The sequence below is a fragment of the Haliotis rufescens genome, unplaced genomic scaffold (genome assembly GCF_023055435.1).
Source record: "Haliotis rufescens isolate VD_foot unplaced genomic scaffold, xgHalRufe1.0.p SCAF_11, whole genome shotgun sequence".
Lineage (NCBI taxonomy): Eukaryota > Metazoa > Mollusca > Gastropoda > Lepetellida > Haliotidae > Haliotis > Haliotis rufescens.
This window is the reverse complement of record NW_025963791.1, coordinates 37,762,519-37,830,271: the sequence shown is the minus strand read 5'-3', so window position 1 is coordinate 37,830,271 and position 67,753 is coordinate 37,762,519. Positions and strand designations below refer to the sequence as shown.

General features: G+C 39.6%; 3 protein-coding genes across 6 annotated transcripts; 1 reads left to right on the top strand and 2 right to left on the bottom strand.

The window, feature by feature from the left end:
• Positions 1-2,522: 2,522 nt before the first annotated feature.
• Positions 2,523-3,065, top strand: LOC125378115. The gene has a single exon (XM_048392974.1). It carries the CDS (start codon positions 2,523-2,525, stop codon positions 3,063-3,065), a length of 543 nt encoding a protein of 180 aa, XP_048248931.1.
• A 7,879-nt stretch (positions 3,066-10,944) lies between these two features.
• Positions 10,945-11,511, bottom strand: LOC125378113. The gene has a single exon (XM_048392973.1). It carries the CDS (start codon positions 11,509-11,511, stop codon positions 10,945-10,947), a length of 567 nt encoding a protein of 188 aa, XP_048248930.1.
• Positions 11,512-37,382: 25,871 nt separating this feature from the next.
• On the bottom strand, positions 37,383-66,668 carry LOC124122142 (cadherin-99C-like). Of its 4 annotated transcripts, none has more exons than XM_048392711.1 (25): positions 66,447-66,667; positions 66,083-66,161; positions 64,879-64,956; positions 63,313-63,503; positions 62,937-63,014; positions 62,598-62,690; positions 61,982-62,089; positions 60,510-60,623; positions 58,271-58,435; positions 57,136-57,250; positions 56,402-56,538; positions 55,408-55,602; positions 54,312-54,443; positions 52,109-52,273; positions 50,538-50,731; positions 49,789-49,909; positions 49,066-49,142; positions 48,089-48,179; positions 46,971-47,105; positions 46,286-46,356; positions 44,327-44,549; positions 40,225-40,437; positions 38,973-39,095; positions 38,348-38,491; positions 37,383-37,824 (listed from the first exon to the last, which is right to left on the bottom strand). In XM_048392711.1, the coding sequence occupies exons 2-25, from the start codon at positions 66,156-66,158 to the stop codon at positions 37,618-37,620; spliced, it is 3,246 nt and encodes a 1,081-aa protein (XP_048248668.1). In that variant the 5' UTR covers positions 66,159-66,161; positions 66,447-66,667; the 3' UTR covers positions 37,383-37,617. The 4 variants fall into 4 exon arrangements, with proteins under 4 accessions (XP_048248668.1, XP_046341216.2, XP_048248669.1 ...); XM_046485260.2 differs by having other exon boundaries at positions 66,451-66,667; XM_048392712.1 differs by lacking the exon at positions 60,510-60,623 and having other exon boundaries at positions 66,451-66,668.
• Between the last annotated feature and the right edge of the window lie 1,085 nt (positions 66,669-67,753).

The window sequence follows — 67,753 nt, the reverse complement described above, 5'->3', positions numbered from 1 at the left end:
TTCGAGGGCCTATCCCCTAAAGTAAACACATCAAAATTCGCGGATGATGGAGCCATCTGGATCCGCACTAAAAGCATGAACATGGTCCAAAATTTACTCCGAAAATCTCTTAATAAAATACAACAATGGGCTGACAAATGGGGCTTCTCCCTTAACTCAGAAAAAACAACAGGAATAGTATTCAAACATAAAAACATGAAACCCGCCTCCCCAATCCTCCAGCTAAACAATCAAACAATCAAATTTCAAAAACAAACCAAATTCTTAGGACTTATTTTCGATGAACATCTCACCTGGGATGCTCACATCCAAAACCTAACAACTAAATGCAGTAAAGACCTAAACACCCTAAGATGCCTAACTGGCTCTAACTGGGGAGCATCCAAAGATACCTCCTCTCTCTCTACATATCACTAATTAGATCAAAACTAGACTACGGCTGCGCCATATACAACACCCTAAACAACTCTCTATCTAACAAACTTGACTCAATACAATATCAGGCTCTCAAACTAATTACACGCACCCAACATGGCACCTCCTACACCTCACTTCAGGCCTTAACAGGAGAAATGCCACTAAGTCTACGCAGGGAACAGCTAAGCTTAAATTTCTGGGCCGCGTCCCAATCAAACCCTCTCATCCAAAACTTAATAAACCAAAATATCAGCCCCAAAAACCAAGCTCTAGCTCGTAAACACCCCTTACTTACCCCAATATCCCAAAGAATAACAAACTACCTAAATGAACACCAAATTAAAAATCTTAAACAAAACTGCAAACAATCAAATATCTTCACCCCTAAACTTAAAATACCCAAAATAGACACAACACTAGCTAGCCAAATAAATAAACAAACCGACCCAAACATAGCTAAAACTACCACACTAGCATACATACACGAAAATTGGCCAAATTGGTGTCACATTTACACGGACGGATCTTCAGATCCGACCTCCAAACACACAGGTTTCGGAGTCCATACCACACAACCAACTAAAACCACACAATCCTCCCGACTCCCAAACAACCAATCAATATTCACGGCAGAACTAATGGGCATGGCCTCAGCCCTCCATAATCAAGAATCCAAAAAACACACAAAAAATCCTAATACTTACCGACTCCCAAAGTGGACTGCAAGCCCTCCAAAACAAAAATACCAAAAACCGACCTAAATTAATAAATCAAATACTTAAAAGCTCCAACGACCTAACTAAGGCAGGCAAACAAATAACCTTCTTGTGGATACCCGCCCACGTAGGAATATACGGTAATGAAAACGCCGATAAAGCAGCTAAACTATCCCTCAAAATCCCAGAAATAAGCTTAAAATTACCCATCTCAAAATCAGAAACTAAAAGTGTAAACAAGCAAAAAATCACAAAAAATGGCATAACCTATATCTAAACTCAAATAGCCAAATCAAAAAAGTGCTCAGCAAACCACTAACCAAACCAAAAATTCTCCATCCATCCAAAAAAATCGACAGAGTAATCACTAAACTCCAAACAGGACACACCAACCTAAATAACCACCTTAAAAAAATTAAAAAACACACTACAGGTAACTGCCCACACTGCAAACAACCAGAAACCCCAGAACACGCACTCATCCACTGCACACACTACCTAACACATCGAACCGCATTACAAACCACCCTCAATCTAAACAAGGCTCTAACTCTAGAAGCAATACTAAACCCACAAAATAAACTAGAAAACTTCAAGGCCTTAGGCGTATTCTTAATAAAAACGGAACTAATAAAACGCATCTAAAAACACAATAACCTACCAAATCAAAATCACATAAACAAACAAACATCCACCATACCCAGCTCCCTTAGTTCTCCTCCCCAATCCCATCGGCATCTATTCCAAATCTCAAAATTCCCAAATTCTATATAAGCAACCCCTAAAACCCCCCTCTTGGGTTGCACAGACCACCTTCGCCCCTTTCGGAAACACATTAAATGGCCTGACCGGGCCCGTGTGCGAAATACGCATCAGTCGGAAAGCGCACGTTAAATCTCCAAAGTAAGTAAGTAAGTAAGTAAGTATTTCATCATTACGTCCTTGCATCATGGCGAATGTACAAGTGAATGTGCGATTTATTCCAAATAGTCGTGGCGGTCAGAACCTTTGCTACCAGGGTCATAAATTCAGCATAAAGAGTAGGAGAGGAGAGAAGGTGCACTGGAGCCAAAGAACTCCCTCCTCTTCCTCTTCGACGATCTGACATCAACCTTCCTGACATGTATAAGACAACCAACAACGGCGAAGACTTCCTGCTACATCAAGACGACGATATGCTCATCTTCTCCACAACCCAAAACTTGTGCCACCTGTCTGTCGCTGAGGTCTTGTTCTGTGATGGAACGTTTAGTGCAGTCCCAGAGGTGTTCCACCAGCTTTATACTGTTCACGCCCTTGTTGAAGGAAAAATGTTTCCTTTAGTGTATGCCCTCCTGCCCAACAAGAAGCAATCAACATATCAGCGCTTCTTCACCATCCTCCAACAGAATGCTGAAACCCGCAAGACCAAGAACCATCTTCACTGACTTTGAGAAAGCTGTCCAGAATGCTGTAAGACATGTTTTTGACTGTGAACTGAAAGGGTGTCTCTTTCACTATCGACAGGCAGTTTGGCGCAATGTCCAGAAGTGTGGTCTGCAAAGTGCCTTTGCAAACAACCCAGATGTGAACTTATTCGTGAGGAGAGCTTCTGCCCTACCTCTACTGAGACCTGAAGATATCGAAGATTTCTGGTTCAATGCCCTTGAAGCTGCTAACATGGCAGACCCTTCAATTTCGAAGTTGGCTGATTACGTAACTGAGCAGTGGGTTGAGGGAGAAGACAGAAATATGTGGAACCATTTTGACACGCTAGGTCCACGAACCACGAATCATGTTGAGGGGTGGCACGCAAGAATCAACAAAATGACCACCAACCATCCCAACATCTTCAGGTTCATCACCCTTATAAAATCTGAACAATCAATGACCAGTCTGGTGGTAAGAAACGCCCCAAGAAGAAACAGTATCGCCCACTGGAGCATGAACTAGACCGCCTGAAAGTCTGTCTTCAGAATAATAGCAAGACAATGATGGAATATGGATATGCCGTCTCCCATCTGGTTGGATTGTAATATTTTATTGTTGTGATATAATGTATGATGTGCAAATGTAAATGTATATAAAATTGTATATGAAAATAAAGAATCATGTGAAAGAATTGTGTTTAAAGAATTATGTGAAAGAAATGGGTTCATATGGTAATCATTTGGAATAAGAGCTACCTCACCTTGACGGCAGTCAGTCAATTAATTTGTGTTTAATCCCTCCATTATTTTTGGATTATCTTAATTACCCTAGACAATACCTGCTCTAACGCATTGCTCACTCTCCTGTCAAGTCTCTCCCCGTTTATTTGGTAACCCATGAAAAATAAGATTAGACCCTCGAGATTGTGCTTCTGTCTGATCAGTTTTTAATTCTAGTTCGGCAACTCTCTTTCTAAGAGAATCATTTTCCTCCTGTAGAGACACGAGACGCTGATTGCTGTCCTGAGCAAACCTATCAAGCTTGTCGCTCATGCTCATCATCTGTCCCTGCAGCGCGGTTAGCTGTATAGCAAGGCCATTCAGGGTGGTCTGCTGTTGTTCTCCAGATATGCAATTACCAGAAACATTTTGGATTGATAGTCACGTTTGCATTCTATCAGGAACGGATTTGGGAGGCCCTAGGTTAGATTCGACATCCCCGGCGACGAGCAAGAGTGTCGTAGTCAATAGCAAACATGTCAGCCCGAGACGTGTCCCCTTGGGTAGTGTTATACCGGGGTGCATACCATGTGGACGAGTGTGGTGAGGATTGAAACATCCTATTTAATCCTCCATGCAACAATATCGATACCCATATCCTCTGATACGTTAGAGTGTACAATAAAAGGGGATATTCACCACAAAAACGTGTCCAAAACAGTCCCGAAGTCCGGTATCCAGAAAAAAGTTTCTCAGAGCTGATTTACAACAGCCGCCATACACGAGACCACGTGACTATCGTATGCGAGCTCTGCATAAAGTTACTAATAACACTTTTATATTAGAAGAACTACGGTAATGCGGGAAACTGCATTGCTGTATTACATCTACAATTGCGTCTCTTTAATGTTGCATTATTTCAAGCTAACATTGGCATTGTGAATCATATGTGTTATCTTAGTTATTGTACCGTTATTTACAGTTCCATTCTGATTGATTTGTGTATAATGTAATGTGTGATTATTTGATATGTTTATAAGATTGAAGCGAATTCTTTATTGATTTATATTCTGCTAATCATGAGCAGTTATATCATAAGAAATCACGACATTATGACAATCATTTGTAACAATATAATTTATGATTACTAGATATGTATATATGACTAATTGAATTGAAATGATTATTAAACACACTGCACCTGAATAAATCTTGGAACGCTAGCAACTCTGATGTCATTATTTATTCTCAATTTTTCCATGACCAGACAATCCAGTGATTGACATCATGAGTATCGATCCACGCAATTGGGATACGATGACATGTATCAACCAAGTCAGCGAGCCTGACCACCCGATCCCGTTAGTTGCCTCTATCAACAAACATAGTCGCCTTTCACGGCAAGCATGGGTTGCTGAAGACCTATTCTACCCCAGATGCAATGTCTCAGGTTCCCAATGGCACGGTTTACAGCGTCTCACGACCATAAGAACCAGGCAATGGGGCAAGTGTCTCTTCCTAGACACGCGGCCAAACTGAATGCAACATGTACATAACGGGGACTGTATGAAATAATGCTACAGTAAGTACTGTTATAAGGTTAAAATACGTCTAAAAAACATTAGAAAATGGTAACAAATAAAACCGTTTATAGCTGCAATGGTGAGTTGCATTAGATATACAAAGTTTGTGACAGAGAACTTTTAGATTGAAAGGAATTAATAGATAAAAGACATTTCACATTTATCACAAGAGTATTCTGGACATTGCATATTAAGAGTACTTTTAGTCCGAAAGGAATTACTAGATAAAAGACATTTCACATTTATCATGATGATCAATCTGGCACGTAGGCTTCGGTATTTTTCCGATTACGACACACATGAGTTCATGGTCAGACCTAACTTTTAACGAATGAAAATGAGGTATTGTGACATGTGACAAAGACAGGCCAGGCCCGAACATTATAAAATGATACCTTTAACATCAGAAGAGGAGAGCGTGGTTTGCAATCGATCGAGTCGAATCCCGATCGATCTAAGTTCTCCTCATTTAGTGACGTGCCTGGTCGGTCTGATCCTGTCGTGTATTGATAGATGGACTGAGAGTAAGTAAACTATGTGAGTATATAGCTGGTGTTGCGTTTCTCTATTATGCGAGTATGAATGCTGTTGGAGACAACTTGGAGTAATCGTCTTTAGACCAATCACTCCTTGACGGAGCTGAACCGATGCTGACAAGGCGAGTTGCAAAGTCATGGCGTAATTGACCATGATGACCAGGAACGGCAATACTTTCAGTAACTGTAGTAGTGTCGCACTTGACGCCCGAAAGCAGTTATGACAGTAAGTTATTTGAACATATCACCTATAGCGGCACGGCTATAGTTATGTTTAGTAATTCTCACTGCACATTATAATTTTTGTTTCATGCTGACAAAAATAAATAGCTTCGAAATAGCATAGCTATGTGTATGAAAGAACATGAGGTACACGTATGGTACTGAGTATTTCAGTAACCTCACGTCACGAGGCAAATGGAGGATACTACATTGTGCCATGGTTCTGGCAGGAACCACAATCGAGGTCTGGGATTCGAACGTACAGCTGTGAATTCGGGCAACTAAGATTCATAACTTGCATAATGAATCCGGAAAATAGATGTTTATACTTTATTGAACTGCCGTCCTGTAGGGGAATAATGTAAACAGGCTGTTTCATCTACGGCTTAATATCAAGGAATCCAAAGGTTGGACCAAAACAGCCACTTAGAAACAGGTAGTCAGCTGAGACCTCGAACAACCAGGAAGACATCTCGGGAAGACATTGATAGCCAAAGACAGAACCGGTCATTAGTGAAAGCCAGAGACGGAACCCGAAGCCACAGTGGGCTGCATGTTGTAGACCTTCTCAACTCGGATTGGAAACGTGTTTTGTTATAGGAAGCCGACAACTATTGATAGATTCAAACATGTAAACACAAGTCGGAAGGAGTTAAAACCAAGAAAATGATCATGACTGAATTTTGAGACATGTTTCCAAATTAAAGCTTTAAGAAATTCAATGTATATTAATTTTATTAATTTGGATCTGACCCACGCTGTAATCAATCAAGTTTGACAGCCAGTGAAAGGTAACACAGATGGCATAGACTGACATCACAGTGACACCAGATGGAAACCTAAGGAGCACATAGACGGGCAAAAGCTTAGTAACCTTCTTTCAGTTGCTAACATCAAAGCATAGTTTCTAACTGCACCAAAGCGAGAATCCACCTACTGGCACAACATGTCTTTTTGTATTAGTTAATCAAACCTAAAAAAATGTATTATTATCTGGTATCATTACTATTTGATAGTGATTCATAAACACATGCTTATGATATGGTCTGACTCGTACAATGGATTTCTATTGGATATGGGAAGGGTTTGGTCGCTTTATTTACTAAATACCTGGGTAATAATAACTACCACGTACGATACATATGCTTGTACGGTTTCTGACTTATGCCGGTTTTAAAGTGCTAGTCCACGGGTATACATGCCGCAGTTTAACACGGATACCCACTCCGACACAGTATAATGACTCCGAGTAGAACTGTCCATGTTTTATCCTCTTAAAGCCTAACGTCATGTAGGGTAACAACAAGAACATATTTAACGTATTGTGGAGTGACGCGGTCGGGATTCGAACCACCGTCCTTCTGCTCTCTGTGCAGACGCTATATCCACTAGAACACGGAGGCGGTTCCAGATGGTAATAATGCCTTTGTTATAGAATCCATCGGTCTTCAGATCTGAGCGTATGATCAAGGACTGGACATTTATTATAGGGGGAGAGGGGCGGGTGAGATTATTCTAGAGAAGGAGTGTGTGTGTGTGTGTGTGTGTGTGTGGGGGGGGGGGGGGGGGGGGGGGGGGGGGGGGGGCATAAAAAATGAGTTCTATGTTTTTCAAATAAAAGTGATAAATTGGAACATCTAGGGACTGTCCATTTATTGTTGGGAGGGGGTCATGGAGAAATGTAGCATTCTTCGGTGATCCGAATATATGATAAATGGCCAGTCCCTCGGTATGATACACATGGACCGTGAGAATGCCAGTCATCACTAACACCACAACGAAGTTAGCCACAGTCCCATCTCCCCCGCTTCCTCTAACGAGACATCATAATTATTTCCGGTCTTGATAAAGGCTTTATAAAGGGCACGGGAATCTGGTATCCGTCTGATATATGAGAGAGAGGCAGATACCTGCTATGTAGGACAGATAATTCAATCCGTCGCATACTCCCACTGCTCTCGCTGTATTATGCTCTCCCTCTCCCAATGGAATATCTTTCGGCCGATAATCGAGGTATTAAGGTTAACATTAGCACGGTTACCTTGGGCACACGTGTTTTGTGGTCGAGAACAGCTAGAATGTTAAAAACAGAGCTGTCGCATCGGGTCACATTGTGTCGTTTCGGCCGTTCATGGCTTGTAGGCAAAATCATGAGATGTGTTATGCACAATATGCCCATTGTAAGCGTTTTGTGAAAGATATTTTGTATATGTAGCAAGAATAAACATCAGGCTCTCTTCCCTTACCTGATATATTTAACGATACATTAAACTTATCCTGAGGACATCAAACAATACCAATACGTGGAGAATGTAGCCGACACGAAACAAATTGGACGAAGAGGCAAAGGAGAAGCTGACAAAAGTCTTAGAGTGAGTGCGTATGGTTTCAGGCTGCTTTTAGCAATATTCCAGCAATATCACGGCGGGGGACACCATAAACTGGCTAAACACATTGTACCCATGTCGGGAACCGAATCCGGGCCTTCGGCGTGACGCGACACGCCTCGAGCCGCTGTTTAAGCCATCGTTTGTCGTTGTGTTTCGGATCATAACGCTTGACTCAATATCTTTTCAATGTACTATTTAAGAAGAAAACTCAGTTTAGGGGACATGAGTTCAGTTATTGTAAGTGTATTGAATGTGATCATACTGATGATGTAGGTAGTCTTATATAACATCCTCGTGTCATGTGGGAGATTCTACAATAACTGTTGCCAATGTTATTCTTTACCATCAATTTCGCCCAGACCCTTTCCAAATAGTTGTATCTGTCGTTCACTTTGCATAGTATGGTTACATTATGACTTGGTTTACTTTATGGATTTGGCAACTATAGGTTTTATTCACGGTTTATTTAGTTGACGTTTGTGAAGGCCGGTGCAATCTCATAACCTTCATATACATACGTGTATATTTTAATAATTTAATGCAAGCACAGCGCAAAGATATTGAAGCTGACACTGTGTGTGAAGAATCAAACTTAAAGCCGTCCACACAATTTTGATCGGGTTTCATAACATTATCATATTTATTGAACATTCATTTTGTATCATTATTCATCCATGACTGCATTTAAAAGTATCATAATAAAAGTTGATATGTTGTATGTATGTGGTATGCCGTATTTTGTTTTGTGACCCTACTTTGACGCCCGATCTTCACGTATCCCCGTATTACTTCAATTTTACGTCACCTCTCTAAAACCTCTTGGTTTGTGATGTCAGACGTGTATGTATGGTCCCAGGAAAAAAACTGTGCATTCAATTTCACTGTTGATTTATACCTGGTGATTATCTTCGCAGATATATCCATGATGTATTTTGTTTTCATCACAAAGCAATCCCTGCATCTTGTCTTTTGAAATATAATATATATTGCATCTTTACTTAGTTCTGTGTGTGTTTCATTTTCGCGTTTACATTTTCAATATGACCTTTATGATCTGATATTGCAAAGATTCAAAAGAAATATACTGAGCTACAGATCCTCGAATTTTTTGCCCTACATGTTAATGTATAGTCATGAAATCGATTTACGGGATTTGTATGTGTGATAGGAGAATCGTGGTGTTACGTTTCTTGCTTTTTAAGAGCTCATTTCCAAACTGAGGAGCAGAGGAAACTATATCTCTCATTTGATTTTATCATATGTTAGATTTTCAATTGAAAATGTCTAAAGTTAGCGATATGTATATATCCAAAACATGAACTGTACTGGCGCGTACCTCTACATTGTTATATTCTTTTAAATATAATTTGATTTAAAACTTTTAGAAATTAATATAAAAAAGAAGCTTAATATACAACTGCTGATGGGTATCTTAGACATGTTATCCCTAAAATTCAATATAGTTGCTTTCTTTGATAAAAAATTACAACGTTTTAAACCTGGTAGAGGTCATGTCGTTGCAATTTAATTTCTTAACCAAGTCTTCACAAAATAAACCAGCCACAGATTATTTGTTATAAATTGTTGCAGGAAAGGGTGATGGTTGAACAGACATAATCCATTTAACAACTCTTTCAATTTTGAATTACGAAAAACAGATTCCCCTCAGTTTATATAGCATCATGTTTTTAGTGAATATAGCAGCGGAAAGGTTTTGAATGTGATTCAAACAATGGTCCCTGTACAGATTTAAATTAATTTTATATTTTCTGAATTAGCCTAATTGAATCCAATCTTCCGTCATCCCTCATTATAATATAGTTGTCTGTGATAAATGAGCATAGCATACTCATTCTGTATTCAAACTATTGATGTGAAGCCCATTTCTGGTGTCCCCCGCCGTGATATTGCTGGACTATTGCTAAAAGCGGCGTTAAACCATACTCAATCAATGGCAGTATAAAATGTGAGAGCAGTGAACATGACAATGACAAGATTAGTTATCACCTGGTCGCCACAGTGTTCAAGATTCCGAGATACACCTGGGCGGAACACCTTCACACGAAAGCTGGTCTTAATGTAATGTCAGATAAAATGTCTTATGAAATGTGAAATGACAGGCACGTGCCCGCTCCACTTCTGTCTGTCGTCTAACCAGCTTCCAACACTTTCCATTCAGTGCTTGACCAGTCCAGTGTCACAAGAACATCACTGAATATTCCACATGTTTCTATAACGATTGAAATCCATCCATACTATTCCGGAAGTTTACAGATCACTCGAGCTTCTAAATATAATAAATCTCACTGCTTACATTAAATTATATGACATTCCTGTAAACTAATCATTGTCCATATACAATGCAATGAAGTTCTACTGAATCTCAACAGAAACAATATAATACAGTTACAATCATTGTTTAACAATAATTTTCACTGCTATATAACATTATTAACACTATTTATCTTTATTTTTATACAATTATGCATATCTGCATCCACATGTTCATATACCTGTATCCCCTTGTCGAATTTATATTTAGGAACTACTACGGTACAACTCACGATAGGAGTCCTTTATGCAAGCCTTTTAAAAACAATATATATATAAATATATATTTGATAATTTGATCATATATTTGATATATATATTATTGATAAGACTAAATAATATTGAACAAGTATCAATACACATATTAAACATAAAATAAAACTAGAAATTCAAATGTTATTTCCGTGACAACACATGAAAATGGCTCACACGTGAGAGGTAGAAGTAAGAGTAATATGGTTACAGATGAGGTCGAGCAACTTATGCGTTCCAAGGTTTCTTACAGGTGCAGAGTCATTGGTATAGCTCTGTCCTGTTCTTATATTACCCAAACGTTTGATGAGGGTAGAAATCACAGTTTGCTCCGACTGGTCAACTGTATCTTTATTGTTTAATATGTTTTATATGTTGGGATGGTTGGTGGTCATTTTGTTGATTCTTGCGTGCCACCCCTCAACATGATTCGTGGTTCGTGGACCTAGCGTGTCAAAATGGTTCCACATATTTCTGTCTTCTCCCTCAACCCACTGCTCAGTTACGTAATCAGCCAACTTCGAAATTGAAGGGTCTGCCATGTTAGCAGCTTCAAGGGCATTGAACCAGAAATCTTCGATATCTTCAGGTCTCAGTAGAGGTAGGGCAGAAGCTCTCCTCACGAACAAGTTCACATCTAGGTTGTTTGCAAAGGCACTTTGCAGACCACACTTCTGGACATTGCGCCAAACTGCCTGTCGATAGTGAAAGAGACACCCTTTCAGTTCACAGTCAAAAACATGTCTTACAGCATTCTGGACAGCTTTCTCAAAGTCAGTGAAGATGGTTCTTGGTCTTAGGTGCAGGTTGCGGGTTTCAGCATTCTGTTGGAGGATGGTGAAGAAGCGCTGATATGTTGATTGCTTCTTGTTGGGCAGGAGGGCATACAGTATAAAGCTGTTGGAACACCTCTGGGACTGCACTAAACGTTCCATCACAGAACAAGACCTCAGCGACAGACAGGTGGCACAAGTTTTGGGTTGTGGAGAAGATGAGCATATCGTCGTCTTGATGTAGCAGGAAGTCTTCGCCGTTGTTGGTTGTCTTATACATGTCAGGGAGGTTGATGTCAGATCGTCGAAGAGGAAGAGGAGGGAGTTCTTTGGCTCCAGTGCACCTTCTCTCCTCTCCTACTCTTTATGCTGAATTTATGACCCTGTTAGCAAAGGTTCTGACCACTACGACTATTTGGAATAAATCGCACATTCACTTGTACATTCGCCATGATGCAAGGAAGTAATGATGAAATACTTACTTACTTACTTTGGAGATTTAACGTGCGCTTTCCGACTGATGCGTATTTCGCACACGGGCCCGGCCCGGCTTACTTACTTACTTTGGAGATTTAACGTGCGCTTTCCGACTGATGCGTATTTCGCACACGGGCCCGGCCAGGCCATTTAATGTGTTTCCGAAAGGGGCGAAGGTGGTCTGTGCAACCCAAGAGGGGGGTTTTAGGGGTTGCTTATATAGAATTTGGGAATTTTGAGATTTGGAATAGATGCCGATGGGATTGGGGAGGAGAACTAAGGGAGCTGGGTATGGTGGATGTTTGTTTGTTTATGTGATTTTGATTTGGTGAGTTATTGTGTTTTTAGATGCGTTTTATTAGTTCCGTTTTGATTAAGAATACGCCTAAGGCCTTGAAGTTTTCTAGTTTATTTTGTGGGTTTAGTATTGCTTCTAGAGTTAGAGCCTTGTTTAGATTGAGGGTGGTTTGTAATGCGGTTCGATGTGTTAGGTAGTGTGTGCAGTGGATGAGTGCGTGTTCTGGGGTTTCTGGTTGTTTGCAGTGCGGGCAGTTACCTGTAGTGTGTTTTTTAAATTTTTTTAGGTGGTTATTTAGGTTGGTGTGTCCTGTTTGGAGTTTAGTGATTACTCTGTCGATTTTTTTGGATGGATGGAGAATTTTTGGTTTGGTTAGTGGTTTGCTGAGCACTTTTTTGATTTGGCTATTTGAGTTTAGATATAGGTTATGCCATTTTTTGGTGATTTTTTGTTTGTTTACACTGTTAATTTCTGATTTTGAGATGGGTAAGTTTAAGCTTATTTCTGGGATTTTGAGGGATAGTTTAGCTGCTTTATCTGCGTTTTCATTACCGTATATTCCTACGTGGGCGGGTATCCACAAGAAGGTTATTTGTTTGCCTGCCTTAGTTAGGTCGTTGGAGCTTTTAAGTATTTGATTTATTAATTTAGGTCGGTTTTTGGTATTTTTGTTTTGGAGGGCTTGCAGTCCACTTAGGGAGTCGGTAAGTATTAGGATTTTTTTGTGGTTTTTGGATTCTTGATTATGGAGGGCTGAGGCCATGCCCATTAGTTCTGCCGTGAATATTGATTGGTTGTTTGGGAGTCGGAAGGATTGTGTGGTTTTAGTTGGTTGTGTGGTATGGACTCCGAAACCTGTGTGTTTGGAGGTCGGATCTGAGGATCCGTCCGTGTAAATGTGACACCAATTTGGCCAATTTTCGTGTATGTATGCTAGTGTGGTAGTTTTAGCTATGTTTGGGTCGGTTTGTTTATTTATTTGGCTAGCTAGTGTTGTGTCTATTTTGGGTATTTTAAGTTTAGGGGTGAAGATATTTGATTGTTTGCAGTTTTGTTTAAGATTTTTAATTTGGTGTTCATTTAGGTAGTTTGTTATTCTTTGGGATATTGGGGTAAGTAAGGGGTGTTTACGAGCTAGAGCTTGGTTTTTGGGGCTGATGTTTTGGTTTATTAAGTTTTGGATGAGAGGGTTTGATTGGGACGCGGCCCAGAAATTTAAGCTTAGCTGTTCCCTGCGTAGACTTAGTGGCATTTCTCCCGGCCCGGCCATATTGATGAAATAATATACATGCTTCACTAATAGTGTTCACTCACTTTATTCTAATTAATTTTGATTAAACACTATATATTAAACATTTTGACACGTGAACTCATATCACTAACATTCACCTTAAGTTACGTGAACATGGTTCATATCAGCTAATAAGTAAACGCCTGTCTCTAGTCATGCGTGATTGCTTATCTGCCGTAATCCGGCTAATGCGGATTAGATTTAGTTAGACTTACTTAATCCATATAATCTGCTGGCAAAGTGAGAACAAACCAAAAATAGACACCCCAAAACCGTAATCCTTTCAGGCTCATTAATTCTTCAATTCTGTTTTAAGACCTTTCATGCGTTGTTTCAATGGTTGTTTTCATAAATGTTGAATGTGTATTATGATTATTGTATCAGATTGGTTCAATGGTTGTTTTCAAATATGTTGAATGTATTTCATGATTATTGTCTTAGATTTCTTGAACATTGTATGGTTTCAACTACACGCGTTGGTTCATTGTTAAGTTATTGTTTAATGTATGTTGAATCTTCTATAACATTTTAGGAGTATTTTCAACACTAAGTAATGCGCACTTTTCCACTATAGGTATCACTTTTGTAGGTTGTAGTAATTTCGATCACCAAAATATGAAATTAATTATTCCTGATCAACATCTTGGTAACCGTTTTATAAATAGGAAATCTAGTACAAGTATCAACAACATCGAAAAGTAAAATATGTCATGTCGTCAATATGTGTAAATTCCTTGATGGCAGTAATGCTGGACTCATGTTGATAGTCAATCAGCTTTGTTCTTGGTAGGAAATGAAATACCTGTAACTTGATGTTTATAGTTGAATGCACAATGACAGACAGACAGAAGTTTATTCAATATTTTAGGCCATATGACCTATAGTACAGAAGTGGGTTTTTTTGTATCAACATTGTACAGTAACGTGTAGGTAATAATAAGTTTACATATAATATTAACGTCTAATTTCAAAAATCTTCTTCAGGAATATTGACAGAGATGATATTGTATTAGCATTGCGGGAGTTCAACAAATTTTTCATCAGTTTTTCATCTTTGTACATAGTTGAAATCATAGGGAGGTATCTATTTCTAAGAAACTGATAATATTTACAAAGGAGAAGTACATGAAACTCATCCTCAACATAGCCTTCATTACAACAACGGCATAAACTACTTTCTTTATCTTGTACATTTTTCTTTCTGAGATTATTAACATTAACATTAACATTATGTAATGATATACGTAATTTACACAAAGATCTTCTCAAAGATCTATCCTGAAGTACAGATACATATTTATTTTTCAGGAAAAAAGATAAGGGTTTATGAAATTTGTTATACTTTTCAGATATTCAGGGGGTATACCATTCTCACCGGCTGCTTTACCCACTTTTAACTCATTTAAAGCTTGTTTAATTTCCTTTTCAGTAATTTCACCTGATAAGAGCTGGTCAGTAAAAGGCATAGAATTACAATGTTGACATGAATGGGAATCTAAAAATTCCTGAACTGATTTATCAAATTCATTAACATCTCTGTTAAAATCTGGATTTAATAAATTCTTAAAATATCTAAACCAAGTGTCAGGGGTTATATCACATTGTCGTGCGTACTTCTCAAATAGTGCTTTATAGTATTCCAGAACTCTTTACAATCACTCATATTTGCAGCCTCGGTTAATTTTTTACTCATATATATTTTATACTCATTTTGTTTAGTTTTACACTTCTTTCTGAATTCAGTTTTTGCACATAAATAGTCTTTTAAGTTTGAGTCACTCTTGAATGATCTGAAACGATTTAGTAGCATGTGTTTCGTAGATTTAAGTTGACAGCACTCTGCATCAAACCATAACGGTTGCTCTTCAGAGGTTTTATTTCTAGACCATCTACAGACTGCCCCCGCCTTTTACCCACAGTAGATAAGTATATCAGCTAATTTCCTAACTGCAGCGTTTATGTCAGTTTACAAAACAGAAATAAAATCGTCAAACATTCGGCTACTTTCTCTGCTGAAAACATATTCTTGATATGCTGGTATTCTGTCTATAGGAAGCCTATATTTAGGAACAGGAGTGAGGGTAATACCAACAGTGTTCTCTGTAGCTTGCTTACTTTGTAACTCTGACGTGAAGACATGTTCCATACTACATAGAACCGGCAAGTGGTCAGACTCGGTTCTGTTAAGAACCACCAAATCAATAACCCTAGAGAAAACCTCAGATGATACAATAAAGTAGTCAACAGTACTACACCCAGTATGGGAAACAAAAGTAAAATTTCCATTTCTATCAGATGTAGATCTTCCATTTACAATATGGATACCTAATATTTTACATAGGTCTAGCAATGATCTACCAAAATTATTGATTTGTGTATCACATGACGCACGGGTTAAAGAGAAATTATCAGATTTATAGTCTTTATTAATGGGTAAATAGTCAGTCTCATCATTCATGATAAAGTCCTCTTCACTTCCTGTTCTAGCATTGAAATCACCATATAAGATGAATGTCCTCCCCTCCCCATAGTCATGGATTATTTGACAGAGCTGCTCTTCCAACTTGTCAATTTCAGTTCAGTCTTCATTATCATAGACAGGAGAATGTTCAGGGTGAATATAGATGAATATCAGGAATAATTGCAGAGAAGAAGTTGGGTTTGTCAATCTAAAAAAAGGGCATTATCCCACTGACAGTAAACTTGCTTATACTGTGACGATAGATATGTCTTTATGCTTACAGCTATGTCACCTGAAAACCGACCTTTAGTTGCAGATCCTTTGGCATTACAGACAAATACATCATACTCATTAAATATGTTTTGCAAGCTATCTAATGCATCAGTACACATTGTTTCTAAGAAACAGAAGATATTACACTGTTTGCAGAATGTAATGAATACTTCACTTTTGATTTCAAGCCATGGATGTTCCAGAAACAAATACCAGTACTGCGGTTAGGATTTTCCAGGGTGACATTATCAGTAGCAGATGTGTTTGTCAGCTCATTTGATATACTGGGATCAGTTTTAGATATACTGTTACTGTTTGTTGTTGTGTCAGGCGGATATGTATTTACCACTGGTAATGAATCCGAGGATGTGTGGAAGGTAATATTGTGGCATCTCAGGTTGTCAATCACATTAAAGTCAGATTGAATAGAGGAATTTCTGTAAGTACTGAAGTCATAGCCGGAATCCTATTGAGTCGAATCAGACGCCACATGAGACGATTCAGAAAGTCGGTGTATATCTCGGGAGACCCACCCACGTCTTTGACCTATTTGTTTAATATTATGATTTTCTTCATCATAGACAAAAACTTTCCCGTCAATTACAAGTTTGTCATAATTGAGGAAAGCGACCCTGCCTTTGTCTCGTGCTGGCTTCATAAAATCAAACAACTGTGATCTCGTATCACGAACTCTCTGTGTAAAGTCCTCGGACACTCTGAACTCTTTATTTCCTTTAAGGTATTTTTTGGCAGTATCAAAAACATCACATTTGTCTTTGAAAAAGGCATAAAAGCTCTAACACATTGCTCACTCTCCTGCCAAGTCTCTCCCCGTTTATCTGGTAACCCATGAAACATAAGATTAGACCCTCGAGATTGTGCTTCTGTCTGATCAGTTTTTAATTCTAGTTCGGCAACTCTCTAAGAGAGACATTTTCCTCCTGTAGAGACACGAGGCGCTGATTGCAGTCCTGAGCAAACCTATCAAGCTTGTCGCTCATGCTCATCACCTGTCCCTGTAGCGAGGTGGTCTGTATAGCGTGGTCATTCAGGGTGGTCTGCTGTTGTTCTCCAGATATGCAATTACCAGAAACATTTTGGATTGATAGTCAAGTTTGCATTCTATCAGGAACGGATTTGGGAGGCCCTGGGTTAGATTCGACATCCCCGGCGACGAGCAAGAGTGTCGTAGTCAATAGCAAAAATCTCAGCCCGAGACGTGTCCCCTTGGGTAGTGTTATACCGGGGTGCATACCATGTGGACGAGTGTGGTGAGGATTGAGACATCCTTTTTTAACCCTCCATGCAACAATATTGATACCCACATCCTCTGATACGTTAGAGTGTACAATAAACGGGTATATTCACCACAAAAACGTGTCCAAAACAATCCCGAAGTCCGGTATCCAGAATTTTTTTCTCAGAGCAGATTTATAACAGCCGCCATACACGAGACCACGTGACCATCGTGTGCGAGCTCTGCATATAGTTACTAATAACACTTGTATATTAGAAGAACTACGGTAATGCGGGAAACTGCATTGCCGTAATACATCTACAATTGCGTCTCTTTAATGTTGCATTATTTCAAGCTAACATTGGCATTGTGAATCATATGTGTTGTCTTAGTTATTGTACCGTTATCTAAAGTTCCATTCTGATTGATTTGTGTATAATGTAATGTGTGATTATTTGATATGTTTATAAGACTGAAGCGAATTCTTTATTGATTTATATTCTGCTAATCATGAGTAGTTAAATCATAAGAAATCACGACATTATGACAATCATTTGTAACAATATAATTTATGATTACTAGATATGTATATATGACTAATTGAATTGAAATGATTATTAAACACACTGCACCTGAATGAATCCTGGAACGCTAGCAACTCTGATGTCATCATTTATTCTCAATTCTTCCATTCTACTTTAAGGATAAAAATACATTGAGACAGCACGTTCTCAGTTGTTTAACGCTGCACTCAGCAATATTCCAGCTGTATGATGGCGGTCTGTAAATAATCGAGTCTGGACCAGACAATCCAGTGATTGACATCATGAGTATCGATCCACGCAATTGGGATACGATGACATGTATCAACCAAGTCAGCGAGCCTGACCACCCGATCCCGTTAGTTGCCTCTATCAACAAACATAGTCGCCTTTCACGGCAAGCATGGGTTGCTGAAGACCTATTCTACCCCAGATGCAATGTCTCAGGTTCCCAATGGCACGGTTTACAGCGTCTCACGACCATACGAACCAGGCAATGGGGCAAGTGTCTCTTCCTAGACACGCGGCCAAACTGAATGCAACATGTACATAACAGTGACTGTATGAAATAATGCTACAGTAAGTACTGTTATAAGGTTAAAATACGTCTAAAAAACATTAGAAAATGGTAACAAATAAAACCGTTTATAGCTGCAATGGTGAGTTGCATTAGATATACAAAGTTTGTGACAGAGAACTTTTAGATTGAAAGGAATTAATAGATAAAAGACATTTCACATTTATCACAAGAGTATTCTGGACATTGCATATTAAGAGTACTTTTAGTCCGAAAGGAATTACTAGATAAAAGATATTTCACATTTATCATGATGATCAATCTGGCACGTAGGCTTCGGTATTTTTCCGATTACGACACACATGAGTTCATGGTCAGACCTAACTTTTGACGAATGAAAATGAGGTATTGTGACATGTGACAAAGACAGGCCAGGCCCGAACATTATAAAATGATACCTTTAACATCAGAAGAGGAGAGCGTGGTTTGCAATCGATCGAGTCGAATCCCGATCGATCTAAGTTCTCCTCATTTAGTGACGTGCCTGGTCGGTCTGATCCTGTCGTGTATTGATAGATGGACTGAGAGTAAGTAAACTATGTGAGTATATAGCTGGTGTTGCGTTTCTCTATTATGCGAGTATGAATGCTGTTGGAGACAACTTGGAGTAATCGTCTTTAGACCAATCACTCCTTGACGGAGCTGAACCGATGCTGACAAGGCGAGTTGCAAAGTCATGGCGTAATTGACCATGATGACCAGGAACGGCAATACTTTCAGTAACTGTAGTAGTGTCGCACTTGACGCCCGAAAGCAGTTATGACAGTAAGTTATTTGAACATATCACCTATAGCGGCACGGCTATAGTTATGTTTAGTAATTCTCACTGCACATTATAATTTTTGTTTCATGCTGACAAAAATAAATAGCTTCGAAATAGCATAGCTATGTTTATGAAAGAACATTAGGTACACGTATGGTACTGAGTATTTCAGTAACCTCACGTCACGAGGCAAATGGAGGATACTACATTGTGCCATGGTTCTGGCAGGAACCACACTCGAGGTCTGGGATTCGAACGTACAGACAGTGAATTCTGGCAACTAAGATTTATAACTTGCATAATGAATCCGGAAAATAGATGTTTATACTTTAGAGGTTGCCTGACGGATATATGTTAATTACCATTTGTCGAAGGTATAGTTTAAGTTAGACATTGCAAAATCAGTACATTGTATGATTTTGTTCTGGACAACTAAGAATTGGTATATGATCACTCGCCCTGGACATAAATGCTATGTCCATCATGCCACACTGGTCAGGCTGGTTGGTGCAGTTGCTTAAAGATCACCCGAGTGAAGTGATTGTAGTTGTACGTTATTGAACTGCCCTCCTGTAGGGGTACATTGTAAACAGACTGTTTCATCTACGGCTTAATATCAAGGCTTCGGAATCCAAAGGTTGGACCAAAACAGCCACTTAGAAACAGGTAGTCAGTTGAGACCTTGAACAACCAGGAAGACATCTCGGGAAGACATTGATAGCCAAAGACAGAACCGGTCGTGACTGAAAGCCAGAGACGGGACCCGAAACCACAGTGGGCTGCATGTTGTAGTCCTTCTCAACTCGGATTGGAAACGTGTTATGTTATAGGAAGCCGACAACTATGGATAGATTCAAACATGTAACACAAGTCGGAAGGAGTTAAAACCAAGAAAATGATCATGACTGAATTTTGAGACATGTTTCCAAATTAAAGCTTTAAGAAATTCAATGTATATTAATTTTATTAATTTGGATCTGACCCACGCTGTTATCAATCAAGTTTGACAGCCAGTGAAAGGTAACACAGATGGCATAGACTGACATCACAGTGACACCAGATGGAAACCTAAAGAGCACATAGACGGGCAAAAGCTTATTAACCTTCTTTCAGTTGCTAACATCAAAGCATAGTTTCTAACTGCACCAAAGCGAGAATCCACCTACTGGCACAACATGTCTTTTTGTATTAGTTAATCAAACCTAAAAAAATGTATTATTATCTGGTATCATTACTATTTGATAGTGATTCATAAACACATGCTTATGATATGGTCTGACTCGTACAATGGATTTCTATTGGATATGGGAAGGGTTTGGTCGCTTTATTTACTAAATACCTGAGTAATAATAACTACCACGTACGATACATATGCTTGTACGGTTTCTGACTTATGCCGGTTTTAAAGTGCTAGTCCACGGGTATACATGCCGCAGTTTAACACGGATACCCACTCCGACACAGTATAATGACTCCGAGTAGAACTGTCCATGTTTTATCCTCTTAAAGTCTAACGTCATGCAGGGTAACAACAAGTACTTATTTAACGTATTGTGGAGTGACGCGGTCGGGATTCGAACCACCGTCCTTCTGCTCTCTGTGCAGACGCTATATCCACTAGAACACGGAGGCGGTTCCAGATGGTAATAAAGCCTTTGTTATAGAATACATCGGTCTTCAGATCTGAGCGTAAGATCAAGGACTGGACATTTATTATAGGGGGAGGGGGGCGGGGGAGATTAAGGGGGTGGATGAAGAAGGGAGGGTCGAAACGTTATTCCAGAGAAGGACGGGGCGGGCACAAAAAAATGAGTTCTATGTTTTTCAAATAAAAGTGATAAATTTGAATATCTATCCATTTATTGTTGGGAGGGGGTCATGAAGAAATGTAACAGTCTTCGGTGATCCGAATATATAATAAATGGCCAGCCCCTCGGTATGATACACATGGACCGTGAGAATGTCAGTCATCACTAACACGACTACGAAGTTAGCCACAGTCCCATCTCCCCCGCTTCCTCTTACGAGACATCATAATTATTTCCGGTCTTGATAAAGGCTTTATAAAGGGCACGGGAATCTGGTATCCGTCTGATATATGAGAGAGAGGCAGATATCTGCTATGTAGGACAGATAATTCAATCCGTCGCATACTCTCACTGCTCTCGCTGTATTATGCTCTCCCTCTCCCAATGGAATATCTTTCGGCCGATAATCGAGGTATTAAGGTTAACATAAGCACGGTTACCTTGGGCACACGTGTTTTGTGGTCGAGAACAGCTAGAATGTTCAAAACAGAGCTGTTGCATCGGGTCACATTGTGTCGTTTCGGCCGTTCATGGCTTGTAGGCAAAATCATGAGATGTGTTATGCACAATATGCCCATTGTAAGCGTTTTGAGAAACATATTTTGTATATGTAGCAAGAATAAACATCAGGCTCTCTACCCTTACCTGATATATTTAACGATACATTAAACTTATCCTGAGGACATCAAACAATACCAATACGTGGAGAATGTAGCCGACACGAAACAAGTTGGACGAAGAGGCAAAGGAGAAGCTGACAAAAGACTTAGAGTGAGTGAGTATGGTTTCAGGCTGCTTTTAGCAATATTCCAGCAATATCACGGCGGGGGACACCATAAACTGGCTAAACACATTGTACCCATGTCGGGAACCGTATCCGGGCCTTCGGCGTGACGCGACACGCCTCGAGCCGCTGTTTAAGCCATCGTTTGTCGTTGTGTTTCGGATCATAACGCTTGACTCAATATCTTTTCAATGTACTATTTAAGAAGAAAACTCAGTTTAGGGGACATGAGTTCAGTTATTGTAAGTGTATTGAATGTGATCATACTGATGATGTACATTGTAGGTAGTCTTATATAACATCCTCGTGTCATGTGGGAGATTCTACAATAACTGTTGCCAATGTTATCCTTTACCATCAATTTCGCCCAGACCCTTTCCAAATAGTTGTATCTGTCGTTCACTTTGCATAGTATGGTTACATTATGACTTGGTTTACTTTATGGATTCTGCAACTATAGGTTTTATTCACGGTTTATTTAGTTGACGTTTGTGAAGGCCGGTGCAATCTCATAACCTTCATATACATACGTGTATATTTTAATAATTTAATGCAAGCACAGCGCAAAGATATTGAAGCTGACACTGTGTGTGAAGAATCAAACTTTAAGCCGTCCACAAAATTTTGATCGGGTTTCATAACATTATCATTTATTTTGAACATTCATTTTGTATCATTATTCATCCATGACTGCATTTAAAAGTATCATAATAAAAGTTGATATATTGTATGTATGTGGTATGCCGTATTTTGTTTTGTGACCCTACTTTGACGCCCGATCTTCACGTATCCCCGTATTACTTCAATTTTACGTCACCTCTCTAAAACCTCTTGGTTTGTGATGTCAGACGTGTATGTATGGTCCCAGGAAAAAAACTGTGCATTGAATTTCACTGTTGATTTATACCTGGTGATTATCTTCGCAGATATATCCATGATGTATTTTGTTTTCATCACAAAGCAATCCCTGCATCTTGTCTTTTGAAATATAATATATATTGCATCTTTACTTAGTTCTGTGTGTGTTTCATTTTCGCGTTTACATTTTCAATATGACCTTTATGATCTGATATTGCAAAGATTCAAAAGAAATATACTGAGCTACAGATCCTCGAATTTTTTGCCCTACATGTTAATGTATAGTCATGAAATCGATTTACGGGATTTGTATGTGTGATAGGAGAATCGTGGTGTTACGTTTCTTGCTTTTTAAGAGCTCATTTCCAAACTGAGGAGCAGAGGAAACTATATCTCTCATTTGATTTTATCATATGTTAGATTTTCAATTGAAAATGTCTAAAGTTAGCGATATGTATATATCCAAAACATGAACTGTACTGGCGCGTACCTCTACATTGTTATATTCTTTTAAATATAATTTGATTTAAAACTTTTAGAAATTAATATAAAAAAGAAGCTTAATATACAACTGCTGATGGGTATCTTAGACATGTTATCCCTAAAATTCAATATAGTTGCTTTCTTTGATAAAAAATTACAACGTTTTAAACCTGGTAGAGGTCATGTCGTTGCAATTTAATTTCTTAACCAAGTCTTCACAAAATAAACCAGCCACAGATTATTTGTTATAAATTGTTGCAGGAAAGGGTGATGGTTGAACAGACATAATCCATTTAACAACTCTTTCAATTTTGAATTACGAAAAACAGATTCCCCTCAGTTTATATAGCATCATGTTTTTAGTGAATATAGCAGCGGAAAGGTTTTGAATGTGATTCAAACAATGGTCCCTGTACAGATTTAAATTAATTTTATATTTTCTGAATTAGCCTAATTGAATCCAATCTTCCGTCATCCCTCATTATAATATAGTTGTCTGTGATAAATGAGCATAGCATACTCATTCTGTATTCAAACTATTGATGTGAAGCCCATTTCTGGTGTCCCCCGCCGTGATATTGCTGGACTATTGCTAAAAGCGGCGTTAAACCATACTCAATCAATGGCAGTATAAAATGTGAGAGAAGTGAACATGACAATGACAAGATTAGTTATCACCTGGTCGCCACAGTGTTCAAGATTCCGAGATACACCTGGGCGGAACACCTTCACACGAAAGCTGGTCTTAATGTAATGTCAGATAAAATGTCTTATGAAATGTGAAATGACAGGCACGTGCCCGCTCCACTTATGTCTGTAGTCTAACCAGCTTCCAACACTTTCCATTCAGTGCTTGACCAGTCCAGTGTCACAAGAACATCACTGAATATTCCACATGTTTCTATAACGATTGAAATCCATCCATACTATTCCGGAAGTTTACAGATCACTCGAGCTTCTAAATATAATAAATCCCACTGCTTACATTAAATTATATGACATTCCTGGAAACTAATCATTGTCCATATACAATGCAATGAAGTTCTACTGAATCTCAACAGAAACAATATAATACAGTTACAATCATTGTTTAACAATAATTTTCACTGCTATATAACATTATTAACACTATTTATCTTTATTTTTATACAATTATGCATATCTGCATCCACATGTTCATATACCTGTATCCCCTTGTCGAATTTATATTTAGGAACTACTACGGTACAACTCACGATAGGAGTCCTTTATGCAAGCCTTTTAAAAACAATATATATATAAATATATATTTGATAATTTGATCATATATTTGATATATATATTATTGATAAGACTAAATAATATTGAACAAGTATCAATACACATATTAAACATAAAATAAAACTAGAAATTCAAATGTTATTTCCGTGACAACACATGAAAATGGCTCACACGTGAGAGGTAGAAGTAAGAGTAATATAGTTACAGATGAGGTCGAGCAACTTATGCGTTCCAAGGTTTCTTACAGGTGCAGAGTCATTGGTATAGCTCTGTCCTGTTCTTATATTACCCAAACGTTTGATGAGGGTAGAAATCACAGTTTGCTCCGACTGGTCAACTGTATCTTTATTGTTTAATATGTTTTATATGTTGGGATGGTTGGTGGTCATTTTGTTGATTCTTGCGTGCCACCCCTCAACATGATTCGTGGTTCGTGGACCTAGCGTGTCAAAATGGTTCCACATATTTCTGTCTTCTCTCTCCACCCACTGCTCAGTTACGTAATCAGCCAACTTCGAAATTGAAGGGTCTGCCATGTTAGCAGCTTCAAGGGCATTGAACCAGAAATCTTCGATATCTTCAGGTCTCAGTAGAGGTAGGGCAGAAGCTCTCCTCACGAACAAGTTCACATCTAGGTTGTTTGCAAAGGCACTTTGCAGACCACACTTCTGGACATTGCGCCAAACTGCCTGTCGATAGTGAAAGAGACACCCTTTCAGTTCACAGTCAAAAACATGTCTTACAGCATTCTGGACAGCTTTCTAAAAGTCAGTGAAGATGGTTCTTGGTCTTAGGTGCAGGTTGCGGGCTTCAGCATTCTGTTGGAGGATGGTGAAGAAGCGCTGATATGTTGATTGCTTCTTGTTGGGCAGGAGGGCATACAGTATAAAGCTGTTGGAACACCTCTGGGACTGCACTAAACGTTCCATCACAGAACAAGACCTCAGCGACAGACAGGTGGCACAAGTTTTGGGTTGTGGAGAAGATGAGCATATCGTCGTCTTGATGTAGCAGGAAGTCTTCGCCGTTGTTGGTTGTCTTATACATGTCAGGGAGGTTGATGTCAGATCGTCGAAGAGGAAGAGGAGGGAGTTCTTTGGCTCCAGTGCACCTTCTCTCCTCTCCTACTCTTTATGCTGAATTTATGACCCTGTTAGCAAAGGTTCTGACCACTACGACTATTTGGAATAAATCGCACATTCACTTGTACATTCGCCATGATGCAAGGAAGTAATGATGAAATACTTACTTACTTACTTTGGAGATTTAACGTGCGCTTTCCGACTGATGCGTATTTCGCACACGGGCCCGGCCCGGCCATAATGATGAAATAATATACATGCTTCACTAATAGTGTTCACTCACTTTATTCTAATTAATTTTGATTAAACACTATATATTAAACATTTTGACACGTGAACTCATATCACTAACATTCACCTTAAGTTACGTGAACATGGTTCATATCAGCTAATTAGTAAACGCCTGTCTCTAGTCATGCGTGATTGCTTATCTGCCGTAATCCGGCTAATGCGGATTAGATTTAGTTAGACTTACTTAATCCATATAATCTGCTGGCAAAGTGAGAACAAACCAAAAATAGACACCCCAAAACCGTAATCCTTTCAGGCTCATTAATTCTTCAATTCTGTTTTAAGACCTTTCATGCGTTGTTTCAATGGTTGTTTTCATAAATGTTGAATGTGTATTATGATTATTGTATCAGATTGGTTCAATGGTTGTTTTCAAATATGTTGAATGTATTTCATGATTATTGTCTTAGATTTCTTGAACATTGTATGGTTTCAACTACACGCGTTGGTTCATTGTTAAGTTATTGTTTAATGTATGTTGAATCTTCTATAACATTTTAGGAGTATTTTCAACACTAAGTAATGCGCACTTTTCCACTATAGGTATCACTTTTGTAGGTTGTAGTAATTTCGATCACCAAAATATGAAATTAATTATTCCTGATCAACATCTTGGTAACCGTTTTATAAATAGGAAATCTAGTACAAGTATCAACAACATCGAAAAGTAAAATATGTCATGTCGTCAATATGTGTAAATTCCTTGATGGCAGTAATGCTGGACTCAGTTGATAGTCAATCAGCTTTGTTCTTGGTAGGAAATGAAATACCTGTAACTTGATGTTTATAGTTGAATGCACAATGACAGACAGACAGAAGTTTATTCAATATTTTAGGCCATATGACCTATAGTACAGAAGTGGTTTTTTTTGTATCAACATTGTACAGTAACGTGTAGGTAATAATAAGTTTACATATAATATTAACGTCTAATTTCAAAAATCTTCTTCAGGAATATTGACAGAGATGATATTGTATTAGCATTGCGGGAGTTCAACAAATTTTTCATCAGTTTTTCATCTTTGTACATAGTTGAAATCATAGGGAGGTATCTATTTCTAAGAAACTGATAATATTTACAAAGGAGAAGTACATGAAACTCATCCTCAACATAGCCTTCATTACAACAACGGCATAAACTACTTTCTTTATCTTGTACATTTTTCTTTCTGAGATTATTAACATTAACATTAACATTATGTAATGATATACGTAATTTACACAAAGATCTTCTCAAAGATCTATCCTGAAGTACAGATACATATTTATTTTTCAGGAAAAAAGATAAGGGTTTATGAAATTTGTTATACTTTTCAGATATTCAGGGGGTATACCATTCTCACCGGCTGCTTTACCCACTTTTAACTCATTTAAAGCTTGTTTAATTTCCTTTTCAGTAATTTCACCTGATAAGAGCTGGTCAGTAAAAGGCATAGAATTACAATGTTGACATGAATGGGAATCTAAAAATTCCTGAACTGATTTATCAAATTCATTAACATCTCTGTTAAAATCTGGATTTAATAAATTCTTAAAATATCTAAACCAAGTGTCAGGGGTTATATCACATTGTCGTGCGTACTTCTCAAATAGTGCTTTATAGTATTCCAGAACTCTTTACAATCACTCATATTTGCAGCCTCGGTTAATTTTTTACTCATATATATTTTATACTCATTTTGTTTAGTTTTACACTTCTTTCTGAATTCAGTTTTTGCACATAAATAGTCTTTTAAGTTTGAGTCACTCTTGAATGATCTGAAACGATTTAGTAGCATGTGTTTCGTAGATTTAAGTTGACAGCACTCTGCATCAAACCATAACGGTTGCTCTTCAGAGGTTTTATTTCTAGACCATCTACAGACTGCCCCCGCCTTTTACCCACAGTAGATAAGTATATCAGCTAATTTCCTAACTGCAGCGTTTATGTCAGTTTACAAAACAGAAATAAAATCGTCAAACATTCGGCTACTTTCTCTGCTGAAAACATATTCTTGATATGCTGGTATTCTGTCTATAGGAAGCCTATATTTAGGAACAGGAGTGAGGGTAATACCAACAGTGTTCTCTGTAGCTTGCTTACTTTGTAACTCTGACGTGAAGACATGTTCCATACTACATAGAACCGGCAAGTGGTCAGACTCGGTTCTGTTAAGAACCACCAAATCAATAACCCTAGAGAAAACCTCAGATGATACAATAAAGTAGTCAACAGTACTACACCCAGTATGGGAAACAAAAGTAAAATTTCCATTTCTATCAGATGTAGATCTTCCATTTACAATATGGATACCTAATATTTTACATAGGTCTAGCAATGATCTACCAAAATTATTGATTTGTGTATCACATGACGCACGGGTTAAAGAGAAATTATCAGATTTATAGTCTTTATTAATGGGTAAATAGTCAGTCTCATCATTCATGATAAAGTCCTCTTCACTTCCTGTTCTAGCATTGAAATCACCATATAAGATGAATGTCCTCCCCTCCCCATAGTCATGGATTATTTGACAGAGCTGCTCTTCCAACTTGTCAATTTCAGTTCAGTCTTCATTATCATAGACAGGAGAATGTTCAGGGTGAATATAGATGAATATCAGGAATAATTGCAGAGAAGAAGTTGGGTTTGTCAATCTAAAAAAAGGGCATTATCCCACTGACAGTAAACTTGCTTATACTGTGACGATAGATATGTCTTTATGCTTACAGCTATGTCACCTGAAAACCGACCTTTAGTTGCAGATCCTTTGGCATTACAGACAAATACATCATACTCATTAAATATGTTTTGCAAGCTATCTAATGCATCAGTACACATTGTTTCTAAGAAACAGAAGATATTACACTGTTTGCAGAATGTAATGAATACTTCACTTTTGATTTCAAGCCATGGATGTTCCAGAAACAAATACCAGTACTGCGGTTAGGATTTTCCAGGGTGACATTATCAGTAGCAGATGAGGAAAGCGACCCTGCCTTTGTCTCGTGCTGGCTTCATAAAATCAAACAACTGTGATCTCGTATCACGAACTCTCTGTGTAAAGTTCTCGGACACTCTGAACTCTTTATTTCCTTTAAGGTATTTTTTGGCAGCATCAAAAACATCACATTTGTCTTTGAAAAAGGCATAAAAGCTCTAACACATTGCTCACTCTCCTGCCAAGTCTCTCCCCGTTTATCTGGTAACCCATGAAACATAAGATTAGACCTTCGAGATTGTGCTTCTGTCTGATCAGTTTTTAATTCTAGTTCGGCAACTCTCTAAGAGAGACATTTTCCTCCTGTAGAGACACGAGGCGCTGATTGCAGTCCTGAGCAAACCTATCAAGCTTGTCGCTCATGCTCATCACCTGTCCCTGTAGCGAGGTGGTCTGTATAGCGTGGTCATTCAGGGTGGTCTGCTGTTGTTCTCCAGATATGCAATGACCAGAAACATTTTGGATTGATAGTCAAGTTTGCATTCTATCAGGAACGGATTTGGGAGGCCCTGGGTTAGATTCGACATCCCCGGCGACGAGCAAGAGTGTCGTAGTCAATAGCAAAAATCTCAGCCCGAGACGTGTCCCCTTGGGTAATGTTATACCGGGGTGCATACCATGTGGACGAGTGTGGTGAGGATTGAGACATCCTTTTTTAACCCTCCATGCAACAATATTGATACCCACATCCTCTGATACGTTAGAGTGTACAATAAACGGGTATATTCACCACAAAAACGTGTCCAAAACAATCCCGAAGTCCGGTATCCAGAATTTTTTTCTCAGAGCAGATTTATAACAGCCGCCATACACGAGACCACGTGACCATCGTGTGCGAGCTCTGCATATAGTTACTAATAACACTTGTATATTAGAAGAACTACGGTAATGCGGGAAACTGCATTGCCGTAATACATCTACAATTGCGTCTCTTTAATGTTGCATTATTTCAAGCTAACATTGGCATTGTGAATCATATGTGTTGTCTTAGTTATTGTACCGTTATCTAAAGTTCCATTCTGATTGATTTGTGTATAATGTAATGTGTGATTATTTGATATGTTTATAAGATTGAAGCGAATTCTTTATTGATTTATATTCTGCTAATCATGAGTAGTTAAATCATAAGAAATCACGACATTATGACAATCATTTGTAACAATATAATTTATGATTACTAGATATGTATATATGACTAATTGAATTGAAATGATTATTAAACACACAGCACCTGAATGAATCCTGGAACGCTAGCAACTCTGATGTCATCATTTATTCTCAATTCTTCCATTCTACTTTAAGGATAAAAATACATTGAGACAGCACGTTCTCAGTTGTTTAACGCTGCACTCAGCAATATTCCAGCTGTATGATGGCGGTCTGTAAATAATCGAGTCTGGACCAGACAATCCAGTGATTGACATCATGAGTATCGATCCACGCAATTGGGATACGATGACATGTATCAACCAAGTCAGCGAGCCTGACCACCCGATCCCGTTAGTTGCCTCTATCAACAAACATAGTCGCCTTTCACGGCAAGCATGGGTTGCTGAAGACCTATTCTACCCCAGATGCAATGTCTCAGGTTCCCAATGGCACGGTTTACAGCGTCTCACGACCATACGAACCAGGCAATGGGGCAAGTGTCTCTTCCTAGACACGCGGCCAAACTGAATGCAACATGTACATAACAGTGACTGTATGAAATAATGCTACAGTAAGTACTGTTATAAGGTTAAAATACGTCTAAAAAACACTAAATGGTAACAAATAAAACCGTTTATAGCTGCAATGGTGAGTTGCATTAGATATACAAAGTTTGTGACAGAGAACTTTTAGATTGAAAGGAATTAATAGATAAAAGACATTTCACATTTATCACAAGAGTATTCTGGACATTGCATATTAAGAGTACTTTTAGTCCGAAAGGAATTACTAGATAAAAGATATTTCACATTTATCATGATGATCAATCTGGCACGTAGGCTTCGGTATTTTTCCGATTACGACACACATGAGTTCATGGTCAGACCTAACTTTTAACGAATGAAAATGAGGTATTGTGACATGTGACAAAGACAGGCCAGGCCCGAACATTATAAAATGATACCTTTAACATCAGAAGAGGAGAGCGTGGTTTGCAATCGATCGAGTCGAATCCCGATCGATCTAAGTTCTCCTCATTTAGTGACGTGCCTGGTCGGTCTGATCCTGTCGTGTATTGATAGATGGACTGAGAGTAAGTAAACTATGTGAGTATATAGCTGGTGTTGCGTTTCTCTATTATGCGAGTATGACTGCTGTTGGAGACAACTTGGAGTAATCGTCTTTAGACCAATCACTCCTTGACGGAGCTGAACCGATGCTGACAAGGCGAGTTGCAAAGTCATGGCGTAATTGACCATGATGACCAGGAACGGCAATACTTTCAGTAACTGTAGTAGTGTCGCACTTGACGCCCGAAAGCAGTTATGACAGTAAGTTATTTGAACATATCACCTATAGCGGCACGGCTATAGTTATGTTTAGTAATTCTCACTGCACATTATAATTTTTGTTTCATGCTGACAAAAATAAATAGCTTCGAAATAGCATAGCTATGTTTATGAAAGAACATTAGGTACACGTATGGTACTGAGTATTTCAGTAACCTCACGTCACGAGGCAAATGGAGGATACTACATTGTGCCATGGTTCTGGCAGGAACCACAATCGAGGTCGGGGATTCGAACGTACAGACAGTGAATTCTGGCAACTAAGATTTATAACTTGCATAATGAATCCGGAAAATAGATGTTTATACTTTAGAGGTTGCCTGACGGATATATGTTAATTACCATTTGTCAAAGGTATAGTTTAAGTTAGACATTGCAAAATCAGTACATTGTATGATTTTGTTCTGGACAACTAAGAATTGGTATATGATCACTCGCCCTGGACATAAATGCTATGTCCATCATGCCACACTGGTCAGGCTGGTTGGTGCAGTTGCTTAAAGATCACCCGAGTGAAGTGATTGTAGTTGTACGTTATTGAACTGCCCTCCTGTAGGGGTACATTGTAAACAGACTGTTTCATCTACGGCTTAATATCAAGGCTTCGGAATCCAAAGGTTGGACCAAAACAGCCACTTAGAAACAGGTAGTCAGTTGAGACCTTGAACAACCAGGAAGACATCTCGGGAAGACATTGATAGCCAAAGACAGAACCGGTCGTGACTGAAAGCCAGAGACGGGACCCGAAGCCACAGTGGGCTGCATGTTGTAGTCCTTCTCAACTCGGATTGGAAACGTGTTATGTTATAGGAAGCCGACAACTATGGATAGATTCAAACATGTAAACACAAGTCGGAAGGAGTTAAAACCAAGAAAATGATCATGACTGAATTTTGAGACATGTTTCCAAATTAAAGCTTTAAGAAATTCAATGTATATTAATTTTATTAATTTGGATCTGACCCACGCTGTTATCAATCAAGTTTGACAGCCAGTGAAAGGTAACACAGATGGCATAGACTGACATCACAGTGACACCAGATGGAAACCTAAAGAGCACATAGACGGGCAAAAGCTTATTAACCTTCTTTCAGTTGCTAACATCAAAGCATAGTTTTTAACTGCACCAAAGCGAGAATCCACCTACTGGCACAACATGTCTTTTTGTATTAGTTAATCAAACCTAAAAAAATGTATTATTATCTGGTATCATTACTATTTGATAGTGATTCATAAACACATGCTTATGATATGGTCTGACTCGTACAATGGATTTCTATTGGATATGGGAAGGGTTTGGTCGCTTTATTTACTAAATACCTGGGTAATAATAACTACCACGTACGATACATATGCTTGTACGGTTTCTGACTTATGCCGGTTTTATAGGGCTAGTCCACGGGTATACATGCCGCAGTTTAACACGGATACCCACTCCGACACAGTATAATGACTCCGAGTAGAACTGTCCATGTTTTATCCTCTTAAAGCCTAACGTCATGTAGGGTAACAACAAGTACATATTTAACGTATTTTGGAGTGACGCGGTCGGGATTCGAACCACCGTCCTTCTGCTCTCTGTGCAGACGCTATATCCACTAGAACACGGAGGCGGTTCCAGATGGTAATAAAGCCTTTGTTATAGAATACATCGGTCTTCAGATCTGAGCGTAAGATCAAGGACTGGACATTTATTATAGGGGGAGGGGGGCGGGGGAGATTAAGGGGGTGGATGAAGAAGGGAGGGTCGAAACGTTATTCCAGAGAAGGACGGGGCGGGCACAAAAAAATGAGTTCTATGTTTTTCAAATAAAAGTGATAAATTTGAATATCTATCCATTTATTGTTGGGAGGGGGTCATGAAGAAATGTAACAGTCTTCGGTGATCCGAATATATAATAAATGGCCAGTCCCTCGGTATGATACACATGGACCGTGAGAATGTCAGTCATCACTAACACGACTACGAAGTTAGCCACAGTCCCATCTCCCCCGCTTCCTCTTACGAGACATCATAATTATTTCCGGTCTTGATAAAGGCTTTATAAAGGGCACGGGAATCTGGTATCCGTCTGATATATGAGAGAGAGGCAGATATCTGCTATGTAGGACAGATAATTCAATCCGTCGCATACTCTCACTGCTCTCGCTGTATTATGCTCTCCCTCTCCCAATGGAATATCTTTCGGCCGATAATCGAGGTATTAAGGTTAACATAAGCACGGTTACCTTGGGCACACGTGTTTTGTGGTCGAGAACAGCTAGAATGTTCAAAACAGAGCTGTCGCATCGGGTCACATTGTGTCGTTTCGGCCGTTCATGGCTTGTAGGCAAAATCATGAGATTTGTTATGCACAATATGCCCATTGTAAGCGTTTTGAGAAACATATTTTGTATATGTAGCAAGAATAAACATCAGGCTCTCTACCCTTACCTGATATATTTAACGATACATTAAACTTATCCTGAGGACATCAAACAATACCAATACGTGGAGAATGTAGCCGACACGAAACAAATTGGACGAAGAGGCAAAGGAGAAGCTGACAAAAGACTTAGAGTGAGTGAGTATGGTTTCAGGCTGCTTTTAGCAATATTCCAGCAATATCACGGCGGGGGACAACATAATCTGGCTAAACACATTGTACCCATGTCGGGAACCGAATCCGGGCCTTCGGCGTGACGCGACACGCCTCGAGCCGCTGTTTAAGCCATCGTTTGTCGTTGTGTTTCGGATCATAACGCTTGACTCAATATCTTTTCAATGTACTATTTAAGAAGAAAACTCAGTTTAGGGGACATGAGTTCAGTTATTGTAAGTGTATTGAATGTGATCATACTGATGATGTACATTGTAGGTAGTCTTATATAACATCCTCGTGTCATGTGGGAGATTCTACAATAACTGTTGCCAATGTTATTCTTTACCATCAATTTCGCCCAGACCCTTTCCAAATAGTTGTATCTGTCGTTCACTTTGCATAGTATGGTTACATTATGACTTGGTTTACTTAATGGATTTGGCAACTATAGGTTTTATTCACGGTTTATTTAGTTGACGTTTGTGAAGGCCGGTGCAATCTCATAACCTTCATTTACATACGTGTATATTTTAATAATTTACTGCAAGCATAGCACAAGAATATTGAAGCTAACACTGTGTATGAAGAACATTCATTTTGTATCATTATTCATCCATGTCTTCATTTAAAGTATCATAATAAAAGTTGATATGTTGTGTGTATGTGGTATGCCGTATTTTGTTTTGTGATCCTACTTTGACGCCCGATCTTCACGTATCACCGTATTACTTCAATTTTACGTCACCTCTATAAAACCTCTTGGTTTGTGATGTCAGACGTGTATGTATGGTCCCAGGGAAAAAAACTGTGCATTCAATTTCGCTGTGGATTTATACCTGGTGATTATCTTCGCAGATATATCCATGATGTATTTTGTTTTCATCACAAAGCAATCCCTGCATCTTGTCTTATAATATGTATTGCATCCTTACTTAGTTCTGTGTGTGTTTCATTTTCGCGTTTACATTTTCAATATGACCTTTATGATCTGATATTGCAAAGATTCAAAAGAAATATACTGAGCTACAGATCCTCGAATTTTTTGCCCTACATGTTAATGTATAGTCATGAAATCGATTTACGGGAATTGTATGTGTGATAAGAGAATCGTGGTGTTACGTTTCTTGCTTTTTAAGAGCTCATTTCCAAATTGAGGAGCAGAGGAAACTATATCTCTCAGTTGATTTTATCATATGTTAGATCTTTTAATTGAAATTTTTTAAAGTTAGCAATATGTATATATCCAAAACATGAACTGTACTGGCGCGTACCTCTACATTGTTATATTCTTTTAAATATAATTTGATTTAAAACTTTTAGAAATTAATATAAAAAAGAAGCTTAATATACAACTGCTGATGGGTATCTTAGACATGTTATCTTTAAAATTCAATATAGTTGCTTTCTTTGATAAAAAATTACAACATTTTAAACCTGGTAGAGGTCATGTCGTTGCAATTTAATTTCTTAACCAAGTCTTCACAAAATAAACCAGCCACAGATTATTTGTTATAAACTGTTGCAGGAAGGGGTGATGGTTGAACAGACATAATCCATTTAACAACTCTTTCAATTTTGAATTACGAAAAACAGATTCCCCTCAGTTTATATAGCATCATGTTTTTAGTGAATATAGCAGCGGAAAGGTTTTGAATGTGATTCAAGCAATGGTCCCTGTACAGATTTACATTAATTTTATATTTTCTGAATTAGCCTAATTGAATCCAATCTTCCATCATCCCTCGTTATAATATAGTTGTCTGTGATAAATGAGCATAGCATACTCATTCTGTATTCAAACTATTGATGTGAAGCCCATTTCTGGTGTCCCCCGCCGTGATATTGCTGGACTATTGCTAAAAGCGGCGTAAAACCATACTCAATCAATGGCAGTATAAAATGTGAGAGCAGTGAACATGATAATGACAAGATTAGTTTCACCTGGTCGCCACAGTGTTCAAGATTCCGAGATACACCTGGGCGGAACACCTTCACACGAAAGCTGGTCTTAATGTAATGTCAGATAAAATGTCTGATGAAATGTGAAATGACAGGCACGTGCCCGCTCCACTTATGTCTGTAGTCTAACCAGCTTCCAACACTTTCCATTCAGTGCTTGACCAGTCCAGTGTCACAAGAACATCACTGAATATTCCACATGTTTCTATAACGATTGAAATCCATCCATGCTATTCCGGAAGTTTACAGATCACTCGAGCTTCTAAATATAATAAATCCCACTGCTTACATTAAATTATACGACATTCCTGTAAACTAATCATTGTCCAAAAGCAATGCATTGAAGTTCTACTGAATCTCAACAGAAACAATATAATACAGTTACAATCATTGTTTAACAATAATTTTCACTGCTATATAACATTATTAACACTATTTTTCTTTATTTTTATATAATTATGCATATCTGCATCTACATGTTCATATACCTGTATCCCCTTGTCGAATTTTTATTTAGGAACTACTACGGTACAACTCACGATAGGAGTCCTTTATGCAAGCCTTTTAAAAACAATGTATATATATATATATATATATATATATATATATATATATATATATATATATATATATATATATATTTGATAATTTGATAATATGTTTGATATATATTATTGATAAGACTAAATAATATTGATGACGTTGAACAAGTATCAATACACATATTAAACATAAAATAAAACTAGAAATTCAAATGTTATTTCCGTGACAACACATGAAAATGGCTTACACGTGAGAGTTAGAAGTAAGGGTAATGTATACTACTCAAAAGAAGTTACGGATCACATGATTCTTCCATATTACAATAGTTAATCTCTCATGCCATGGCAGATTAACATTACCAATATGAAGGAATTGGGTGATCCTTAACTTCTATTGAGTAGTATAGTTAGAGATGAGGTCGAGCAACTTGTGCGTTCCAAGGTTTCTTCCAGGTGCAGTTATTTGGATAGCTCTGTCCTGCTCTTATATTTACCCAAACGTTTGATGAGGGTAGAAATCACAGTTTGCTCTGACTGGTCAACTGTATATTTATTGTTTAATATGTATGGCCAACTTCGAATTGGCATATACTTTCTTTAAATGTGTTGTTCCTTGATTTAACAATGCTCACACAGTGAACCTAACAAATTTATATTGGAAGGAGATTAAGGACCACTAGAGCAAATTGCGCACTATAACACATAAAACGTCAACGCCAGAAAATAATCCGCCGAAACATATTCTACTGAGGGAATAAGGCAACATAGCGAATGGATCACTGAAAATCAGTAATAACACCAGGTGTTCGCGAAAAGCGTAAGAATGTTCTGCCCTACCGGTATCACTCGCCACTCACACAATTTGCATGAAAGAGTTTGTTGCCGACGTGGCAAAATTGTACTCCTGCCATGCGACGCCGGCCTGTAAACCATCGGGTCCCGAGCAGATGATCAAGTGATGGGCAACACAATTAACGGACACAAAGTGAATTTACTGGTTTTACTGACACTAAAACCGATGTCAAACCAATGTATAAAATATCAGAGTAATTGTGTGTTAATCTCTGGCCGGTGGTTTTCATGACATTTGGAATATATATTTTTTTTTTCTATTTTTTTTTTCAATTCAGTATAAGACATTACAAAGTTATACATGGAGTAGCAAGTTGTAGCACATTTGGAATATATTGATTAGATAGATATACAAGAGGTATGGGCAAGCTAAAAGACTACCATCGGATTACAGACAATAGCAAGGGAGGTCAGAAACAAGAGGGTGCCAACTGTGGTCCTCGTGGCATGAGCTTGTCCGTTAGTCTCCTGGGTGCTGCACGTGCTGCACGAAGCAGATGCAGATCCGATGTACACAGTGACGAGGATGTCATCAGTTCTCGGAGGGGTTCCTTCATCTGAAGCTACCACTTGAAGCTGAAGAGACAACATATTCAGTTTGATGTGCAAATTGGATTGAAATCATAATAATTATTATTTATAATTACATGGATAAACACTCTTTTCAAACTTCGACGTATTAACAGCAGTCAGTCTATGATTCGCACTGTGTTAATACAGTTAGCAAAACAGATGCGTGAAGATGAAGGTTAAGCCATGAAGATAAGTGACTGTCTCGTTGCGTGTCGCCGCTGTGATATTACGGCGTAATGCTAGATGAACCCAGGGTGACACAAGAAGAAGACAGTTACCACTCTGGCGAGATATCTGGTCTGGTGCTAACAAACAGAGGATTGTAATCAGCGTTGTCTGGGATTCAAACGCAGTGGATCTAGACAGCAAAAGGGTGCAGTTCTGCACATACGCCCATGCAGACTTTTCCTGTAGCTGTAATGTATGCCTTGTCGACCACGGGAGAAAAATAATATGATAACAAAAGACAGCGTTGATGACCAGGTAATACAGTACCAATGATGTAGCCATCGCAGTCTTTACTTACAGTGTAATTCGTTGACTGGGTGGCGTCCCCAAGAAGCGTGGCGACGGTGACCTCTCCTGTACTTTGGTTGACTTCAAACAAACCAGTTCCGTTGCTTGGAGTAACGCTAGCGATGTAGAACTTAACATTGCTGTTTGGAGTATTCTGGAAAATAACGCCAAGTGTATGTTTTATCGTTGATTGACAGTGAAATAGCCTAAATTATGCACCATACTTACTACATGAATTACGTGTGATGCTGACATGCCAGTATTCAATACTATTTACTGCCATTGACAATAACATACCAGTCTTCAAACATACTTACTACAACTGACGCTGACATACTACTATTCAATCATACTAACTTCCATCGACGCTGACATACTGGTATTCAATCATACTAACTTCAATTGACGCTGATATACTGGTATTCAAACATACATACTTCCATTGACGCTGACATACTAGTATCCAATCATACTTACTTCAATTGACGCTGACATACTAGTATCCAATCGTACTTACTTCCATTGACGCTGACATACTAGTATCCAATCATAGTTACTTCCATTGACGCTGACATACTAGTATTCAATCATTCCTTTTGACACTAACCTTTACACACATTATAAGTTCTACTTACAGCGGGATCGCCGTCCACCGCATTGATGTCAAGGATGCGTGTTCCAACAGCAGCATTACCCATGACATAGACGTTGATAGGACCGCCAGACACTGATATCACGGGGCTTTCGTCATTCACGTCCTTCGTAGAGAACATTCAATATCATCAAGAACTGTACATACGTGTGGTACAACTATATTTGAATTGCTGTAATAGCAAGCGTACATTACCAGGCTGTTTTAACAAATATAAATGCATTATAACAATTTATTGAACTAAAACACTTTCTGGACTGAATGTTACTTTCGTAAACATATTGCTATGAAGTATTTTACTTATAAAAAATAAAATGTAGTTTCTTCTTACTAGATTGTAATGAATATGCGTCTCTTGTATATGTTAAGTTCTTATAATGAAATAAGCATCATTTGTTGTTTCTATGTAGAGACGTGATTTTGTTGGTCAAAAGTATATTTCTTGTACACCTCAGACATGGGAACGATTATAAAACTCTATATCCTCATTACGAGACAAGAGGAGGGATTAGAACACATAATCAGCGGGTTCTGGCACAGCTAAGGGAGGCAACCCACGAGGGCGTAGTTAATTACGACGTATAGCAAAAATAGTTTGGATATTTGACAGTTTTATTCATGATGCTGTGCAATTAGGCCAGGTAGCTGGTACATTGAAATCATCATCAAACTGAGCATTGTGCATCCACCGTCTTCAGCAACCCATGCTTGTCGTAAGAGGCCACTAACGACACCGGATGGCCAGGCTCGCTGACTTGGTTAGTGCATGTCATCATATCCCAATTGCGTAGATCGATGCTCTTGGTGTCAAACACTGGATTGTCCATACTCGATTATTTACAGACTATCGTCATAAAGCTGGAATATTGCTGAGTGCGGCGTTAAACAACAAACAATCAATCATGTACCGTCTCCACAACGGCCTTACAAATACAGTTGTTACAAACAACAAGAAACATTTGCCGGTTTGTCAACCAGCTGATATTGTTGACGTATTTCCTAAATACAACTTCCAAATTCACATGTGGCCATGGTCAGGTCAATTTCTTAGGCGGTATGATAGCTTAGTGGTTAAAGTCGTGGCTCGCCACGCCAAAGACCCGGGTTGATTCTCTCGTGGGTAATTATTGGTGACCTCCTTCGTGATATGGCTAGAATATTGATAATAGTGATGTGAAACTACACGCCTGGTGAATGTGATCATGAAATTTATATATAATATATTCTTTACTCACCGCGACCGCGACGCTGACTGTTGCTGTAGACGATGGTAAACTACTTAGTGTACCGTAATACGTGGACACCTCCAACACATATTCGTGTCTGCTCTCATAGTCAAGTGGGACGGCTGTCCTAATCTCCCCCGTCTGTGGGTTGATGCTGAAGCTCTGATAATCTCCAGCAGTGAACTTGTAACTTGCTGATGCGGACTGGTCGCGATTATCAGCCTATGTTCAATAAACGAAAGTGTATCTTAAAAGACGTATACACATACTCGTGCTATAGTCGGAATCGCACCATCGACTCTGTGTTTGGCAGATGTTGTTTATGAATATGGATTTTTTTTTGTCGATTTTATTTAGATATTAGTGCATGTTTGCATTGTTGTTGTTTAACGCCGCACTCAGCAATATTCCAGCTATATGACGGCGGTCTGTAAATAATCAAGTCTGGATCAGACAATTCATGAGCATCGATCCACGCAACTGGGACACAATAAGATGCATCAACCAAGTCAGCGAGCCTGACCACCCGATCCCGTTAGTCGCCTTTTACGACAAGCCTATTCTATCCCGGATCTTCAATGACCGTACCTTTATATATGTTTACATATTATTTTCATAGTCGATGGAATGTGGAACTCGAATTCAGACGTCACTTGAATGTGATGGATAGAGGAATAGAGCAATTCGTAAATATCTGTGTTTTAAAGGAAACATTTGAGAATAATTTATGTCCGCTTCATTTACTTCTCTCTGCTTGAATTCGTTAACGTTACACTAAAGGTAAGACGATGTGTTCAGTGACCCCAAGATAAATAATTTACACCTATATTATCCTCGGTGTATCGACCAACACGTTCAGTGAATTGTTTGATAGGCATTACTTAGAAGATGACGGATGAAAAAGTAGACATAATTTATGGATAACAACTTCTATAATACTGTACAGGCAACAACCTCCATGACTTCACTAAAGAGACCTGACAGAAGCAGTCCACATATGCATTCGCAAGCCATCAATCAACAGCAATCAACACCTATTTAAACTTATCCTGTCTGCAGGTTTAATAACACTTCGGTGTCCCACGACTAAGCCGCTGATACAATAAGACATGGAGTTCTCTAGACGACAAATACAAGTGTCATACCTCGGAAGCTGATGTAATTACAATTGGAGATCCCAAGACGAAACTGCGGGTTTATTAACATCTCGTGGATCTCACGACCAAACTGCTGGCGCAATAGGACTTCCGAGATCACACGAATTATTTGTTGGCATATTGGGCGATAGACTCAGCAAAGTATTGATATGACTACTATATATACGTACTGTTACGGTCACAACAGGCGCATCCTGAATGTTCTCTAGCACTACTGCATATACGTACTGTAACGGTCACAACAGGCGCATCCTGAGTGTTCTCTAGCACTACTACATATACGTACTGTAACGGTCACAACAGGCGCATCCTGAGTGTTCTCTAGCACTACTACATATACGTACTGTAACGGTCACAACAGGCGCATCCTGAGTGTTCTCTAGCACTACTACATATACGTACTGTAACGGTCACAACAGGCGCATCCTGAGTGTTCTCTAGCACTACTACATATACGTACTGTAACGGCCACAACACGCGCCTCCTGAGTGTTCTCTAGCACTACTACATATACGTACTGTAACGGCCACAACACGCGCCTCCTGAGTGTTCTCTAGCACTACTACATATACGTACTGTAACGGTCACAACAGGCGCCTCCTGAGTGTTCTCTAGCACTACTACATATACGTACTGTAACGGTCACAACACGCGCATCCTGAGTGTTCTCTAGCACTACTACATATACGTACTGTAACGGTCACAACAGGCGCATCCTGAGTGTTCTCTAGCACTACTACATATACGTACTGTTACGGTCACAACACGCGCCTCCTGAGTGTTCTCTAGCACTACTACATATACGTACTGTAACGGTCACAACAGGCGCATCCTGAGTGTTCTCTAGCACTACTACATATACGTACTGTAACGGTCATAACAGGCGCATCCTGAGTGTTCTCTAGCACTACTACATATACGTACTGTAACGGTCACAACACGCGCCTCCTGAGTGTTCTCTAGCACTACTACATATACGTACTGTAACGGTCACAACACGCGCCTCCTGAGTGTTCTCTAGCACTACTACATATACGTACTGTAACGGTCACAACACGCGCCTCCTGAGTGTTCTCTAGCACTACTACATATACGAACTATAACGGTCACAACAGGCGCATCCTGAGTGTTCTCTAGCACTACTACATATACGTACTGTTACGGTCACAACAGGCGCATCCTGAGTGTTCTCTAGCACTTCTACATATACGTACTGTAACGGTCATAACAGGCGCATCCTGAATGTTCTCCAGCACTACTACATATACGTACTGTAACGGTCACAACAAGCGCATCCTGAGTGTTCTCTAGCACTACTACATATACGTACTGTAACGGTCACAACAGGCGCATCCTGAGTGTTCTCTAGCACTACTACATATACGTACTGTTACGGTCACAACAGGCGCATCCTGAGTGTTCTCTAGCACTACTACATATACGTACTGTTACGGTCACAACAGGCGCATCCTGAGTGTTCTCTAGCACTACTACATATACGTACTGTAACGGTCACAACACGCGCATCCTGAGTGTTCTCTAGCACTACTACATATACGTACTGTAACGGTCACAACACGCGCCTCCTGAGTGTTCTCTAGCACTACTACATATACGTACTGTAACGGTCACAACAGGCGCATCCTGAGTGTTCTCTAGCACTACTACATATACGTACTGTAACGGTCACAACACGCGCATCCTGAGTGTTCTCTAGCACTACTACATATACGTACTGTAACGGTCACAACAGGCGCATCCTGAGTGTTCTCTAGCACTACTACATATACGTACTGTAACGGTCACAACACGCGCATCCTGAGTGTTCTCTAGCACTACTACATATACGTACTGTAACGGTCACAACACGCGCCTCCTGAGTGTTCTCTAGCACTACTACATATACGTACTGTAACGGCCACAACACGCGCCTCCTGAGTGTTCTCTAGCACTACTACATATACGTACTGTAACGGCCACAACACGCGCCTCCTGAGTGTTCTCTAGCACTACTACATATACGTACTGTAACGGTCACAACACGCGCATCCTGAGTGTTCTCTAGCACTACTACATATACGTACTGTAACGGTCACAACAGGCGCATCCTGAGTGTTCTCTAGCACTACTACATATACGTACTGTAACGGTCACAACAGGCGCATCCTGAGTGTTCTCTAGCACTACTACATATACGTACTGTAACGGTCACAACAGGCGCATCCTGAGTGTTCTCTAGCACTACTACATATACGTACTGTTACGGTCACAACAGGCGCATCCTGAGTGTTCTCTAGCACTACTACATATACGTACTGTAACGGTCACAACACGCGCCTCCTGAGTGTTCTCTAGCACTACTACATATACGTACTGTAACGGTCACAACAGGCGCATCCTGAGTGTTCTCTAGCACTACTACATATACGTACTGTAACGGCCACAACACGCGCCTCCTGAGTGTTCTCTAGCACTACTACATATACGTACTGTAACGGTCACAACAGGCGCATCCTGAGTGTTCTCTAGCACTACTACATATACGTACTGTAACGGTCACAACACGCGCCTCCTGAGTGTTCTCTAGCACTACTACATATACGTACTGTAACGGTCACAACAGGCGCATCCTGAGTGTTCCCTAGCACTACTACATATACGTACTGTAACGGTCACAACAGGCGCCTCCTGAGTGTTCTCTAGCACTACTACATATACGTACTGTAACGGCCACAACAGGCGCATCCTGAATGTTCTCTAGCACTACTACATATACGTACTATAACGGTCACAACAGGCGCATCCTGAGTGTTCTCTAGCACTACTACATATACGTACTGTAACGGCCACAACAGGCGCCTCCTGAGTGTTCTCTAGCACTACTACATATACGTACTGTAACGGTCACAATAGGCGCATCCTGAGTGTTCTCTAGCACTACTACATATACGTACGGTTACGTTGACAACTGGCACATCCTGAGCGTTCTCCAACACAACTACTTCATAGTTCTTGACGCCAAAAATGGGGACAGAGACATTGACCACAACGGTCACCGCTGACATCCTGGCATCACTGGCGCTGTCCGTGGCTATGACGGTCAGCTCGTGTATCGGCTGGTGGGCAGGGTCCGGAAACCCACATGATATCTGACCAGACTGGGCGTCGATCTCGAACCTGAGAGAGACATATCATTGAATCTGGAACATCCATTGTTGGTGTGTTTGTTTGTTTGTTGCTTAACGCCGCACCGCAATATTCAAGCTATATGACGGCTGTCTGTAAATTATCTAGTCTGGATCAGACAATCCAGTGATTGGTATCATGAGCAGTAATCTTCACCACTGGGATCGATGACATACATCAACCAAGTCAGCGAGCCTGACTACCCGATCCCGTTTGTCGCCTCTTCCGACAAGCATAGTCGCCTCTTATGACACGCATGGGTTGCTGAACACCTATTCTAACCGGATCGTAACGGGTCACATCTATTATTATACACATTAGAACAATACATAGTTATACATTTCGCAGTCTGTGACAAGTATGTCCGTCATTAATAACATATTTCAGACGTTTGAGATAGACATTTGCAGTAGCCATTAGTGGTCAATTGCAGTGACAAACAGTTGTGGTCCCGGCAATTTGCCCGCACTTGTACCTGCTGTGTACCAATGGTATTCCCCACCTCTTTCTGGCTATGGTTTACAGAAGTTTACATAAGTTATCTAAGAAAACCTGTGAAATGCGGGACTTACTCATTGATGACATCTACGTGAAATTTGGGGAAAAGACATTTCGGCAGGAAGTAGGCATCCCCATGGGCACCAATTGTGCTCTCCTTCTTATGATATTTCTGCTCGGATTGGCGAGTCAAAACAAAGTAATTTGGCCAAGAACTTTAACTTAAGCTTCAGGTAAATCGAGGATCAATAACCATCAAATAGCCAATTCCCTGCTACTGATTTACCCATCTGAACCAGAAATAAAGCAGACCAGCGATACCGCCTCATATGTTTCCTATTTAGATTTATGCATTAGAATTCAGAGTGACAAAACACTCTACACGAGACTGTATGACAAGAGAGATGACTTGAACTTTCCAATGGTCAACTTTCCCTTTATGGCGAGCAATATCTCCTGCAGCTCCATCCAAACTTTCAAGGTACAATGTAGCATGCTCTTTCTATCGAGATTTCAAAGGGCGTCAAACGACTCTTGCTCAGAATGAGTTTGATCAACCTCGGTAAAGCTTTCAAAACATTTTATGGTAGACCTGTTGAAGACATTTCCAAATTGGACGCATCAGTGGGAATTATGGGAGATGCAATTCCCTATTTTGACTTGTACCATGTGTTCTCATGGTTTGTTTCGATGAAAAATTGACCTGCCTTTACATGCGTTAATCACGGGTGCAAGATACGCACACCTGGTGTCATCACTGTGTGATAGTGATTCCTAAACACAGGCTCATAATATAGAGGGAATCGTACAATCGACCCTGGTTTTGGTATTGATTTCTTATGAATATGGAAAGGGTTTTGCTGCTTTCATTTACACAATTATATTTATATTCTAATGGTTTTCATGTAGTGGTTTTTTTTTGGTTGGTTGGTTTGTTGTTTAACGCCGCACTCAGCATTATTCCAGCTTATGACGGCGGTCTGTTAATAATCGAGTCTGGACCAGACAATCCAGTGATTAATATCATGAGCAACGATCAACTCAATTGGGATTGATGACATGAATCAACCAAGTCAGCGAGCCTGACCACCCGATCCCGTTAGTCGCCTTTTACGACAAGCATAGTCACCTTTTACGGCAAGTATGGGTTGCTGAAGACCTATTCTACCCGGGAATCTTCACGGGTTTTTCATGGAGTGACTTAGCTAGCACACACCATCTGTACTCACATCGACGATGTCCCCATTAAACTGTAAACCACACGTGATCTGTCCGTGTTTGGTTCATCAACGTCAGTGGCCTAAATAAACAAATATGGATGCGTGATTATTGCAAATAAAATCATAATCGTGAAAAATGCCTGTATTTTGCTTGCTTGTGTGATAATGTGAAACTGTAAATAAAGAAGTGAAGACGTTATGGAGTAGATGTCATCTCATGTCAAAGCATTCGTCATATTATTGATACATTATACGAGTGTGATCACGATTCAATTTGTATTGGAATCGACTTTCAAAAAGAAGGCCTGTATTCATGAATGTATGCAAGGTTGACCCATGGCTAATAGAAGGTTTTAATAATAATAATCAAGGCACCGTTCGATTTGTACTTCACAAAGCATCAACATGGACAGAATGTTCTAAATGATTCTATAAAAGTACGTGTGGCATCCGTTGATATTTACTAGGTAAATAGACAGGTTGCCAAGATAAAATATACAGCTTACACGTAAATACAAGAAAACAACATCAAAGTGGTCTACAGCACAAGCTATATGTGTGTAAGGGGGTAAAATCGTTTTTGTTTGTTTGCGTGTATGTGCGTGCGTGCGTGCGTGCGTGCGTGCGTGCGTGCGTGCGTTTAAAATCGTTTAAAAACATTTACCTAAAAGCTATTGCCATCAAATGCACTCACCATAACGTTTCCGATAACAGCTGAAGTTTTAAGCTCCATGACGGTGAAGGTATATATTCCATCTGTAGTTCCATTGAATGCTGGGGAGTTGTCATTGACATCTGCCACCACTACTCGAACAGTCGTTGTAGCTGTCTGTGAAACACATAACCACCACAGCATTGTCTTAGTGACTGTGTCTTACGCTCTATTCTATAATAAGAACTCACCGAACAACAGGAAGAAAAGTCAAAACTTAACTCGTAAGTCGTTGTGACCACCAATCAGATATATATTCTATGGTCACAACGACTTCGAGTGTGAACCGCAGTTCTAGACGATGATAATTGCTACCGGGACCTTCGTCACAAATTATGTTCAATATGGTGTTGGTTGAAACGGGGTGTCAATATGTATACGTGTGCTTTAAAAGGTTGGGACTCCTGTGTGGGAGTCTATCTAATAACTACTGCATGTTATCATGAACTAGCGTCACGCTTCTTTTCTTTTTCTAGACGGCACCTCTGGTAAAATGGACTTCCATTTCATGCTTACTTTAGTGAATTTGTGAACACTTTTTGTGAATAACTACATACATAGCCTTGTACACTATAAAGACCGCATCGGGGGTCTGGTGGTGGAGCGTCCACGCGGACAGTCCGGGGTTAGAACCCCGGCCGCGTCATACAAAAGGTGTTAACATATGGTACGTTTGGTAACTCTGCCTGGAACTCGGCGCTAAGGGATTAAAACAGGGACTGGTCGGCTCGGAGTCAGTATAATGTGTCTGAGTGGGGTATTCATGATACACTGCGGCATGGTATATCAGTGGGCTAGTACAAGCAGCCACACACACACACGTGCATGCACGTGGCTATATAAGGGCAATAATCTTTCACGCGACGTCAAACACCTCACCTCACCATATACACTTAATCATACATTGATATTACTCTTGTCAAATCAAAATATACTTTTTCCAAGACAAACGCATTCATGATTAAAGACCCGAATGTTAACAATGTTTATGCGGGTTTGTAGTTTCCATTCACACTTTGCATTATAAAAAATAAGTTTATCCTTTAAAAACAAAATTTAAATCCTGTATGTGAAGCAGGGTTTTTTAACATGTGACTCACCACAGAGGCAGCATCCGAGACTTCCACTAACAGACTATACACATTCACCATCTCAAAGTCAAGGGGGAGAAGATTAGTAATCGTACCATCTCTGGAAGAAAATACATCAATAACAGAAATAGTTATAATAAGTTAACTTCAATATGATAGAAACGTGGGTGATTCAGTAGTTGTCTTCGACGTTATTCCCTCTACAAGGTTGCGTCCCTTTACTATGCCTTGATCCGCTGATCGTGAGTTCAAAAATCAGATACGTGCAGAGTGTGCCGGTGTCACGAAATATATTCGCCCCCAGAATAAAATCTCCCCCCGGGAAACAACAAACTCTGTAGAGACTCTTGTCTCCCATCCTTTGTTTGGTATGATTATGTCTTATAATTATTGTAGGATGGAAGGTACAGTTACCGAATAAAATATGCTGAAATATCAATACATTATGACCATATTTCATAATCTATTTTTTAAAGTACCCCCCCTTACATTAAAGATAACTATTTAAAGAATATAGTACTTAAAGACATTGCAACAAACCGAATAATCAGGGGGGGGGACTTTATACTGAGGGGGGCGCGAAATATATCCGCCCGGGGGAGATTCCATTTCAGAACAGATTCTCCGAGGGGAGAATTTATACCGGGACACCGGTCAGCACAAGAGCCCTGTTCACCGATGTAACAATACGGCACACGCCCACATGCAGGACTTGCCACTCTGTAACTTGTTCGTGAAGCTGACACGCCGTGATAGAACTGAACACTTTATAACGCGGCATCAGACTGAATTAACTTTCTCAGCCATAGAACAATGAAAAGCTTCGGGTAACGGGTAATGTTGAACTGGTATGTCAGGTTAAATATTACTATAATCAAACATGTGGCATAAAAACAAAATGTAACAACAAAATACATATTTGTCCATGCAATCTATGCAGCTATCAATAAGCTATAAAATGTAACTGAGTTTAGTGTATTTTGTACCTGTCAATAGAGAACGTGTTTCCGTTGTTTCCGCCGATGATAGCAAAGTTGAGGCGTCCGCCCTCGGGATCGGTGGCCTGTCATGAACAGGGAAGGAACAATGAATAATGTTCCAAATTAAATATAATATTCTATCACACACAAAATAAGTTGAGACTAATTTAATCATTATCTATTGAAAATTAATACAAATTGGCGGTGGCGGAGGGGTAGCCTAGTGGTTAAAGCGTTCGTTCGTCACGCTGAAGACCCGGGTTCGTTTCCCCACATGGATACAATGTGTGAAGCCCATTTCTGGTGTCCCCCGTCGTGATATTGCTGGAATATTGCTAAAGGCTGCGTAAAACCACACTCACTCACTCACCCACAAATTGGCGTGTTGGGCGCTGATGTCGGGGAAACGTATGGATCTCTTTGTTCTGTAATTCATACCTTTTGTTTCATTATTTTGATTCTTCACAGTAATAATAAATAAAAGCGAGAAAACCATTTCCAGAGAACAAAGTTGGCATTACCAACATGACGTCCGTTGTTAATAGAAAATCGCTCAAGCTTATATACTTTTTCATTTCCTGAATAATGTTGTTAGTGATGCAGAAGACGCAATGTTGGATTTACATTACCCCATGAGTGATCTCCCTTGAAGCGTTCTAAAAACCGTCACGCCTTCCCATTATAATGAATTATCTTAACTATATGACCCATGAACAATGTTCGACGTACCGGGACCGTGAAGATAGACCTGTTTATGCTGATGCACTCGCTGTAGGTTACCGTGAACAGTTCTGCTGGAATCCGTGGCCCTTTGTTGTCCGAGGAAGTGATCGTTATACGGACCACAGCCCTGGGAAGGGAATGTATCACCTCCTTGGTAAATTGCCACACGTCGTAATTAACAGATACGTATATTAGGTCAATAGCCAATCTAGAACTAACAGTCAGTGCACACACGCGTGTCACCATTATCATAATACAATTACAGGAAATGTATTGACATGATTTTTATAGGAACACTACAAAGTGATTAACCCCTTTCCGATTTAATAGGTACAATACAAAACAATAAACCCCTTTCCGTCAGCATATTAAGAAACCCCCGCTAAAAGCAGAGTCCATTGTACAATTCCGACTATGTCATGGGGAGGTAGGGTAGGACGAGCTTATCTTTCCGCGAACACCTGGTGTCATCACTGATTTTCAGTATCCATATTCACAACAGTTTCAAAGATTTTTGCCGATTGTGCCTAATTCAATGTGTTTCGGTGGATAGTCGAGATTGGTTATTATTTGCCACTGATGTTTTGTATCAATGAATTACTATCAAATAGTCGCTATTTGACTGAAATAATGCCCACTCATTCACTATCAAATAATGATACCAAGTGAGCAAAAGATTTGTTTGCTTGTCAAGCTGATAAGTACTGTACAAAGTATACACTGACATGAATCAGGATAAGAAAATATGTAATTACGTGTCACGTCTAGGACCACTGTCACTGTCTGAGGCCCGGATATGTAAAATGTATTGGTCCCCTCCGCTGACCCTGGCCTGCAGATACAGTGTGCCATTGGCAGCGTCGATAGACGCTTTGTTCGCTGCCCCTGTTGATGCGGTACTTATTGAATACCTCACGCTGCCAACTGTGTCCACGTCGGTTGCCGTTAACTGGGTAGTGAAAAGACCAAATGCATGAACGGTTAACGCTCAGCTAAACGATCAGAAATAGCGATGAAAAATAAAACGTTGAGAAGTGCAACTTGGCGATGAGAAGTACAGCCAAATCATGCCAAACACGCCAAGGCGAGTAAAAATACAACCACACTATGAAAAGTACAACCAAATATTTCGAAGCATTGTTAGGCGATGGGAAGTACAACCAAATCATGCGAAGTACAACTAGGCGATGCGAAGCAGCAATTCTCGCACTGGGATTGTATCTTTCTTTTACTGGGATTGTATCTTTCTTACACTGGGATTGTATCTTTCTCGCACTGGGATTGTATCTTTCTTTTACTGGGATTGTACCTTTCTCGCACTGGGATTGTATCTTTCTCGCAGTGGGATTGTATCTTTCTTACACTGGGGTTGTATCTTTCTTACACTGGGATTGTATCTTTCTTACACTGGGGTTGTATCTTTCTTACACTGGGATTGTATCTTTCTTACACTGGGATTGTATCTTTCTCGCACTGGGATTGTATCTTTCTCGCACTGGGATTGTATCTTTCTTACACTGGGATTGTATCTTTCTTACACTGGGATTGTATCTTTCTTACACTGAGATTGTATCTTTCTTGTACTGGGATCGTATCTTTCTCACACTGGGATTGTATCTCCCTTGCTCTGGAAATGTATCTTTCTTACACTGGGATTGTATCTTTCTTACACTGGGGTTGTATCTTTCTTGTACTGGGATTGTATCTTTCTTACACTGGGATTGTATTTTTTTTACACTGGGATTGTATCTTTCTTACACTGGGATTGTATTTTTTTTACACTGGGATTGTATCTTTCTTACACTGGGATTGTATCTTTCTCGCACTGGGATTGTATCATTATTACACTGGGATGGTATCTTTCTTACACTGGGATTGTATCATTCTTACACTGGGATTGTATCTTTCTTGCATTGGGATTGTATCTTTCTTACACTGGGATTGCATCTTTCTTACACTGGGATTGTATCTTTCTTGTACTGGGATTGTATCTTTCTTACACTGGGATTGTATTTTTTTACACTGGGATTGTATCTTTCTTACACTGGGATTGTATCTTTCTTACACTGGGATTGTATCTTTCTCGCACTGGGATTGTATCTTTATTACACTGGGATTGTATCTTTCTCGCACTGGGATTGTATCTTTCTTACACTGGGATTGTATCTTTCTTACACTGGGATCGTATCTTTCTTGAATTGGGATTGTATCTTTCTTACACTAGGGTTGTATCTTTCTTACACTGGGATCGTATCTTTCTTGCATTGGGATTGTATCTTTCTTACACTAGGGTTGTATCTTTCTCGCACTGGGATTGTATCTTTACCTGTATGAGAGCCACTTTTTGGTTACCGGAGTAATCACCCTCAATCTGTGAAACGTCATAAAATGTTGCAGAGAACTCTGGGGAATTGTCATTCACGTCCACCACGTTGACTGTAACATTAACATCTACAAAGGATTGGGACGTCCCTGCTGGCCTTGCACGGATCTGTAAGTGAAAACATTTCCTTGTATACTATCAAGCTGGGAGCATTGTATTTTGAAGATTGAGAATTTTGAACCGAATGGGCATCTTTAGGTTTCAACTTTTAAAAGTCTTGCTAAATCTACCTGTACACAAGATCTTAATTTAAAACACTGTAAGTTTATAACAATGACGCTTTATGTGATTGAGTAGTATGTTGTCAATATGCTTTTCTCGCATAGATGGTAAGCATCGAGAGTGTGGAGCAAAGCTACTTCGTAAGCCGACGTGAAGTATGGTCACCTAAAGAGGAGTCAGCAAACCTTTCATGGTTTAGTCCTATACCGCACGTCATTTTTATGACGTCACACCGCTGATTGTGACGCCAAAATATGGCCTTACAGTCGGCCTTAGAAAAGCGCCAAATTTCGAGCTATTTTTGATATTACCAAAACTTGACACACTCTCTAAGTCGATTTGATCGTGTTTTTAATTGTTTAATTGTACATGTAATTATTTCAAAAGCATATCGACAATGACTGAGAAACAAGTACTTTTTTATTAATATTATTTCCCGCTGTGATGCAGTCGTCAAATCGGTTGTGATTTGATACCTCTGATGGACCAATCAGAATCGAGTATTTCACAATTTCATGGTAGAGTTGGGTCAAAGTATTTCAATTATGTCACGGTTTGTCAGCTTCATAAAGAAGTGATGAAGGTCTTAGACGTTGGAAACTTCACTTAGAAACACGATCAGGACCAATCTAGGCTTCGAACCCGTGTCCCTTGATACAGTAGGTACAAACATTATGTCACACATGCACTGCTTTAAAGGAGGGCTATGAATCGGTGTAAAACATCTATGTAAGTGTAAATGAAAAACTCTTTAACTTCGCCTACATTTAAAAGTATAATTGCCACATACAAATCAAGTCATTATGCTTGTATATACTGAACCGCAAAGAAACGTTACCCCAAGTAACATTTCATGAAAAGTTGTCATTTAAATATCTGGGTATTTTTTGTCAAAGTTTCTTAAATTTAACATTACCTTTTCCGGAAAAATTAAATTTGATGATAAAAAAACCAAAGCAGATGACAATAAAACCAATCGCCCAAACGCATCACGGCAACGGCCATGGTAACCCGATGCACGTGAGTTCTGTGCAAATTGAAATGCACATGCGTTCCCCCGTTTCTTGCCCTACAAAAATCCACCCAGATCGCATAGCATTCATTCGTTATTGAATTGCTACCACATGCCAAGATTGACAAGAAAACAGCGACATCAAGCTCTTGGACGATTGCAAGCTGGACAAACCGCCCGGCAAGTAGCCAATGCATTTCAAGTCCACGTAACACTACAGATGACCGACCACATAGTGGAAGACCAAAGGTCACCTGACCCGACGTCAGGATCGTCAGATTGTGCGACAGCATCTTCAAGATCGCTTTGTTACTGCAGCGGAAACTGCTCGACAGACCATTGGGACACACCAGCGACACATGAGTGCGGACACCGTGCGTCGAAGATTGACGAGCAGACACCTCCACTGTCACAGGCCACATCGAGGACCCATTCTGACACCACCTCATTTGGCACGTCGCCGCAACCACGAGTTTCAGCATGATAACGTCTGTGTCCACACTGAGAGAGCAACAAGAGACTTCCTCCATCAGAATGGCATCAGAACCATGCAGTGACCTGCCCTCAGTCCCGATTTAAATCCCATTGATGTTTGTTTCTACCCTTTCATATGGTGCAAGCAGTATAATGCACATCATGAAAGTGCATTCAACATCAACAACAGCAGTCAATATATTGACTAAATGGAAGCGACCAAACACTTTCCATAATCATTAAGGTCAGTTGTACTATTCCACGTTTATGAACCATTACCAAGTAGTAATGATGACAGCTGTTCCCGAAAAGGTGAGCGTACCAGTGGTACACCAACACACGCAAAGGCAAGTCAAGAGTTCACCTGAATTCACCACAGAAAACATCTAGGCAAACAGAATGACATGTCCCAGTTCATATATCTCCGACAGAACTCACCGACAGTGTGTATTGTTTCACAGTTTCATAATCCAACACAGCCGTGTTTAGTCGTAAAATGTTGTTGCTGTCGACGCTGAAGCCGTTTGTATCAACCTCAAACGTATACTTTGGTGTACTATTTGTTGGTACCTGACAAATAAAAAAAAAAAATAATGTCATGTTAAACCAGTATTATACAGTGAATAAAGCAAGACCATGCAGCTGTTCATTTCATACTAATGATATGTTGGGGTGTGAGTGAATGGTGAATTACCAAATAAACCAGTGAGTGATGACATGAGCAAGGATCCATACCATCGGGTAGGATGTCATATCATATTTACAATGTAAATACACACAGTTCATGAGATTTTGGTCACTCTGTCACCATCTATTTGTGTAAAACAACGAACTTACACAATCTAACAAAGGTGTCTTACCATCCTGACACTGGAATAGTTTTGTTTGTTATTATCCATATGTATACTTTGCAACTTGTATGCATTTAAGATTGCATATGAACTATACTATGTAAACTTATTGTTTGTGTACACCAAAAAAAAAAATGTTTAAAAAATGAAATAAAGTAGATCAGTGAAAAACACAGGGAACCACAAGGCCTGATCATCCTGTACCCATTCAATTTAGACTCTTGAGACAAGAACAAGGACCTGTCCGTAACCTCCACCTTTCTCGAACTGATGGTCCCAGCTGAGGCATATGTGTATATTAAGTAAAGGGGTGGTGGGTTAGCCTGTTGGTTAAAGCGTTCGCTTGTCACGCCGAAGGTCCGGGTTCGCATTCCCACAAGGGTAAACGCGTGGTGCCCGTGTCCTAGCGGCGCCGTGATATCGGTGAAATATTGCTGAAAGTGGCGTTGAACCACACTCACTCACTATATATATCAACACATTTATTGATTCTACATTCGACGAACATAGATACACGTATATGTAATAAGCGATAAAATAAGCTACATTATAAATAGAACTGACGTTTTCTGAACAATAGCCAAGTAAACGAACATCAATTAACAAAATGTAACAGCACCATCATTTCGTGAAGTTAGGCAATTGAACAAGGCATTCACAATTCCAGTCCGCATTACACGTACATTGCTTCTGACAATAAGCTTGAACAGGTCCACCATGTTTTGGTCCATGACAACACCACCCTTGTAAGCATCCTCCCTGATGTAGCCAGTGAGTGATACAGTCGAGCTTGTGATCTCAAGGGGTGCGGAGGATGGTAACACTGTCACAAACACGGTGGCTCGGCTGTGATAGCGGTTACTAGACACCTCCTCTGCCTGTAACATACACACAACTCATCTGAACACAGTGCAAGCCAGGGAATATCTGTGTGGATTTGCAATAGTTTACTGAACTGTCGTCGAGCTATTCATCAAAACGTCATTGATTCTCAGTACTCGTTTACGGTATAATGCTACATAATTAAACCATATTCCGCGTAACACTCATTCTCTTTCAAAAGCCAAAAAAAGAGAAAGCAATTTCTATTGTGTGATAGAATATTTACTTTCTGTGTTGTTTGTCTAACTCCGCACTCAGCAATATTCCAGCTATATGACGGCGGTCTGTGTCTGGACCAGACAATCCAGTGATTGATATTATGAGCGTCGGTCCACGCAACTAGGATACAATGATATGCATCAACCAAGTCAGCTAGCCTGACAACCCGATCTCGTTAGTCTCTTTTTACGACAAGCATGGGTTGCTGAAGACCTATTTTATCCCGAATTTATGACGGCGGTCTGTAAATAAGTCTGGACAACACAATCCAGTGACTGCCATAGTGAACATCGATCAACAGGGATGACATTCATCAACCACGTCAGCAAGCTAGACGTTAGTCGCCTCTTAGGCCAAGCATGGGTTGCAATTCTAACCCGGATGCACACGGGTCTAAGATGTTTGTGAGTAACGTATATTTAGTCGTGCGCTCGTTTTCTTCCAATATGACTGCTTTCGACATGAATGATATTTATGCATTCATTCAATTCGAATTCAATGTAGCGTACGTCAACCAACTTCTAAACGGAACTTAAAGATTTGTACCACGAATGAATGGAGGTCTATCCTACTTACTCGAAGAATGACTGCGAGTGTCTTTGCACCCGATCTGTTGATTGGTTGAATTTGTTGCAACTGAGCCCGGAAACTGCTGGTGCCTGGAACTGGCTCTGTACTGACTTGAAAGAAGTTCTCGTAACCGACCGGGTCAGCTGAGAGAAGATCGAAACATGGTAAACATCATCACATATTTGAAGGTACAGTTGCCATAGTAACGACGTCGGATAGGGCGAAATAATTACTTGAGGAGCAAGAGTGGCCAGTCGTCTTAGGCGACGAGATGCGATGTGCAGAGTTGTGCGCCAGAAGATTATTATCGTGGGTTCGAATCCCGGTTTGACCCGATTATGTTTCTATGTTTGTCAGCACAAAACTGGCAAGCTTCTTAAACCTTCACTCTTGGCTTTCCTTCCACAGGGAAGCTGACACGCCTTTTTATTATTAAAATACTGAACAACCAAACTCACTCGAACAATATATTCACCCAAGGGAGTTAAGCGGACTTCTTGTTGGTGTAACTATATTCTTCATTCGTATAAACCGAACCTACTTAAAAGTCCCTAGGGCCAGTGACATCAGTAATTGACAGTGAGTGAACATGGTTTTACGCCGCAATTGATTATACACATGTGTTGAATATATCAAAATATCAAGATATGGTGGTTAACCAAACGGACCTCTACTAAATTGTATAGAATCATTTCGGGCATGAGATATGTACATTTTACACTGATATTTCTAAAACCTACTCTGTTCAACGGTGAATGTAATGTTGAAATTGAGGCTGTCTTGGTCACGAGCTTGGATATTGACCGGAGTGGGTGGGTTGTTCAGGGGTCTTGGGTAGATGCTCAAGGCGCCAATCTGTAAATATGAGCAAGATGATGTTAGTGGTTATACGTATATGTTTTACCGTATTGAACGTACGGTTACTTTGAGGGCGGGTGTTTACATAGAGGCGTACGACACTCCATACGTAAAAAAACAAATTAAGTACACGGAAAAGAACATTTTGGCGTTATAGTAGTGTAATGATCGCTCCACGTGTGGAGTATGCGTCCGTGTCACATATAAGTTATGTAAGTTCAAAGTCATCTGTTCGCAATACTGTACGTTACGACATACATGTGACGCTGTGGTGTTTCTGAGACATGCGTTAATGATTAAAAGCTGGTACAGTGGATACCATCTTATCCAAAATACTGACATGGACAGTTTAGTAACTTTTTGTAAAATGTTTGTGTGGCCTTGACTACTCAAGACAGTCATTTAGGGACCTATGAAATAAAAAGAATCTCACCGAGTCTTTTGATATCAAATATATCAACACGAGTTGATAAAAAAGTGGAAAAACTCCGAGGCTTGCCGAGGTGTTTTGCCACTTTTATCAACGAGTTTTGATATACTTGATATTAAAAGACATGAGGGTGATATTTTATTTATCATCCAACATCATTCTTCCAACTTTTTCAGTTTGTAGACAGTAATAAGCAGTGTCTTAAGTGTAAAACGTACTGCTAACAGCTTCAGTAGCAGAGCCAGTAGTGATGCCATTTGCTTGTGGCGTCATGTAACCAAAGACGCCACAATGGCCTGCAAAGCAATGTGATGCAATTTCATTGCAGCGATATCTATAATATATCTCACCCACGTGATATCTCCTGTGGGAGCCAGTTTTTGGATGATAAATGTAAATATCAAACAGAAGGCAACATACCAGTTCAACAAGAATTGTTTAACCATTTATAACATGAAAAAGATGATGTCACACTAAATAATCAAGACACTTTACAGACAACATCGGGCAATATTTACACATTGATAATTGTTACAAGAGACTTTGTGCCTATCGTTGATATAGTCTCGATTGGTTCATGTACTCACACTGCCTGATGTTAAGGCAACATCATAGGACGGGTTGAAACATTTTCCGTCTCCATCAGCAACACAGGTTGAGTACTCGAAGACTGGGGGCAGATCATCCGCGTCCGTGATGGTGATGTTCAGAATCGTGGTGCTGCTTCGGGTCGATGGTGCAGGTGCACCATCCTACATCCAGTGCAAGAAGTAATGTACACCATGTTGCAAACTTTTTGAAGATTAATTAAAATTACCCGTCATGACACGGATAGACTATGTTTGCTGAATTGTTTTTATAAGGGTTATTTGACACTGGTTTATAAACACATGCTCATGATATAGTCGGAATCGTTTATGGACGATTAACTGAGAATTATTTGATGGACAAAATTTGGTCGTTTGTATTTATTTATCAATGAATTCAAGAAAAGTGAAGAATATTTTGTGTGGTTAAACACACGGTGAACAAAGTGATATGTAAGAATTTAGTTGATTGGTTGGTTGGTTTGTTGTTTAACGCCGCACTCGGCAATATTCCAGCTATATGGCGACTTTCTGTAAATAATCGAGTCTGGATCAGAGAATCAAGTGATTGACATCATGAGCATCGCGACCCACACAATTGAGATCGATAACATGCATAAACCAAGTCAGCGAGCCAGACCATCCGATCCCGTGAGTCGCCTCTTACGACAAGCATAAGACTGAAGACGTATTTTACCCCAGATCTTCACGGGTCTGTAAGAATTTAGCTTGTTTGAGGTAGGCGTTGCTAATGTTGTTTTCTTCACTGTATCTACACAATCAATACCCACGACTGAGATTAATTTCCTAGCTGACAAAATATGAGGTTTCATATTATAAATTCCAGAACAATTTTGAAAACAAAATTTAACGGTAAAATACCCTAATATTGTCCTTAAAACCCAAAGACATAACATTGAAGTTTTACACACCTTCTAGGTTTGGGGATGTCAAAGTGAAGAAAATACACTGATGATTCATCTCATGTCAGTCATGTATCGAGTAACTGCGCTATAAACAACAATCATACCATCCATATTAAACTTATTCGTGTGTTAGTAAGTGAATGCTGTTTTACGCATCAGATAACTCTATGCTAACTACATTTATGACACGTCGAGGCTGGGCCAGACAGCCAGGAACAGAGATGATAGACGCGGTCCGCCTTGTGCCAGGTACAGAGATGATAGACGCGGTCCGCCTTGTGCCAGGTACAGCGATGATAGACGCGGTCCGCCTTGTGCGAGGTACAGAGATGAGAGACGCGACCCGCCTTGTGCCAGGTACAGAGATGATAGACGCGGTCCGCCTTGTGCCAGGTACAGAGATGATAGACGCGGTCCGCCTTGTCGGGATCATTTGTCTCCCGATCAGATAACACCTACATTGTCCGTTACGTCTGTTTAAATAGCAAGTATAGTCTGTATGGGACGTATCCCCGAGGGTGTTTTACGGCGAAGAGCCGACTAAACAGCAACAGTCATAAAAGGAGAAATGATTTCAAATGTAGGTCATTCACGTCACAAAAGGACCTTGAAAGCAAGGATTATACATACGAGGTAAACATGTACAAATAGAAAAGACGCCATGGTGCATAGAAGTGAGTTCGGAATAAAATTGACATAATCATAAGAAAGACATTGTGTCCATTGTTCGAGTCCGACTATATCATGAGCATGCGTTTATAAATCATTATTAAGTAGTGATTATACCAGGGTTCCCGAATAGATGAGTCTATCCTGCGCCACACGAGATCTTTATGTTTGTCAAAACAAGGTGCAGATTGTACAGATACCGGTTTTCATAGTGTGTTTATGGAAGCGTTAAAATGAGGTACATTAAAGACTCGCGTTGTGCTGGGAAAGGGTGCCACATTTTTAAACTAGTTTTGAAAGAATGACGCTCTTGTTTATACCTTTCCATGTATTGCACAATTCAAATCGAGCCCTGTCAGCTGTGACCCGGATGCATCGTTCCCTTGGCAACCCAGTCATCCCCTTGTGTTGAGTGAATATATTTGTAGCAGCTTTCAGCAATATTCAAGCCCCATGCATAACAGTGGCTGACAACAAACATGGCCGTCATTCATTACTTCCAAAGTGGGAAATCGAACCTAATTATTGGAGCACACACATTTAACCACTTGTGAATTGATAATTGTGGAAATTGTTTTGAAAATCGAAATGGTCTCTTTACAATACCTTTTACACAAAATGTTTGTTCATGTAAACGTACTTACCCTTGCTCTTATCTGTAAGCTGTACTGTGTATTAGACTCAAAATCCAGTTTACTTTTCAAAGTGACATATCCGAGGGGAGGAATGTCGATGGAGAATTTCGTTGAGCCATCAAACTAAACATAAATAAAATGTCTTGTGAAGTTAGTGAATGGTGTCGTGCCCGACCTAGTCAACATCCACGTGTACATAACATCTTTGTTGTTGCTTAACGCCGCACTCAACAATGTTGCAGCTATATCACGGAATCCAGTGATTGACATCATGAGCATCGATCCATGCAATAAGGATACGATGAGTCTGACGACCGCTTCGCTTCTTACATAGCATAGGTTGTTTGGGACCTATATTTTTACCGGGAATCCCTACATAACAACGACCTGCACGTTACTGAATCTACATCAAATAAAACCCGTGACGATCCGGGGTAGAATAGGTCTTCAGCAACCCATTCTTGCTGTCAAAGGCGACTAACTGGATCGGGTGGTCAGGCTCGCTGACTTGGTTGATGCATGTCATCGTATCCCAATTGCGTGGATGGATGCTCATGATCTCAATCACTGGATTGTGTGGTCCAGACGCGATTATTTACAGCCCGTCATATAGCTGGAATATTTCTGAGTGCGGCATTAAACAACAATCCAGACCCCCCCCAAAAAAACATCAAATAAACATGTTGAAGATAAGGTTGGAATCGATCCTTATTGGCGGAATACGGTGACACACAACAACTTCAAATATCACCTGCCAGTTGGTCTTCCCTTGTAATCACCCTGCAAAGTACTATCCCACCTCTGTAACAATTTTGACCACTCGACTCCCGTTATAATCAACAACAATTAGTTGGTATGTTGGAGATAAACATACTGTTTTTTCAGTTTGTAGATTTAACTGCGCTAAATGTTTTTGTTTAACTCATTCTACTTCACTCGCATATGCGAGTAACACTGACTCTCCAGAATGTTGGAACCCCGACAGAAATGTAAGCAAGCCCTGCAAGGTTCCACACTCCACACCACTGTTATGACGTCACAGCGCTTACTATGACGCAAAGTATATGTCGGGTATAGAAAAACGCCAAATCTCAAACTCCCTGTTGTTCCTAAAACTTGTAATACACTTAATAAATCCATTATTAAAAGAATGTTGTCACAAATACTTTCTATAGTGTAATAACCAGCGCATCAGCGCATAATTACCGACAGTGACTAAGAAAGAAATTGTTTTCCTCAATATTAGCTTCCGCGATGATGCGGCCGTCAAATCGGCTGTTTCAATGTGAGGTACTATTTGATATTTGAATTGGTCAATCGTAATCGAATAAATTCCAAATTAATGGTAAGAAACAGAATACACTGTTTCGCGACTTTGATTCGTGGTCTGGGGAAATCAAACGTTTGGGTAATTCGCACAGAAAATCTGTAACTTGCAGTTCTTCACATATAAATGATTCCAGGAAGTGACGACAACTCACCAAGCTTTGATCACCAGGCACGATATCGAATACGATGTTTTTGTTGAAATCGAAGTCCAGATCTGTTGCGGTGATACCTCGGAACACGGTAGAACCCACAGGCATAATCTATGTACAGAAGAACTAGAAGAAACATTTGTGGGGAAATGTAAATAGATGGGAATATATTTTGATTGTGAATGTAGACACACCTCATGAATAACAACTACTTTAAAAAATTAATTTTGTCTGTTTGTTGTATAGCGCCGCACTCAGCAATATTCCAGCTATATGACGGCTGTCTGTAAATAATCGAGACTGGGCTAGACAATCCAGTGATTGACATCATGAGCATCAATCCACGCAATTGGGATCGATGACATGCATCAACCAAGTGACCGAGCCTGGCCATTCGATCCCGTTAGTCGCCTCTAACGACAAGCATAGTCGCCTTTTACGGCAAGCATGGGTTGCTGAAGACCTTTTCTACCCCGGATCTTCACGGGCAAACTATTTTCATGTACTATTATAGCGTCGTTTCAGTATAGATGGAAAATGGTTGTGTATCGGTTAGTGCAAGTATTACTTTGTTTGAAGAGAATGACGTGCATTAATATAAATAAGGATATATTTCTACCTCGGTCAAGGATATTTCATACGGCGCCGAGACGAACAGTGGTGAATTGTCGTTGACATCCAAAATTTGAACTCTCAGTAAAATGAAAAACGTCTGAAATATAAGTTAAACTTCATTTGTATATTTCAAAAGCATAATACCCATCATATACATTGGCGGTTACCCTTCATGGCTTATATATCAAGGGAATACCCTGGGAACCAGGCTGGTCTGACCACCCGATCCCGTTAGTCGCCTCTTACGACAAGCATAGTCACCTTTTACGGCAAGCATGGGTTGCTGAAGACCTGTTCTACACCGGGTCTTCACAGGTTGTTTGTAATATTAAGTATGGCTTACCATGTTTATTGGAAGGTCAGTACACTTCATCGTGTATTCCATTACAGTAATGTCATCCAATGAATCTGGTCGGATGCCCTGAAACATATTGGATCTGTATAAGAAGACAAGACAATTTCACACTGGCTTTAAAATTGTACATATGCAATCGTAAAGTCCCATGTCAGCTACCATTAAAATGATGCAATATTTGTAATGGTTAAACACCCAGCGCAAGCCATTAATCTGTGAACGTCAACGGTGATAGAAAAAAAAGTATTTAAATCTCAATGACAAAGATGTTATCAAGACAAACAAGGAATATGTTTGAAACCTCTAAATGTATACTTTTACAAATACGAAACATGTGTGATTCTGGCGAGGTTATTATCCTTACATCTCTGTTAATGGCCTTTATCAACTGAAGATACCACTCCTGACCACTGCTGCCGCTGCTGCTGTTACCGCTGACGAGTTGGAAATATTCCAAGGGTGGAACTTTATTTTCAACATTGCTGTCAAATGATAGACCTATGCTGTCCTGGGTTGCATCAATTCCGATGCTGACTTTATACGTGCTCGGAGAACCTGTTCAATGAAACACTTCAGTTATCCCCATGCAGGTTAAAGATTTCTAAACTCGAACATGTCTGACAAACTGGACAAGATTATCAGGTTAACATTTAGAGGTGTTTGTTATATTACTGTGTTGTTTGTTGTGGAATTGGGAAAAGTGAAGACGAGTGTTCTACTTTCTTGATCCGTGTTGTATCACACATCCCTTTCTTCTAGCACAAGCGTCCGAATGGGTTCATTTTGGTGGTCAAGTAGTGACGAAAGACATGGCAACCAGCCTCTGTAGATGATTTCGCCTATTTAAAGTTTGACACTCTTAAATTCGGATAACATATTCTAGTGTTGTGGTCTTGTAACAAATAATGTTTCTCATCAGAAGCTTTTTCTTATTATGTTTGTCTCAGTAGACAGAAGACTAACGCAACCATGACGGCAAAGTTTAGACAAGGAAAATAACTCTTCTGATCTATCTCTTCATAATAGAACCTAATTTAAACCCCGATTTGTTTTCCGACCAAGCCAATAATTATTAATCGAAATACTTTTAATGTTAATGTGAAGGTATTGTGAAAATAGTAATAGAATGGCCGCAAAAAAACAGTGTGAAACTGTAAACTTAACACCGTTGCGCTTAATTAAAAGTACGTATTTTGAGGTCTGTATTTGTAACAATCCGAACGAATCTTAGAAGCGCTGACTAGGTGGGGTAGCTTCATTAGCAACGGCACTAAATCCCCTAAATGACTTACAAACCTTTAAAGCACTAGGCATATATCGGACAAGCCCATTTCGACCAAACACCAAATGGCCTGGCGCATATACGCATATGTCGGAAAGCGCACGTTAAATTCCTAATTTAAGTAAGTAAGACCATGTATGTCAGTTGTGTCACAGGTCCCGTACTGAACATAGCCATTCATCCCATTCATACGAAGGACAGTGTACAAATGATCATTGTTTAGTGTGGATATGTCTCAGAGTTAGAAAAGGTGAACAATAGATTGGCGTTGCCGATGACGTGTGCAGCCGACTATGACCGTTAAAAGCGGAGACGTGGTTGCTAGGTTGCGAACGGAGGGGCGCGTTTGTTGTACGATCAAGCGTGTCATTTTGGAGGAAATCACCTCCAACATGACCATAAATGGAGCCTCTATATCCGCCACCGCTGTATTTTCATTTAAGTCTTTGAAATTGATAGACAGGACTAAAATGCAAATAAACCGCATTCCCATCGCCGCTTCGAATACGATATTTACATTAACGAGGTAACGATCTATACAATTCTGCAAAGTTGTATATACCCATGAAACTTGCACTTTAAGTTTGAATATTCGGCATGATATGAACCCTTCTTGCAAACCATTGTTCAGGAGCTGAAGGCACCTACCGTCAATAAGCAGCTGGCTATCTGCTTCCGGAACCGCAACTGACATAGTTCCAACAGCAGATGCGTCTTGACACGATGCTACCAGAAATGACAAGATAAATATTTACCATAGAAACTAGAACATAAGATGCTTTAGCAATAGATCACGGTATAGCTTTTCCTGAATTCATTATTGTCATTAGAATGCACTGGATTACACGTGTAAGTCACTTAGATTCCCCTCCACTCATTTATCCATCTTAACTAGAAACAAAACAGACCATTGAAACCGCTGCATCTTTTTTTCATATTAAGATCTAAGCAGCCCAAGCCTTTGGCGTAAGGACTATTTAGGTACAATCGAGGCTGTTCATTGTACCACTGGCGTCATGCGACTCTTGCTCAAACGTTTTGATAAGGGTTACAGTATTCAAGTTCTTTGTAATGCTTTCAAACACTTTTATAGGTTTGCTTGTTTGTTTGTTCTTTTAACGCCGCACTCGGCAAAATTCCTGCCAGCTTGGTTCCCTGGGTATGCTGTGCTGGCGCTACACTGAACCAGGCAATGACTGGGCAATGGCCTCCTCCACTGGACGAACAAACATGGCGGACACGACATGTATTTACTATAGAAAAACGCTAGAACGGGTGGTTTATTTTTTTTCTTAGCATTTTCATGAACGCTCTTGCAAGGTATACGTGACGGGTGAAGGAAAACATTATTTAAGCTGTTTCGAGACTCGAAAGTGGTCGTCACATCGGTGAAACGTAAACAATGGCACACCCAATTTTCAACAGTGATGTGTGCGTTAATATTTCGCGTCAGCTCACTGTTGTCACGAAATCGTAGACATAATACATGGAATTAAATGACCACGTTAATGAAATACCGTTAGTAAAATACCGTTATCAAATTGTAATAAAATAACAAGATGGAATTTTCTCAGATGTCTGAATATTGAAAACCCTTTGGAGTTAATGTAGATTGATCAGTAGATACATTCTAGCGTTTTTCTATAGTAATGTCGTGTCCGCCATGTTTATTCGTCTAGTGGAGGCGGCCATTGTGCAACCATTGCCTTGGTCAGTGTAGCGCCAGCGCAGCATACCCAGGGAACCATGCTGGTCTGACTACTCGATCCCGTTAGTCGCCTTAAACGGCAAGCATGGTTTGCTGAAGACCTATCCTACCCCGGATCTTCACACAACAATAATCTCTACTTACTAAAAAACGTTACTTGAGCTGTAACAATCTCGGCACATGCGAGAAGAAACACGCCATAAACCCACAGGGATACCATTGTCTGAAACAAAATTCGTTAAGTATTCAATTTGACCTTAAAACATATCATAACGAAATTGTAACTCATATTAAGTATCATATGCTACAAAATGTAAGCAGTGTCGAGTTCAAACATCCTTTAGTCAATCCAAAATACCGGGTAAGTAACACGCTGCTTATCGCATATTACAAATAGGTACATTGAAAATGTCATTACACATATGTCTGTCCCCAAATTACAATGACAGAATCTCTACTTATGATATCGTTTCGTGCCTGAAAAATGATAATATTTTATCTTTTTTACCTACATCAGACGTGGTCCTTGTTGTACAACTCTCCTTGACGGAATACCTGTTAGGCAGCCGGCTTGCGCCTTTCTATATTTAAACAGAGGCGTCAGACTGCTATGCGTCAATACCGATATATCTTACAAAGTTTTCGGACACGACAGTTGCTTGTTGTCAAGATTGTGTTCGAAAGAAGTGAATCAACGTTGGATTGGATCGGCGTGACATGTAACAAAAACATTATTTGTGTAAGACTCGTATTGGCGGTCTCCGTCATGAACAGAGACCTTTTCTGACCCGTCACTGCGAAACACGCCTTCAGCGCATGAATGATAGGGGTTGGGTTTACCGACGCTTTGAAAGTATTTCAGTTATATCATATTCAGTATTTCAAATATATCATGCGGTTTCAGGTCTTAGACAGTTACCACGTTGGTGAAACCAACGAAACAGGTGTTGTGCTGGCAAACAAGACTCATAATCAGTGCGAATTTGGGATTCGACTGTAAGATCCTAACACGTCAATGGACGCAGCTCGGAACTGCAAATTGCGTTGCATTAAACTTCCCAACCAGGGCATTCCGGTAGGATTGCTTAGATAAGTATTTGGTAGAACTAGAACTGTAGGTGAGGAGGTGAATAAAATAGTCAATGCAAGAGAAGAAGGGGTATAATGGCTTTGAAAATGATATGAATGGGTCACTGAAGCATGCCCTGATCTACCTGTAGCACCCGCCGTTCATACAAAAGAGTATTTATAGCCTGACCCTGCAAACTAGTTCTGTTATGCGACGGAGGTCGGTGAACAAACCAGACAAGGATGTGACCCGATAGTGCAATAATACAATACAAACCAGACAAGGAAGTGACACGACAGTGCAAATGAAGAGCTTAGGGTCATAAGGGTCAATTTCATGTGGCGTCTGTTTTGAGAAAAGTGATGAAAACACATAATATTATTAATGTTAATGCACTTATTTTTCACCGATAAATTCCTAGACATTAACGCATTCTGACAGCAGAGATATAAATGTTGTTATAAAAAACATTCAAAAAAGGAAATAAATAAATTCCTAGACATTAACGCATACTGACAGCAGAGATATAAATGTTGTTATAAAAAACATTCAAAAAAGGAAATAAACTTATGTTTTTAATTTGTGTGAGGGTGGAAAGGGCCAGTGTCTGTGTTTTGGCCCTTTTTGACCCTCAGGCATTTGCATGAGATTTACCATGTGAGATTGATAAACTACTACTAAAAGTACAAACACATACTATTGAAGTATTTTTAAATGATTTAAACTAATGCCAACTTTGTTGAAAG

Excerpts from the sequence above, each read along its gene's own strand:
- LOC125378115 (XM_048392974.1), top strand. The coding sequence starts at position 2,523 with ATGCTGAAACCCGCAAGACCAAGAACCATCTTCACTGACTTTGAGAAA.
- LOC125378113 (XM_048392973.1), bottom strand. The coding sequence starts at position 11,511 with ATGGAACGTTTAGTGCAGTCCCAGAGGTGTTCCAACAGCTTTATACTG.
- LOC124122142 (XM_048392711.1), bottom strand. The coding sequence starts at position 66,158 with ATGGTATCCCTGTGGGTTTATGGCGTGTTTCTTCTCGCATGTGCCGAG. Across the intron at positions 58,436-60,509 it reads GCTTACAGATAAGAGCAAGG|GATGGTGCACCTGCACCATC; the intron begins GTAAGTACGTTT and ends CACTGGATGTAG. Across the intron at positions 46,357-46,970 it reads CTGTTATCGGAAACGTTATG|GCCACTGACGTTGATGAACC; the intron begins GTGAGTGCATTT and ends TTGTTTATTTAG.